The sequence below is a fragment of the Solanum lycopersicum genome, chromosome 6 (genome assembly GCF_036512215.1).
Source record: "Solanum lycopersicum chromosome 6, SLM_r2.1".
Taxonomy (NCBI): domain Eukaryota; kingdom Viridiplantae; phylum Streptophyta; class Magnoliopsida; order Solanales; family Solanaceae; genus Solanum; species Solanum lycopersicum.
The window spans coordinates 27076815-27148903 of NC_090805.1; the positions used below are offsets into that span (position 1 = coordinate 27076815).

Below are 72089 nucleotides of genomic sequence, written 5' to 3' on the forward strand. Positions count from 1 at the left end.
CATAGAGAACCTCTATGAAATATTTTCTCCAACAAAATTCTTCATTACTGTCAAAAAAGGTTGCGGCTAGAACTACACCCTTTCAAGATGAACACTTCTTTCTAACCTGGTTCAATCATCGATTATCGAACCACTAAACCTGACTTCGTCATTGAATCTGGCTCTGATACCACTTGTTAGGACCGAAAATAAGCAAGTGTAATGCAGAAGCTAGCAAAGAGAATCTCGAAAGTTCACGAGTAAGAAGACAAACGAGTTACATCCACAAAAGAGATGAGCAATCCACTATAAATATGAGAGTACAAAATACAGAGAGATACAACCTCAACCAATTCACTCAGAATACATGGGAGGTTCACATAAGTGATAACGTATCAAGCTTGTGACCCATAAATTCTCCCCCTAAACAAAACTCTCAAAGTCATTAAGACTACATTGTGAATGTTAATTATGTTACAAGGAACATGTCTTTATTTATAGAGTCCTAAACATTTTCCTACTAGAAAAAGGATTAGTCAATCCAAAACCTTTTCCTAAAAGGAAAATCTATTTATGGTAAGAAATTTAGGGCAAATAAAATCCAACAAATCTCCCCCTTGGCCTAAATTTCTAACAAAATAAATTTGTCCACCTTCTTTACTTAATCTTCAACAACTTGCTTCTTCTCTCAGTAATCTCCTTTGCAAAATTTATGTCTCAACATAGAGAATCTCTCTAAAACAATTTCTCCAACAAAATCTTCATTACTATCAAAAAAGTTGCGGCTAGAACTACACCCGTCAAGATGAACACCTCTTTCTAACTATGGTTTAATCATTGATTATCGAATCACTGAACCTGACTCCGTCATTAAATTTGAATCTAATGCCAGTTGTTAGGACCAAAAATAAGCACGTGTAACACAGAAGCTAGCAATGCAAACCTCGAAAGACAACGAGTAAGAAGACAACGAGAAATATACCAAAAGACACAAAGATTTAACGTGGTTCACACAAGTGATAACGTATCAAGCTTGTGACCCACAATTTCTCCCCTTAACCAAAAACTCTCAAAGCCTTTAAGACTACATTGTGAATGTTGATTAAGTTAGACGAAACAGATCTCTATTTATAGAGTCTTAAACCTTTTCCTACTAGAAAAAAGATTAGTCAATCCAAAACCTTTTCCTAAATGGAAAATCTATTTATGGTAAGAAATCAGGGCAAATAAAATCCAACAAGTCAAACTAAATTGTGCAAACCATCTAGAAGCAAGTGGACCTCTAGGTTAACCAACAGGAAAAATATTCCTCGTGTCCCTTTGTGCTACTATTTGAGACCTGAGTACAGTAACTCACTCCCATGACCAAATCTAACATAATATATATATATAGAGATATTTATAAACTAGAAGAAATTTCAATAAATAATTAGTATCATTATTAGGTATACCTAAAATAGTGGTAGAAATTCGGCAATCTCATTCTGGGTACTTTGAGAGGCTTTACAAAGAAAGCGATATAAGTATGCTAAGGTTGCACTACCCCAACTTTAAGACCCTATTACAGTGATGTCATCGAGCATAGGAAAGTACATAAGCTTTAAAAGACCACCAGATGTGTGCCAATATTAAACAAGTAATCATCTAAAACATATAACATCTAGCCTTCTCATTGACCATATTTTGTGTTACCAAATCAGACAATTGTGGTTGAAATCGCAAGGTGTGCATTTAGTGCGGAGACCTTAAGACTACTATGTTTAAAGTCTTCAGTATGTAAAGTAAAACCTAATAGTCTTTGACAAATATTTTGTCAATCCTCTGTGGTTTTCTGTGGTTCAATTCCAAGTATTGAATTACCTTTCACGGGTAAGTCATACAATATATTCACGTCCTGTAAGGTGATTGTGGCCTCACTTGTATTAAAGTGGAAGGAATGTGTCTCAGGATACCATCTCTCAACTAGTGAAGTCATTAAACTACGATCTACAGCAGACCAATGAGATCTATAAACACCGTACAATTTGGATAATCTAATTACATCTAAGACTCGTGGATGGATGTGATGTTACTTGACGAGGTCCCAAAACTTTCCATCACACTTCCTTGTGTTCAAAATCATATTATCATTTCGTATCTATATATCTCGTGACTTATGAGTGAATTTTTTGGTTAATACAGATGGATAAAGAGTTGATGTTAAATTATCAACAGTTGCTTGGCACCCATGTAAGTTAGGTTTTCTTAACTGAGTAATTTGATCATTATTTATCCATGCAATGTCTAGTAGACAATTGAGAGATTTCATTCTTAGGACTTTAGACACGCTGTCTGGATGGATATATGTAGGGTGTCAAATGGACGGGTTTGGTTGAAATTGGAGATATTAAAATTTTTTGAAATAGATTTCGGATTAGTCTTGAATGTGTTGAGATTGAACACAATTCAAATTATCTTGAGTCCAACCTTTAAAATTCTGAGTGAATTGAACGGATTACCTATGTTTAGGTTCATTTTGACACCCTAGGTGTATGTATGGTTACATGTGGTTAGGCTGATGATGGATTATTTAGTATGGTTGACATTGTGATGGTTGTTTGCTGATATTCTCGGGGAGATACTTATGGTTAATCAACTTGTGACCATGGTACAATCGGGAGGTTCTCTTGGGTATGTGATCGTAGTTTTTTCTTATATGTAATATGTGCTAGTTTAACTTCATCATTAGCAATGTATGCATGGTATATGGATTATGAAAGTAAAAAAAGGCATAACGTGAAATATTGTTTGTGACCCTTTTTCAGATTTTTTTGGGATTCAAAACAAATCTATTTTTTACTATAATTTTTTTTATGAATTTTTAAAATATTTTTGAATTATTAATTATTGTGATTTATAATATTTTTTACGTAATTTATAAATATATAAATTTCATCTAAAAAAAGAAAATATTTTATGCATAAATTTTTTATCAAACTTAAACTGTTTAACTCTAAAAAATGAAAAGTGTCACATAAATTGAGACAGATGAAGTATAAGATGTTGTCAATCATATAAAATATATGTGTTACATGTAGGTATAAGTATAATAGAATTATTAATTATTTTATTTATATATATATATATATATATATATATATATATATAGAGAGAGAGAGAGAGAGAGAGAGATTAATAAAGAGTGCTAAAATATTTACTAACATTAGTTGAGTGCCATTAGAATTAATGTCGTTAAAAACGTTAGAAACATATACAAAGAGTGTTAATTGCCGCTAAAAATATATATTTAGCAGCAATTAAAAATTAATTATCGCTAATGATCATTTTTAGTGTTTTGATATTATTGCTATTATTATTATTGGATAAGCTGATGACACGTCATATATGTATAGTTGTGTATATTGGTCCCTGAAGGACCGAGTTGGTATGCTATAACACTAGAGTGTAAGGAAAGGAGTGGAAGAGTTAGTAGTCTGGTGTTCATAAAAATGTTATGTGATAAACGGATTAAGTTATGATCTAATGGGAGTGGAGTTGGCAGCGGAAGTGATAGGGCGTATCGAGTTTTGAGGCAGTACTAGTGGTTCATGTGTGAATTGTGTACTAATTTAATCTTTAAGTTGCATGTTTCGTTGATTTTCTAGCAAGATATTATATGGTAGGTTGGGTCAATTGATAATGCCTATCGGTATATGTTGTTTGTACTGATACTATTTTTGTTATGTCACTTTACATAGTATGACTGCAAAATCTAGTGATAAGGTTTCCATTTTGTTTGTATAAATAATGATTTTAATAATTGAGTTTATGCTTATTTAAAATTTTTTAAAGAATTCTCTTATATTTCATTAATATTTACATTGTCAGTCTTCAAAGTGAATGGTTAAAATTTTCGATCTAAAAACTAAAATAAATATTTACACGACTTGATGAATTGAATCATGACTCAAGCCATGACTCTTTTGTGGAGCTCTGAATGAAAAGTTTGGAGGTAATCCTTTTAATAATACACTACTAACTACTTTCTTGGCCTATCTAAAGTAAAAAATAGATAGGTATTGCATAATAGATAGATAGATATATATATAGAGAGAGAGAGAGAGAAATAAAAGAATTTTATAGATATCTATGAGTTATGATTGGTTATGCTTTTTCCAAGATTGCTAGTTACATATTCCTAGGATTCACTCATACCAGTGACGACTCTTAACCTTTCCAAGGCTATTTTAGGCGCACAAATATTTTTGCTTTGAAACAATTTAATTTGCCACCTCCATCTTCAATTTCATCATTAGTCTACGATCGATGTATGTACCTATCATTAGTCAAAACAATTCATCAAGTATCTTTTAATTAATTTTTTCTTTTTTTTAATGAAAATTATATTTGTATCATTTATATTTTCATTTATCTTTATAGAATTTTGATTGAAGAATTATTTTGTTTTCTCCATTACAATGACTATAATTATATTAAAAAAAATAGTAGAGGAAGAACATAAGCAATATTGTGTGATTGTCAAATTTGTATATAGTAGAATATTTATATATATACTTGTGTTATAATATTAACACAACTTGAAATAATGATTTGCGAATACAACTATATCTGGATACATAAGTAATCTATCCAATTTAAAAGTTTGATTAGGCAATACAGGTATTATTGGATACATTAATAATATATTATTATAAAAAAATACCTAAGTTAACATCAAGCTTCATTCATTACATGAAAAACTTACCAGAAAGGCAAATTCTTACCAAAAAGGCAAATTCTTACACATACTTACACATTCTTTTATTTTTCATTTTTCTTGTTTCTATGTCGTCCAATTTATCCATCTTTGGTTTAATAACAATGTATTGATATGTATACTATATTGTATTCATTTTATGAATAACAAAAATGTATTCATTTTTTAAATAGCTGTGTTCATATACTAATTGTCACATTTAACTTTGTTTGATATATTAATACATTAAGTTTTTATAAATACTTGTATCGTTGATATATATATATATATATATATATATATATATATATATATATTAATACTTTAAGTTTTATAAATATAGATACTAATTTGAATTCAAAATATTCATATTCTAACACTACACAATTAATACATTTTCCTTATTTAATTCATCATAATTAATATTATACTAATGTATAAATAAAAAAATAAAAATACATAAAGAAATATAGCTAAAAAAAATATAAATTATAGTAGTTATTTTTTATAAATAACATAAATTATATTTGTTGGAACTTTAATAACTATACAAATATAATCATTTTTATAAGTTGCTTTATTTTTAATTCATTGATATCAAACGATAATTACTACTTCATATTTAATAGAGCCGGTGTCATCCTTGTTAATCCGGAAAAGGGCCTAAAATACCCTTGAAATATTGAAAATGGTAGAAAATTACCCTTCATCCACCTATTGGCTCCAAAATGTCCTTTTCATCCACCAATTGGCTCCAAAATATCATTATCATCCACCTTTGAGTTCAAAATTGACCACTTCTTTAATTGTTTTAAAATTAAACTCTTTAAATATTTTTTAAAATATTTGGCGTTCAACTATTGGTTATAATTTAGTCTGTTAATAAAAATTTATAAACCAATCAACTATCCATTCATTACTAACTAAACCCCACCCAATTAATAATTCAATTATAATATCAAAATTGTCATAAACACTACTAAAACACGATGATATTATAAATTTCTGAAAATGACATCCAAATTATTTGAGTCCGAATTGAAGCCCCAATTAAATTTAGATTGAGCCGCTTATTTAGGAGGACACTTTCAATAGGATTCTCTTTTAAGATTGAATTAGAAATTTATGATTAAAGGTAAAGAAGTAATACATCACAAATTGATTCATGTACTTTTTTAAAATATAATTTTATAAATATTTATGATTTGTTTTAAAACCTTTAATATATTATTTTGAAAAGAAGTTACCTATGAAATAACATTACATAATTGAGACGTAAGAATACTTAATATGAACATAGTCAGACTTTTAAATTTATTGGTAATTTTTATTTAAACACTTGAATGTATGATAATTTACTTCTATTGATATTTTTCGCCTCAAATTTTTAAAAACACTCAATTGACAGTAACTTTTCTGTTGTTGCATTAATAATATAACGAGTTTATTAATTTGGAGGGGTTTAATTAGTAATGGATGTATAGTGAATTGATTTTTAAATTATATAAATAAGTTCAATTATAACAAATAGTTGAGTGTCACATATTTAAAATATACTGAGAAAAGACATCAAGTGACACCTAAAGTTGTCCCAAATTTTCAAAAAGACATCTTAACTATGCGGGCGTTCTGTTACCCCCCTAAACAATTCTGATAATATATTATTACATCATTTTTCGACCAATACTAGATTCTGAATAACAAGTGGTTATCACACACCAATCATTGGGTGACACGTGTTAATTAATTAGATATATATGTATTTTTTTAATTTTAAGTTTTATTTATTTCTCTCTTACTTTTTGACTTATTTTAATTTTATGGGATAATGCCCAAGTACCCTCTCAACCTATGCCCGAAATCTGATAGACACACTTATACTATACTAAGGTCCTATTACCCCCCTGAACTTATATTATTAATAATTTTTTACCCCTTTTTAGCTTACGTGGCACTATCTTGTGGGCCCAACGATGGTTGACTTTTTTTTTGAACTAGTGTCATGTAGGCTAAAAAGGGGTAGAAAATTACATATAAAATAAGTTAAGGGGGTAATAGCACCTTATTATAGTATAAGTGTGTCTCTGGGATTTCGGGCATAGGTTGAGGGGGTACTTGGGTATTTTCCCTAATTTTATTGCTTTAATTTTAATTTCACTTTAAATTCTTTATCTTTCACCCTACTTTCAAGTTACTCCTCCCTTCATTTTCTTTTTTTTTTCTTTCTTCTTCACCTCCCACCCTCACCTCACCCTACCCCTATGTCAAGTTGAGCTCCTCCATTTTTCTTCTTCTTAATTTTCGGTCAAATCCTTTCTTTCAAAATTATATTATTTTCTAGTATTTGTGACATTGATAACAAAACTAATTATTCTTTTAAGAAAACTAAAATTTTGAAGGTATCATCAATTAATTTATCTCATTTCATATAACTTCAAAACTAAAAATGATAATTTCGTAAGAATAAGAATTCTCCGAAAATTGAAAAAATTTAAGTGAAATTTGGATTTTAAAAAATAAATAATACCTTCTAATCATCTTGAAATCTAGTGGGTTATCAAATTGTTCGAAATGTAATAAAATATTTAGATATAATTTTAAAGTTGAAGAGAGTTAAACTAATAGTAGTAAAAAAGGTGGTGGAGTTGTGATAAAAGATGACACTGAAAGTGAAGTTACCATGAAAATAACAATGAATTTTTGAAGAAGAAGCAAGAAAGAAAAAATAAAATTAATAAAGAGAAAAAGTTAACATAATAAGAAAAACAAGAAAATATAATTTATAGCAAAATACTTGTAAAAATAAAATTATATTCATTTTTTAAATTTGTTCACGCTCTTTAATAGAGTGCATATACTCTCCATGCTAGATAAACAAAATATGATGTAATAATATCAATTTAGAATTGTTTAGGGGGTAATAGGATGTTTGCATAATTTAAGTGTCTTTTTAAAAATTCGAGACAACTTCAGGTTTCACTTTATATCTTTTTTCTAATATATTTAAATAATTTGAATATAAAACTGTTAAATAAGTGATCAATTTTGAATAAAAAATGACTACAAAATTTTTTTGGAGCAATAAATGAATAAAAATGATATGTTAGAATGAATAAGTAGATTTTTGTACCATTTTCAATAATGTGATCCCTTCTCCGTTGTTAATCTTAGTTTATAACCAAGAAAAAAGATTTGTGGAAGCTCAAATGCCGTATCCAAAACACCAACAGACTCCCTTCACCGAGAAATTGGATTTATCATCCAAAATTTAATGAAACTGTCAAGACCATTTTCGTCCACCTCCTTCCCTCTCCAAAAAGCAGCTCCATACTTGAACAGTTCAAACTCCATTGCGTCCGCCAAAGAGCTTCATGCTCATCTCATCAGAACTCAAAAATATTCCGACCCTTTTGCTATTTCACACGTTATTAGATTATACTCTCTTTTTCCGACGTCTCTACACAAAGCCCTTGTTGCTTTTAATCAAACTGAACGACCAACATTGCCAATTTGGAATTACATGATTCGTGGTTTGTCTAAGAGTGATCGACCCATTGAAGCACTCCACATGTATGTCAGAATGCGTCAACAAGGATTCCCTGGAAATAACCTCACTTTCATTTTCATCTTTAAGGCTTGTGTACAGCTTTCCGATATTGTACTTGGACAGGCAGTTCATGTTAATGTTCTGAAACTTGGGTATCAGTCCTACTTGTATGTGTGTAATGCTTTGATTTATACGTATGGTTCGTGTGGTGATCTAGTTGGTGCTGGAAAGGTGTTTGATCGAATGTCTGAGAGAGACTTAGTATCATGGAACTCATTGATTTGTGGGTATAGTCAATGTTATAAATATCATGAAGTATTGGGTCTTTTTGCTTCTATGCAGGCAGAAAATGTGAAGGCGGACGCAGTGACATTGGTGAAAGTAGTGCTAGCTTGTAGCTATTTAGGGGATTTTGACACGGCGGATTTTGTGGCGAAGTATATAAGGGATAGTTGTGTGAGAATTGATGTATACTTGGGGAATACATTGATTGATATGTATGGTAGGCGTGGATTAGTTATCTTAGCTGATGAAGTTTTTACTAAGATGAAGGAGAAAAATGTGGTTTCATGGAATGCCATGATAATGGGGTATGCTAAAGCAGGGGATTTAATGGCTGCACGGAAACTTTTTGATAAGATGCCCAACAGAGATGTCATTTCTTGGACTTCTATGATCACAGGATATTGCCAAGCTAATCGATTTTCAGATGCTATTGCACTTTTCCAAGAAATGATGGCAATTAAGGTTAAGCCTGATGAAGTCACAGTCGCTAGTGTGCTTTCTGCTTGTGCACATTTAGGTATATTTGATGTGGGTAAGGCAGTACATGAATATGTTCATCAGCATGACATTAAAATGGATATTTACGTGGGGAATGCACTGGTGGATATGTACTGCAAATGTGGATCCGTTAATACAGCCTTGGAAGTGTTTTTGAGCATGAGCAAAAAGGATACTGTTTCTTGGACTTCAATGATCTCTGGCCTTGCAGTGAATGGCTTTCATGATAATGCTATTCAGCTCTTCTCGCAGATGTTAGGAGAAGGTTGTAAGCCAACTCATGGTACTTTTGTTGGCGTACTACTTGCTTGTGCTCATGCAGGTTTGGTGGACAAAGGTTTGGAATACTTCGAGAGCATGAAAAAACGTCACGGATTGGTCCCAGAAATGAAGCATTATGGATGTGTTGTTGATTTGTTGTGCCGATCTGGTAATTTAAATAGAGCATTTGAGTTTCTAAATCTTATGCCTATGGTGGCAGATGTGGTTTTGTGGAGAATGTTGCTTAGTGCTTGTAAACTTCACGGTAATGTGGTTCTTGCTGAAATCGCTGCGAACAAACTTCTTCAATTAGATCCTGATAATGGTGGTAATTATGTTCTGTCATCAAGCACTTACGCCACTGCAGAGAGATGGGACGATGCAATGAAAATAAGACGATTGATGGATGAGGGCGCAGTACAGAGGCCACTAGGCTGGAGTTCAATTGAAGTAGATGCGTCTAGCATTCAATGAACCATGTCTTGAAAATGTAAAGTACCTGAAACAAAGGCTTCCTTCACATGGTACTATTTGCATAGATTATCACGATATCCAGCATACCAGTTACGTGAAACTGAAGTGAATATCATGTGCCCTTTTGTATAAAGAAAAGCTTAGTATGAGTTGCCAACTTACGCATGAGTTTGGTTGACTCTTCTTCAGCACTATAAAGATGAAGGTCCCAATAAGGATACAGGTTGCTGTTAGACACCTAAAGAACATATTAAATTTGATCGTGAAGTACAAAATTGTATTTATGATCTCTTCTTCCTTGGGGTATAGATGGTTGTTGTAACTAGTACGTGTTATATTTACCAGTCTTCTGCTCTTTGTATTTTTAAAACTCAAGTTACTATTGCCTCTGTGCTGCATCTAGCATTTTAAAATTGGAGTGATGATCGGAGGCTCAGAACATAGTGCTTAGAAGACTTCGAATGTAGCTTTAGCAGCAGAATTGCAAGGTATGAAGCTGCAAAGGTCTTGTTGATTCCTTCATTAGTTTTTCAATTATACTGTATATTTCTGCATCATGTTCTGTATGAATAGTCTATAACTTTGCATTATTGACGTGCATAATATCCCTTTCTGCGGCATTCAAGTGTTTTTTTTAGGGGGTGGATTATTCTATTCAGTTTTTTCTTGTACTAGGATTAAGCTTCCATCTGGATCCAAGAAGATTGTGCCCAGTGGATGTCGAGCCATGATTGGTCAGGTTGCCGGTGGAGGAAGAACTGAGAAACAATGCTTAAAGCTGGTAACGCATACCACAAATACCGTGTTAAGAGGAACAGTTGGCCTAAGGTTCGTGGTGTTGCTATGAATTCGGTGGAGCATCCTCATGGTGGTGGTAACCATCAACATATTGGTCATGCCAGTACTGCGTGTCGTGATGCACCACCTGCGCAAAAGGTTGGTCTTATTGCAGCAAGGAGGACTGGTCGTCTTCGTGGGCAAGCTGCTGCTACTGCTGCCAAAGCTGACAAGGCCTAAGATATTAGTTTGTGTTACTGTTTTCCTTGTTGTATTTGGATTTTGAGTATTCAGCTACTATCATCTTTATACTAAGTTAAGTTTAAGTTTTGTTGGGATATTATTTTAGAAGTTTTGTTAAGGACCCTTGCTTACACAACTTTGCCATTTATAAATGTGTTTAGCTTGGCTCATTCTGTTTTCCTTTTCTTCTATGTTTAAGTGAAACACAATGACTACTCAATCTCATTATGTATCCCTTCAATTTTAAGTCATAGTTTCTCTTATTATATACATACATAGACATCATAATTATGTATGTAGTATAATTTAGATATCTGTAATTATTCTATTATTTAAGTGTTAGTTATAGTATAGAGTTTATACACTGGTGCTGTCTTTTGTTGCAAAAAAGGTGAAACATACAACATTTGTTGTTCAACTCAACTTTTGCTCAATTTTATTAATAGTATAGCTGATATTGAAATATTAATGACAATTTACGAAAACTACTTTTAAAACCTCTAGAACGTTAACACGTATTAGCCTGATTAGTTTACCTAAAAACTAGGAACATAATAGCCTGATTAGTTGTCAAAATTGACACATATTAGTATCTGTTATAACAGTAAATATTTTATGTGTGACTGTTAGGAATTTTTGAGAACTTTATTGGTATATTTAGCTTGTCAAAATACAAAATAGGTAATTTGTTGTGATTTTTAATTAAATGATTAATTTATTCATCGACCACCTTAATTAATTTAGGTCATTTATTAAAAATTTAACTTAAAGAGAATACAAAATAAAGGTACAATGGTAAAACGTACATAGTTTCTTGACATAAAAATAAAAACAAAAAGAATAGAATATTTAGATAGATCTTATTGTTCTCATAACTTACATGAAATTATAAGATATAAGATAAAATAGAATTAGATAAGAAAGAAAAAATGAGAATAAAATATTAAAATCAATACAATAAAATTTAAATAACAATTAAAACATACATTATATTTAAACTAACAATACAATATAACTTCTAATAATCATCATTCAAACAAGGTGTTAATATTTCTATATATGTATATATGAAAAAAGAACAACCAAATTTACCTGTGTTCTCAAATAGATCTGTGATAGTGTTTCAGTATCTAAACTCCCTATATCCATAATGGCCTTACGAGCAGCGGCAGCAGTCAGGATTCCGGTAGCACCGAGAGGTCTCCGGGCAGTTTTCTATTCATTTTCTGCTAATGTACCTTTGTATCAACCGAGGACCGGATCGCCGCCTGAACCATCCACCAAACTTTATGTTTCCGGTCAATTTCTTCGGTTTTTTCCTTCGAGATCCATTATTTTAAATAAGAATTGCGTTAAATGTCCAATATGATCTCAGATAATTCCACTATAATACAGATCGATCTATGTTTAATATCATCAATTTGTCGTTTTGGTTTTCAAAAATATTTTAGTATTTATTAAGTAAGAGATTAACTAATATCACGTGTTTCAGTTTTGACCATATTTCATTGACGAAAAATGTAGTTTTGTTTTCAAGGTACCTGGAAATTGGAATTGTATTTGGCTATCAATATAAAATTTGGAGTTGTTTTTGGACTTTTTTTTCTTTATTTATTGGAACTCACACTTAACCTAGCTGGACCATATGGTTTCTGAAGTTGTACCCTCCATTCAGGTCTTAGCAAACATACTACCTCTGAATCTCTTCGAAATGCATTTTCTGAGTATGGTGAAGTGCTCGATGGTATGTTTTACTTGTACCTTTCGTATATATTTATATATACATCTCACTGGTGAAGAGATCATATATGTTATGGTTTTGCAGCAAAAGTGTTGACAGATGGTATAACTGGTTATTCAACGTGTTGTGGTTATGTTAGATATCAAACTATGGAAGAATCTGCAGCTGGTTTAGAGGCCATGGATGGCCAGGTGAGTTGTGATAACATTAGATTTTGAATAACGTTCTCCTAGTCCATGTTTATGCTCCTTGCATTTTTTCCATCTTCTCTTTTGTAGTTCCTTGATGGATTGGTTATAGTTGCTGAGTATGCTAAACCAAAGCCTCGGCATCCTGCCTTGGAGGATGGTCGATGTGGCTTTGCATCCGTATCAGACATGCTCATATGAACTTCTTCTATCAAGCTCGTTATAATTGGGATATCAACCATTTACTTTAAAGTAGAATTCTTTATACCAACGATGCTTACTTATTTAATTTGATTTTTTGCTACTTCACTCATCTGGTGTTTGGTGAATGAACCAGACACCAGATGTCTGGATAAGTTCCACTTCAATATATTCATAGATTGCTAAATTGTTTGTTTGTATTTGCATTAAAATGAAATGTACCTCAATGAATATAGAAAAGCTCTGCTCCGCTCCCAGTCTATCTTAATGTAAGCATTAGTAACTACTGTTCCAAGAGTAAGCGTTGGTAATGTTTTCATGGCTCGAATTTGTCATCTCAAAGCGTACCATATACACCTCTATTTTATTTAAACTAGAGAAACTGAACATGGTTTCTCCAAAGTTGCTCAACAAATCATCAAGGACGAGAACTAATTGTTTATACTTCTAACGAATAATATCAAGGATAACTTGAACAATAAACATAAAGCATTTTTATATACTAAAATTTCAGAAAATTGAAACTATATAACACGAGTATAATTACTTGATCAATCCTATTGTCTGGATAAGTAATAAAAAAGAAGGCTAACCATCTGTTTCCACATAATGAACTACAGCTTCGTTTCTGAAGTAATTCGTTAAAACCAAGCAGACGCAGAGACTAGATTCCGCTCCTTCCACCCCCACAGCATATCAGCATAGCTCCGTCTTGCTCCACCAGTGTATAATGATCCGAGTAACGCTTCATGAGGTCCTTAATCACTGAATTCACAAAAGAGCTCAAAGGATATTGCTGAAAACCTGCCATCTTGAACCTGGATTTCCACTTCCCCAATAGCTCGTGACGTTCTACTCTTTCCTTGCCCTCACATGCTATGACATTCACTATATCCCTAGCCAAACAGTGCTGCTCCACAGTGATCCGCTCCTTCATGTCCCTTAGTAGGGTCACATCTATGGACTCAAACATTGCATGGTAGTAATCTAGAGCTTCTACAAACCTAGTGAGAAATGGAGCTGTGTTCGTGTTTGATTCTTGCTCCACCAAAGTGACTATCTTGGGGCAAAGTGACTTTATCATCCTAATGAGACCATCTCTAGGGTTATTCGCGTCAACGCTCTCATCAGGGGTGTGGTGAAGTTGCAAAGGAAAGTTTACAGCCTGAGCCTCACCAGGCCTTACATCAAGCATATCCCAAGTGATTTCCAGAGCAAAAACTGGCACTGCATGAAACGCAACAGCAATGTTGAACTCCTCAGAAATTGCTGATAGCCGTCTGGCAACTGCAGCCAATCCATCTCCCCGAGCGTACTGTGAAACTAAATCATCAATTCCTGTAATACGTACGTAGAGGGCACCACCGGGTCGTGCTGCAAGAGCTTGTAAGAGAATCATCCATTGGGTCCCCTGTGCAATTTGGAAGTCTATAATGTGGATGCGATCTTCATTTCTGCATGCTTCTACTATGGCACCATTTGCAGCCATGTAGCCGAACTTTAGGTAAGGACATATTTCATAGAGGATATACATGTAGGAGAACAAGTCCTTACCAGCCGGCTCTTTACACTTCAAACTCCTGTATATGGTGGTTCCAGATAACTCCTTTCTTTCTACGAGGCCTTCTACAATGTAAGCACCAAGACGCTGGATGGGATCTCCAGTAACGGACACAACACTCCTCGCCTTAGCAACCAGTATTTCAAAATCATCTAGCTTGTTCTCAGCAAGAGCTCTGGCGCAAGCTATAAGCAGCTCTTCAGATTGCTAAACGGAACACCCTGCAAGGGCAAGTCCTCCATTACATTGTCTCGCTTATCACTTTGAATTCCATTAAGGATGGAAACTACTGATTGTTGATGATGCACAACTTGGGCTTCCTTGTTCCACGCTTTATACCTCTGACCTGATGTTTGTGCCCCATATTTTCACCAAGATAAGGGCTGGATTTCATTGCCTCTTCATCTGGCCCCATTAAAGCAGACTCCAACTGCAGCAGAGTATGTTTCATGTTACGGAACTGTAAGGAGCTTCTGGAAGATGATCTTCCGAGGAGCTTGGCCGATGGAAATATTGGTTACAATCCAGTGTGGAACCACTTGAAGAACTAGCACCTGAAAGATTCTCTATACAGCTGTGCTGCTCCTGGTAATCACTCGCTGTGTTGAAGGTCTCAGAGTAAAAATAGTTCACAAGTGGCGAATTTCCTGAATCAAATTTCGATGTACCAAATGGTCTATTCTCTAGAGGACTAACAGTAGGGTATGAAGAATACAACAAATCACTACCGGTCACACCATAAGCAACCAAATGGTGCGAGTCCATACTATACGGTTGTCATTAGCTGCTCTATGCACAAACTCTTTGTCACTAGCACTTAAAATCTGCTTCACCGAAATCCACCTGCGAAAAATACAGAGATCCAACTCACATCAATTACTTAACCCTCTATTATAAGACAATCAAGCTTTCTACTTTTGAGTTAATGGATATACAAAAACAAGGAACAGAACGAAGCTAATTAGTTCTAATCTTACTGCAAATAATTGCCAGATTAGAATCATTTTATGATTTTTAAAGGAAAACCCTGCACCACAGATAGGTAGTTAATTGCCTGTGAAAACATGATGACCATTTCCTCTAAAATCTTAATAGCTTAGTTAATTGATTAACTTAAATTTCACCTTGTCAGTGACTTTGACTCCCCTCCCATGGCCTCAATTTTCCTAAAAAATAGTACTAATACTAATGAAAAAGTGCCATTTCCTTTCGGTTTCTATTCTAAACAAGCTTTTCAAATAGAATCTCCTGAATATTCGTAACTCCATTCCCTTTTTCTTACAAAAATCCCTATTTTTTTTTACAATAGATTCACCTAATTAACTAAGCTAGTTCACAGATACAATACCAAAAATTGCTATATAAGTCTATTTAATTACAAAGGAAGACCAGAACGCCAAAAAAAAAAAATCTTTTTTTCCATTATAGAAGCAGATTTTTTTTTTTTAAAAAAAAAAAACCCAATTCGACTCCTTCACATATGAAAAATGAATCACAAAAACCAAAATAAACTTTCAATTTCTCGTTTCATCTACTGTTCGAAAACAAAGAAGATATAAAAATCTGAAAAAGAAAGAAAAAGTACCTGATATAATCTGCAGAAGGAAGAATCTAACTTGTAGATTGATAAATTTGGAGAAAAATGTAGCAGTGAAAGTAGAAATAAGAAATGGAGAAATATATATATATAGGGTATTAAAGTGAAGAGGAGGAGGATGAAGGGAAGGTGGTTATTGTTAGAACAGCAGTGACGACTGAGATTGAAAAGCTGACCAGCAATTTGGTCGAATATTCGGCCCTCCTTTCAACTTAGTTTGACGCTCGTGCCATATTTATTATACGCCTTCCCCGCTTCTCTCCACGTTATTTGTTTAAACATAATATTTATGTAAAATTTCATAGCTATCTTGATATACTCATTTTATTTTATTTTTATTTTGTTAAATTAGTGATTTGCTCAATTCCTATTAATAATGGTCTCACTACTATCAACTATCACAAATATTTACGTCAATCACCACACATTATTCAGTCACTCACATCAATCAATTTTAATTACTATAACACCATCATCATCACCACAACTACAAGTGATCTCCTCCCTCACTAGCAACCATCAATGTTAGATGTTTCTTTTTTTTTAAAAAAAAGATTCAAAAATATTTAATTTTATTAAATTTACATTTTTTTATATATTATTTTAGTTAAATTATTTATTAATTATTATATTATATATAAGAGTAGATAAACCATGTAAATTCAATATTGAAAAGCAAACAACCTTAATTATCCCGTGTTCAAATTTAGAAACAACATCTTAATTATTCAGATATGCGTTTAAATTCAGACATTTTGATTTTAATAGAAACAAACAAGGCTTACGCCTAACCTTAGGGGTAATATGTAACTCTTGTTGCCTAACCAGACGGATTTGAAATATCTGAAAAGAAACACATGGTATGCAAATTGAATAAGAGTCTTTATGGATTGAAACAGGCCCCAAGGCAATGGTACAAAAAGTTTGACTCTTTCTTGAAAAGTCAAACATACACAAAGACCTATTATGATCCATGTGTATACTTCAAAAGATTTTCTGACAACAATTTTATTATTTTGTTGTTATATGTGGATGACATGTTAATTGTAGGACAAGACAAAGAGCTGATTGCAAAGTTGAAGAAAGATTTGTCCAAGTCATTTGACATGAAAGACTTGGGCCCAGCACAACAAATTATAAGGATGAAGATTGTTCGAGAACGAACAAAAAGAAAGTTGGGGCTATCTCAAGAGAAGTACATTGAACGTGTACTAGAACGCTTCAACATGAAGAGTGCTAAACCTGTTAGCACGCCTCTTGCGAGTCATCTGAAGTTGAGCAAACAGATGTGTCCTACAACAAAAGAGGAGAAAGAGTGAATGGCTAAAGTTCCTTATTCTTCAGCAGTGGGGAGTTTGATGTATGCGATGGTGTGTACAAGACCTGATATTGCTCATGCAGTTGGTATTGTTAGCAGATTCTTTGAAAATCCTGAAAAAGAACACTGGGAGGCAGTTAAGTGGATACTCAGGTATCTAAGAGGTACCACAAGAGATTGCTTGTGTTTTAAAGGATCTGATCCTATCTTAAAGGGTTATACTGATGCTGATATGGCAGGTGACCTCGATAATAGAAAATTCAATACTGGATATTTGTTTACATTTTCAGGAGGAGCTATATCATGGCAGTCAAAGTTGCACAAGTGTGTCGCACTCTCTACAATTGAGGCAGAATATATTACAGCTACTGAAGCTGGCAAAAAGATGGTATGACTGAAACGATTTCTTCAAGAACTTGGATTGCATCAAAAGGAGTATGTTGTCTATTGTGACAGCCAGAGTGCAATAGACTTGAGCAATAACACCATGTATCATGCAAGGACAAAGCATATTCACGTGAGATATCACTGGATTCGTGAAAAGATAAAGGACGGATCTATGCAGGTCATGAAGATCCCTACTAGTGAAAACCCTTCAGATATGCTAACCAAAGTGGTATCAAAAGACAAGTTTGAGCTATGCAAAGAACATGTCCTTATACACTCAAGCTAGAAACCTAGAGCTACCTCCTTCAGGTGAATGGGTTTGGAGGGGGAGATTGTGGGGTCCATTCCCATGTACCAAACTTTGAATAACTTTGTGCCAATTTCAAAGTTTGGTAGAGTTGGTAAGCTATGAAGAAGAAAAAATTAGTTTCTGCCAATTTCAAAGTTTGGCAGAGTAGGTAAGTTATGAAGAAGAAAAAATTGTTTTTCTTCTGTAGCACATTTGGAGGGTAGTGTATTTGTTCTCTATAAAATGGAGGACAATTCTTCATTCTAAATGCACCAAAAAGAATTATAAAGGAGAGAAATAAGAGTGAGACATCACAGAGGAAAATAATCTGTGAGAAAAAATAAAGAGTGTGAGCGATATTGTAGTGAGGTGGAAAAATCAAAAGAGTGATATTTCTTTTGAATGTGTAGTGGTCTTTAGAGTTTTACTCAGACATGCAAGTGTAAAATACTTACTATAGTGATATTCGTTGCTCCTCTCGGGTCGTGGTTTCCCTTATTTAGGAGGGTTTCCACGTAAAATCTTGGTGTCATTATTTTTCTTTTATTCTCGTTGATTAACCGTATTATTGTGTTCCGCATTTATTGCCTTTATTACCGTAAATATTATTTTTGTTACGGATTTATTCCCAACACATGTGACATATACATTGTACACATATTTGGAATCTAGAGGTACATGTGACATATAAATTAGAGCAATTAGGAACATGTACTATGGAACCAAGAAAAAAGTTTGAACATTCAGAGGAGACTCGGAAGACATTCCAATTGAGATAGAGGTTACATCAGGGATCAACTTGTAGTTTATTTTTATTTATTTTGGTAATAGTTAGATTGACATGAGATATATAAGGAGAGTTATATATACTATTATATATGTTATTTGCAGATGATATAATATTGTTGGAATATACCTTAGAATCTAAAGGATTCAGATTGAATCGTACAAAAATAGAGTACACTGAATGAAGGTTCCATGATGGATTGTATGAGACGTGTGTAAATGAGGATTGATATACAATTCATCCCAATAAGAGGAATTTTCATGTATCTTAAGTCAATAATGCAAGAAATTGAGGAGCTTGATGATGATGATGTCACACATCTTATTGAAGTATAGTAGATAAAATGAAGACTTGCATCTAGTGTTTCATGTGATAAAATATGCCACTGAGACTTAAAAGATAAATCCTGTGGAATGATTGTTAGACCACATATATTATATGAGGCAGTGTGTTATCCAATAAAAAAATCACAAATTGATTAGAAGATCATGAAAATAATACAAATATGAATACTTAGAGACTTAGAGGATTGTGTAGTCATATCAGAAGATAAGAGATTTATATATATATATATATATATATATATATATATATATATATATATATATATATATGGAAAAAGGTGAAAGTAACTCAAATATGGACAAGCGAAGAACGAGATTGATATTGGTTCAGGCATCATGTGAAGAAGAGTAGTACATATGCTCCAGTATTGAGATGCAAGGGTTTGGAAATATTAAGTTTCACTAGAGGCATGAGGTAGAGCAAGAAAAAATTAGAGAGATGTGATTAGACAGAATACAGGAAACATCTCTAGCTCAACGAATACATGATCCTACTAAAGAAAGCATAATGGTAAGGATTAAGATAGAAGCAGTGGTAGAGACGAAATTCCTATCAAGAAGTGTCAAATATGAGGAATTAAATATACAAGAAAGCCAACAAGGGAAATATTAAAAAAGAAAAGAGAAATGGCTGCGCTTAAAAAAGAATTATTATATATGTTGCCAGGTGATGGTAGGACACTCAACTTCAAACAAATTTTACAATTCTTTAATAACTTCACTAAGCCTCACTTATGTCAAGAGAATGTCAATACTTGTACAGTATAAATTCTCCATAAAAGAATGTTGCTTGATACACCTTGAGCGTGCAAGAATAACTTCAATCCTGAATAAAAGGTTAGTAGATATACATAGTCGAATAATTTCCCTTCTTTGTGGGAAATCATGTTTCTAATTTTGTGGATCTTATTTGCTCCCTCTAATCCATAATATTAATCATTTCATTATTATCAATATATTCCATTAATTTCTACTATTGTTTCTTTTGCTTTTGTTATCTTTACTTTTTTTTTACTATTAATATTATTATTATTTTCTTACTATTTTCATGTTATTATTGAGAAAAATTTATCGTGAAAATTCTGGTCACTTATAAGCACACATCAAATCTAGTCTAAATTTGAATGAAATATGGGTGATAAATTTTTTATGTTTGTGTATCTATATAAATGATTATATAACATATTATCTCCATAGAAGTTAAATTTGAAAAAAGTGAATGAAGTTAAAAATAAAATAATATTGGCAAACAAAAGAGAGTTGCTTATGGTTGTGAGTTTGAGACCGAGGGAGAAAAATTAAACTAAAATAAAAAACAATGGGATGAAGTAATATAAAAAATAAGTTGAGTATTGTAATGGTAATTAAATAATTGAATAAAAAATAAAATGTCAAGCTAAAAGCACAAGTATAAAGACAAGAAGAAGACAAGAAGTATAAGATGAAGGAGAGAACTTTTCTTCTTATTCAAGTGTATCATACATTGAGAATGATATCTTTATTTACAAGTAGAGAAATCATCTCAAAATTCACTTTGATGAATATCAAATTAATAGATGCATCATTATCCCATAAAGGTTCATGTTACCTTGAAAATATACATATCCAAGATAAGGATAAATCTTGGGAATAAATATCCATCCTTGAAAAGGTTAAGTTCATGAATAAATGGATCATCCACTTAGTTCAGTGGATTTATAACACTCCCCCTTTTATGTTCATAGATTATGTGCCTCGTTAAAACATTACTATGAAAAACATGTGGGAAAAAATTCTAGTGAAGGAAAAAGAGTACACATATCTTTTGATACGGACTATTTGTTGCCTCATTAAAAACCTTGCCAGGAAAATTCAGTGGGAGAAACCTTGGTCAAGAAAAAAGAGTGCAACGCGTATCGTACTACTCCTCATCAACACATCACTTAATTTCTTATGATGATGTCATCCAATATCAACTTCTCAAATATTGGTAGTGTCTTTGTGATCAAATCACATTCTCAAAGATGTTGCATGGTTGAACCCATTCTGGTATATCATTATCTGATTTTATGGATATGACGAGGCTTTGACCTTAGCCGAATACATCTTGAATATCATTAGATTCTTCATGACCTCGTAATTGCAAGTAAATTCTTATTCAACTTGTTCACAACAACAATCATCTTGTGGACACATTCATTTGTAGTTGATTATCTTCGTACATTGTGATTGGTAATATTCTTTTTCAAAGAAAAACTACACATTTTTTGAATATGGTGTGTCATAGATCTCAACTAACATTTATTTCATTAATCGCCAAGATATTATTCTGCCTCCACATGCAAATAACTAACGTGTTTGAGACCGAGCTTTATATGGATCAGATAAGTATTCTGGACCTGCGTAACCAGTCATCTTTGACTTGAATTCCTCGGAATATAATAAACTCATGTATAGAGTTATCGAAGATATTCAAGTATGTGTTTAGAACCATTTCAATGTTCCTTTGTTGGGGAGGAATCGAATCTTGCCAGTAAATATACTGCAAAACACATATCTGGTCAACTATTGTTAGCAAGATGCATTAGTACCCTGATTGCGCTAAGATGGAGTTTCATCTCCAAGAAGCTCTTCATCATTATCTTGAGATCAAAATGAATCATCATTTATTTCAAGTGATCTCATAATCATTGGGGTACTCAATTAATGAGATTAATCCATTTAAAATTGCATCAACACTTTTTTATGTACGTGCATTGCTAGACAAATATTTCATTTATCAAATTATCAATATGTAGGTCAAGACAAAATTTTGTCTTACCAAGATCTTTTCATAAGAATACAAGGACAATTAGGGTCATTCTTTTTGTACCCTTTTCTTCCTTGATTATTTCAATCCATATAATTATTCTTGAAGCTTTATTGAAAAAGTTTCCTTCAAACTTTTATGTGCTTCAGACACCTCGATTGTTTCAAGGATTTTCATATAACCTTCATTGTCTAGCGAGACATTACAATTATTCATTATATGCATTCAAGTTTTTCATATGTTGTCAGATCAAACCAAACCTCATTGCATCCACCATAGGAGAAAACTTCTTCAATAATGTCAGAAATTTTGCAACAAACCTTTATGCCCCATGGCACAAGTTGTACTTGATACATTGCGATTATACCATCACATAATAATTTATCGTACCTCACTGACATATACCTTGATTTATGGACTATCAGTCCAAAACATCACTTTTCTAAGTGAAACAATATACTTTATTATGCATTTTACTTGGTCAACCATTTACTGTCCACACTATATGACATATTTGAATTCAAGATCCTCATCACTATTTATTTCATTGAGCGCTACCTCATATCAAAGATACCGTTGACGATTATTTGATATTGACTCTAACAAGACATAACTTATCGATATCTTTTCATTTTTCATCATTTTTCAGGTATCTGAACCTTTTTTAAAATTTTATGAAGTGTTATGTCGTGATGCTATCTTATAGCACTTGCCTTATTATTATGATCATATTGATCATTTGCTCCTCTCCTTCTTCAAGGAATTTTATAATTGGAATTGATTGTTCTATTGCGCTTCCGGCGTATCATAGACTATGTCCTTCAAGGACTTCACATTGGAGCATGTCACACTCGGATATTGAAATTCGAATGCAACCGGCGTCGTTAACCTCTCAGAGGTCGCAGAAAAGCCTCTTCTTAGCTTTCATAACATTCATATAGTTAAATTTGCGGAAAATTTAAAACATTTAAAGCATAATGAAGTATACATAGATTTCATATATTTTCTACATAGATTAATATTCTACTAAGCTTAGATAAAAAACAATCATCTACTATTGAAGAATCAATTCAAATCAAGAGATCAATATATAAAGTAATAGTTTGCCACGGCCTTAATGCAAAGATTTGAAACAAACATCTGAAAAGAAACGCTAAGGACAGTATCCACTAGCTATGTCTAAAGAACTAGGCTAGATAACTAAGTGTAGCATCCTCGAACATCAAGAGGACCTACCAAAATTTGGAGAACGATGATCCAAACAACTTAAACGAGTCTTGAACCTTCTCTCTGACCTGCACCTAAAAAGATAATAATAGTATAGGTTAGTAATTGTACTATGTATGGGTGTATGCACACATACACATAAGGACTATGCATGATCAAGGAAAGCTCTTCCTATAACAAAATGTCATTTTTGGAAAGTGACATCACTAGACTTTCCTAATTCGTTATTTATGAACTATGTATGAATATGACGTTTTATAATGCATTCAAAGCACACAACTCATTTTCTATATGAATACTTAGGCTGGCAAACGGACAGGATCGGGTCAACAGGATCGGTTTTACCGAAAACCAGACCGGTACCAAATTTTTCTTACCGGTACCGAATTTTACCGAACCAGATTTACTGGAAAAACCAACCTGTTTTGCACGGTCCATTAGTAACCGGTTTGGAACCGGGTCTTACCGGTTCATCTGGTGCCTTTTTTTTTTAATTTTAATTATTTTAATTATTATATAATATTATATATCTATATTAAAAACTTCAATTGAAAACTTTAAATTTTATATAAGTTTGAAATTGAATTTATACTTTAAAGTTTCAAATTGAATTTAAAGTTTTATATTGAACTTAAGTTTGAAAGTGAATTTAAAGTTTTTTAAACTTCATTTAAAGTTTTTAAATTTTATATTGAATTTAAAGTTTTTTAAACTTTATATTGAATTTAAAGTTTTATATTCATCTTCCTCATTTATTTCTACTTCTTCTAAATTCTTCCTCAAAATTAGTATAATGTTTATTTAAAGACTCATGATCTACTTCATTTTCAGAATTAAATTCAATAGGTCTTGGTGACGTAAAAAAAGTTTCATTAACACAAGTATTATCATTAGTATTAACTAAATATCTAGGTGACAAATTTTTAGAACAAGAACTACTTACTCCTCCCTTGTTATTTTTTAATTCCGACATTGATCTTTTACCACTATTGCTTTCCGAATTCAAGTTAAAATTTAAAATAATTAAATATTGTAAGAAAAACAAGCAAAATAATATAATAAAAGAGATAAAACAAATAACAAATAACAACTAAAGTTGATAGTTGGAACGAATGTACCAAACGTCTATGTAAAAGTAGACGTATAACCAAAGACGAATTTGATAAATGCCTATTGTAGCTTCCGAAATTCAAACTCCAACTCAATATCACAATATAATAATTAATAATTTATGAGAGATTTAAAATTGAGACTTTGAGAGATTGTATAAGTAGTGAATTTGTGATTTAAAATGGAAAAAAAGGTATATTTATAGTGTAAATTGGTTAGAAAGGGGTGGGGGTGATAGTTGACCGTTTTGGGCCCCAGCCCAACGGCTAGAAGGGACCAACGATCATAAAACGGCCACCTTAATTTAAAAAAAAATTAAAAAACCGACTAAACCGGTTCTTACCGGATCGGATCAGTCTGGAACCGGTTCTTACCGAACCAGTTCAACCGGATAAAAAATTGGGAACCGGTCCGGTATACTGAAAAATCGGTTCCTTACCGGTTCAATCGGTACCGGACGGACCGATACGGGAACCGTATCGGACCGGCCATAAACCTGTCCGTTTGCCACCCTTAATGAATACAAGACCTTAGAATCATCAACATAATTTTAGAATAACTCGAGCAAAAATTTTGAATTTTGATGCCCCTAAACGCGAGAGCCTTTTCCCCATACTTAGTTTATTTTTCAGTCTTTTTCTTCTTATTGTTTTCTAGTTCAAAAATCTCCTTTGATCCTACATTTTACTTACAAGTGCAATGATTCATTATAGTCCCATACCTATAATGAATTAAGTAAGTAATTCAAGAGATTAAGAAAATGATTTAACTATAATTTGGGGCATGGAATCTTCATAAACCGATCTTCAGTGACTATTCCTATTATTGTATTATTGGCCTAATATAAGAAGTCATTATAAGTCAACCTTATTTGACTATGATATTTTGCCAATTATGTAAAGTCATTATAAGTCAATCTCATTTGGCTTGATTATTTTCATCACATGAGGATTCATTATTGACTATACCCTTTACTTATTGGAAACTTCATTCTTATCAACATTGACATTTATAACTCTTAATTTCTTAGTTCGCCTTGAACTTACATCTCTTCTTTCTTGTTATTTCCTTAGAGAAGTATGTAGCATTAACATCATGTGAAGTTACATGAAATTCAGTTTCTTTACCACACCGAAAAGAGGAGATTCACTGATCAAAGTGAATTCTAGATCATGCGAGTTAACATGAAATCCAGTGTCTGACCCAGACCGAAAAGAGGTGATTCACCGGCTAAAGTGAATCCATGTCAAGTGTTTAACCCACACCGAAAAGGGGTGGCTCACTGCTAAAGTGAAAAAAGAACATTATTTTGATCTTTAACCGACATAGATCATGTGAGCTAAACTTGAAATTTGTTGTCTTTCCCACACTAAAAAGAGGTGATCTCACTGACCAAGGTGAGACCGAAACATATCTAGCTCTCTTAGGTGGAATCCATAGGCTAGTTCCCAAATTGGCTAGACATAGTTTGAAGACTAGGAGATATTCAGAGACTCTTATTCACCGTGGTGGAGCCTCATCTCATGAGACTTACATGTACAAGCACAATCTCATAGCTAGTCTATCGGTGCTTTGCTCACTTTCTTTTATGTTCTTATCTTTTAGAGTTGACTCAAACATTATAGAAGATTGCTTCTAGATTGAGGTTTACTTACTCTATTGATGACTTGTCATCCCTTTATTTACATTGATGAAATGTGAATTTATTCTTACATAACATCTTTGGTGTTAATGAGACTTGTCTCACACATTCTAACACCCTTCTTCATGAGTATCTAAACATAGTATCTTAGGTGTAAGTGAAACTTGTCTCACTTCCTTTAACACCTCATTCTGGTCACTTTCTTAACTTAGATACTTTTTAATTATGTTAATACTCACTTTACTTGCTTACGTTCATTTGGTAGCTTTATATCATCATTTATGGACGTTGAGAACTTCATTCAATGAAATACTTATGTTCATAGTTCATTTGGTTAGGGAATGTTGGGACTTATCCCAATGATTGGCATACCTTGGATATTAATTCATTGAATTATCTTAGATGTGCTTAAGTTGTTATTTCAATACTTTGGCTATATGTGATTGACATAAAATTAGTATTGGCTTAGAAAATTTGAAAATGACTTCATAACCAATTTATTGGCACAAGCCAAACATTCATTCAAATATAATTTCATGAAATCATTATTAACCAATCTTATATCATAACTTAGGCACAACATTATTAGCCATTTCGAATAGCCTCATATGAATACTTTAATGAACATATCATCTCCAACAATTTACATTCAATAGTAAATATACACCATGACCGTAACACATCAAGCGTAGAACTTTCGGACACAAGTTAACGTTTAGCACCATTCTTTATTTCACGTAAGCAATACTTAAAATCATACGAGTATAATTTATAGGCTCATTCAACATTTACAAATTAAGAAACCGAGACATTAAGATCATCTAACACCACATTACCAATGACATGACCGAGACTACATCTATATACTCATTGGATTCGGAAACAAGGATACTAGGAAAAAGGGCGTTCAACAACAACATTGGGAAACAACCCTAGTTTTGAGATATCATAGATTCCAGACGATGAAAAATACTCTCGGAGAAAGAATTCCAGGAGAAAAACCCATACCTTATGCATAATTAAATCTACGAAAATCACCTTGCACGAAACCTTGAAGAAAACCTTGAAATCGTCTAAGAGAAATCGAGAGAAACTTTTCTTCTTTTCTTTTGTTCGTTTACTATTTTGCTTCGTGAGTTTCTTAGTGTTTGCACGTGAGTCTAAGTCTTAGGAACTGATATTGACTCATTCAACTTAAGCTAGTTAAGTAAATTAAATAAATTAATTAACTAATTACTAAAAAGCCTCTCCTAGATTGACTAAAATAGGAAAACATAACACTTAGTCAAATCTGAAATTTTTCTTAAGAATTTCGGCCTTGCTTTTGAATTTTTTCTTAATTAATTAATTCCTTAATTTAATTAATTAAGGGACATAGGGTAATTACCAAAGTACCCCTAAGTCATTGGAACCATAACTAACCCTTTTGGACCATCCTAGGTTAAGTTCTAGGATGTTTCTTGAGTTAGACTAGGTTAGTGTAATGATTTCAGTTTGACCATTTAATTTAATTAATTAAAATTGCTAATTTAATCAATTAGGTGACTTAGGGTAATTACTAAAGTACCCTTAAGTCGTTAGGACCATAACTAACCCTTTGGACCATCCTAGGTTAAGTATTAGGTTGTCTCTTTAACTAGTTACTAGGTTAGTGTCACCCAATTAAGTCTTAGGTTATCGGGTGTACTAGATAATTTATTTTTGTTTGTCCTAGGTTAGTTATCTAGTTAGGTCAGTCAGTTAGAATCTAGAGTTAGTTAGAGAGCTAGGCCCCACATGGTGGAACCCTTGTGCACGCCTTCCCCCTAACTACCCTAACTGAATTCGGTTAGGGTGGTCCCCTCCTTAGTCGTTTCTCCCCATGTGATTGCACATGTGTTGCTTGTACTTTCCAAACTAACTATTCTTGATGGTTCATTTGGATTGTTTACTTATTGTCCTAAGAATCCTCACTATGTCCTTGGGCGCTGCTTAATCTACATGATTATTTTAAGTGGTCATGTGCTATGATACCTAGGCTTGAAACTTGGATGTTTCGTATCTAATGTGTTGAATTATGAATAAAGGTTGTTAGCTTAGGGTCTTCATTGCAGGTACATTTCTTAAACAAGCTCATTAATACTTAGAAAAATTGTCTAACATCCTTTAAGCCAATATTTTCTTATATGCGCAATATTTTGCTTATTTTTGGGTATTATATAGAAATTGGCTAGTACCCCTTAGCCAATTTTCTATACTATGCCCAATATTTCTCAATATTGGACATTGAAATGCCTATGTATCCCCAATACACATTCTTAAAGACCTATTGGACTCTTCACTAGACATGTAATTTTTTGGAATGTTGCAGAGCATTTGCAGCTGAATTATATCATAGGGTCAGTAAATTCATCTGGCAATTGATTTGCAATATTATGCAAATGAATTATCACTTGAGCTTTAAGTTCACATATTCATTTAATGAGGATCTAGATAATTCATTATTAAACCTCACACATAATTTTCAGTTGTCAATCATCTCTCTCCCTAATGTTAGAAAATCTAACATTCATCCCAACCTTATTTGGAAATTCATCTTTGTGCGTGATGGAATAATCATGACCGTACATTCAATATTTTAGATGAAAATTATTTAGTTTCTGACCCTGAACCAATTTTAATGGGGAAACCTTGTTGGCTTGATGCATATATGTGTTGATACATGTTAAATAAAATTATCTCATACCAAATCTTATTTGAAATTTTTTTTTCTCATAACCACGATTTAGCTATAATTGGAGGCATACAATTTCTGCTAAATCAATCAGCATTATCAATATAATTTTATAGTTTGGAACTGTACTCTTAATTTTAATAATTCGAGCAAACAACCTTACAAAATCCAATTTGTAAGTTGAACAAAAGTACATATGACCATCTCATACATGCATCTATCATATAGTTACAAACGATCCACATGACGGGTGAATGCGCCCATATTGATCTTTTTATATGTTTCAAAAATTTCAGGGGATTAATCCCAACCTTAGCTGGTACAATGATCATTTTATCAAAGATCAAGAGAATAAGCAACACAAAGAATCCTTAAAGAATCATTTATTTCTTCATCATATAAGTCACCTGAATTCTCAATTACATTTGCATCACATTTAATCGAAAAACCCCGAAGCTCCAAGTCCCCGGGTCGAATGAGTAAACCACAACCAAGAGTGACAAAAATGTACCTGAGAATGCATTTTAGACAATGGTAATCATGTTCACTTGGTTGATGCATGCGCTGAGCAACTCGGTTAACAGCAAACTGGATGTCAGTACGGGTAATGGCCAAATACTGTAGAGCCCTAATGAGGCTGCAGAAGTGGGTGATATCGGCAAACGAGGTGTTGGCTCCATTCGTAGACGAAGAGACTGCCATTGGTGTTGGTTGAATGGTGCATTTTTTCAGTCCAGCTTTCTGCAACAGATCTCGAGCATATTTTGACTGATTAAGAAACAAGCCGCTGCCTGTCCGAGAAACCTCCATTCCCATAAAATAATGTAGTGGGCCAAGGTCCTTCATTTTGAAGGTAGTATGCATAGCTCGACTGACATCCTAAATGAGAGCTGCAGTAGAGCCTGTAATAATGATATCATCTATATAGACAAGAAGAATGACTGTACCGTGTGTGAATGTCGAGTAAACAAACTCATGTCGTGTACACAACACGTCCTGGAGGAACGTTTTTAGACGTGTGTACCAAGCACGGGGGGTTTGCTTGAGCCCATACAGAGACTTCTGGAGTTTGAAAACATGTTGAGGGAAGCAGGGATCAACATAGCCCGGGGGTTGCGTCATGTAGATAGTTTCATCAAGCATGCCATGAAGAAAAGCATTGGAAACATCCAACTGATTGATGAGCCAATTGTTGCGCACGGCGAGTGACAGTACCAGGCGAATGGTTTCCTGCCAAATAACAGGACTGAATGTCTCGGAGTAATCAAACTCATACTCCTGATTTTAGCCTTTAGCAACCAAACAAGCCTTGTACCTAGAAATACTACCATCTGCATTGTGTTTAATTTTGTACACCCATTTACAGCCCACTGGGTGCCGCCCATGGGGCTTAGGTACAAGAACCCAAGTTTTCTGATCAGTCAAAGCCTTAAACTCGTCATCCATAACATGACGCCAATAAGCATTTTTTGAGGCAACAGAGTAGGTTGTTGGTTCACTATCGGGAAGGGGCGTATTTGGTAGTATGGTAGCCTGAAAGGTTTTGGGTTTAAAGATACCGACTTTGCCACGGGTTAACATGGGATGAGTATTGGGGGGTGGCACGGGCGGTGGTGATTCGGGGGTGGCTGGGAAGGACCCAAAACGGATCGGGCTGGAGATGTTGTGGGTATGGGGTGGTTCGGGTTGGTTGTGAGTGTGGGTGACGGTTGCGGGTGTATTGTGGGTGACGGTCGAAGGGGTGATGAGGGGTGGTTGGGTAGTGGGTGGAGATATGGGGGAAGTTGGTGAGGGACCCTGTGAGTATGTTGGAAAAAGGGGAAGGACGCCAATGAATGATGTATTTGTGGAGGAGGAAATAGACTCGTAGGGAAACTCATTTTCGACAAATTTGACATGTCGAGATATGTAGACTTTATGAGTTTGTGGGTCAAGACAGTGATAACCCTTGGAGGTAGGATGATAGCCCAAAAAAATACAAGGACGGGATCGAGGTTGTAATTTGTGAGTAATATGAGGGCGTAGCCAAGGGTAGGCAAGACACCCAAAGACGCGGAGGTTGGTATAATTGGGAAGTTCTTGGTAAAGGAGTTGATAGGGTGATTTTTTGGAGAGGGTGTGACTGGGCATTCTGTTAATGAGGTAGTTTGCGGTGGCTAGAGGTTCTACCCAAAAGGAGACAGGGAGATGAGATTGATGTAGAAGAGTAACCACCGTTTCAATGAGATGACGATGCTTACGCTCAGCCACCCCATTCCGTTCGGGAGTGTACGGACAGGAGGTTTAATGTATAATTCCCAGGGATTGCAGAAACTGGCCAAAGATGTTATTTACATATTCCTTTTCATTGTCACTTTGAAAAAGTTTAACATGAGAATTGAATTGTGTTTTGACCATTTTTTCAAAAGTGACTAAGGTGGTGTATGCCTGTGATTTGTGTTTTAGTGGGTACAACCAAGTGTATTTTGTAAAATCATCCACAAAACAAATATAATAGCGAAAACCAACAAATGAAGGAACAGCAATAGGACCCCATAGGTCAGAATGAATAAGTTGAAAAGGTGCAGTTGTACGCTTCTCAGATAAAGTAAAAGGTAATTTATGAGATTTAGCAATTGAACAGGAGTCACAATTGTTTACATGAATGGAAGAAAAACCTAATTGAGACATTAAAGAATTTATTATTTGAGTAGACGAGTGACCCAGACGACTGTGCCACAACAGACTATGGCCATCAGCCGAAAGAGCCACCGGAGCCACAGGAACGCTTTTTAAAACTGGGTGGGCAGAAGAACTTATGCCAGGAAGAACGTACAGACCATGCTCACAGGGGCCATGAAAAATCACCCTCTTGGTAGTATTGTCTAGGATCTGAAAATCATTAGAGGTGAACAAGAGTGAGCAATTATTGTCTTTTGTGAATTGGTGAACTGAAAGGAGATTGGTTTTAATAGAAGGGACGTGGGTAAGGTTACCTAGGTGAAAGATAGCGGTGGGGGGTTTTAATGGTACCCGTGCCAGTGTGAGAAATATTAAGTGACTCACCGTTGCCAACAGTAATACCATTGGATCCATGATATGGATTTGGAGCGTTAAGCTTGGATAGATCAGAAGTAACGTGCATGTTGGCCCCAGTATCCAACAGCCATTCAGAGGAAGGGCCGGATTGAGATGCATAATTGGCACGGTTATCACTATTTCGGCTCTCCTCATACCGAAACCAGCAACGAACAGCGGTGTGTCCTATTTTCTGACAGATTTTACAAGTTGGACGATCCCGCTCGTAAGTGCCCTACCCGCCGCTGGAAGATGACTGTCCGCCGCTGCCGAAGGAGTGCAGGTTGTTGTTGCTGCCGTGCTGCTGACCGTCGTACGGCGGATGACTGCCCTGCCAACCGCCACGCCCGCGGCCTTCGCTGTTTCTGCCGTAGCCGCCGCGGCTCCCCTGCCGGCCGCCACCACGCCCCCCGTGATAGTTCTGGCTTGCGGTGAGGGCGGTGGCCGGCTCCATAACAGCGGCTTCTCGGAGAAGAAGTTTGCTCTCCAGATCCACGTTGATTTCTTCACTTTTTAGCCACGAGGAGAGAGTAGCCAGGTCAACGGGCGTTGGACTGATGCGAACCGCCTGTTTAATGAAGGAGTAAGCTGATGGGAGCCCCCGAATGATGCACATGACGAGATATTTTTCGAGAATGATTTCGTTCACGGTGTCGAGGGCTGTGATGATGGTCGAGACCTCGTCTAAATACTCCGCCATAGTTTTCGTGCCTTTGGTAATTGTGTGGAGACGATCACGCAATTGAAAAATATGAGAGTGGGAAATTGATGCATAGCGTGTTGCGAGGGCTGTCCATAGGGCTGAAGCAGTTGTGTAGGATCGGACGTGTTTCTGAACCGTAGGAGAGATGACCGCAATCAAACATGATCGGATCTGGCCATCCACGACTTTCTAGGCGGCATGGGCCGAATTGGTTTTCTCTGATTTGTCCATGGCGGTGATGACTGCCGGCGGCGGTTCCGTGCTTCCATCGACGTATTTGAGAAGGTAATTGGCCTCAAGGACTATAAGAACGGTGATTTTTCATGTAGGGTAATTTATGTCTGATAATTTTTTGGGAATCAGGGCATGAAGATGCCTGAGAAGGAGTTTAACGCCAGAAGGAAGTGAATCGAGAGGATCCACCTCAGTTATCATGGCTGCCGCCGCCCAAGAGAAGAGAGGGAACGATCGGTGCCCTAAAGAGAGAAAAAAAAACCTAGAGAAAAGAAGATCTAGGTTTTGTGGCTCTTGATACCATGAAGGAATATTGATTGTATTGAAGTATTAAGGAAATACATGGGAGATATATATAGGAGATATAGGAAGAAGTACTAATCCTAATAGGACTAGGATTAGTACACAGTAAATACTAATATTATTTTATACTATTTATTTAATACTATCTGTTATTATTCTCATAACGAGATCAACCAAAACATGAGCTAAAGAAAAACTAAACTCGCTCTCAATTGGTTAGAGTCTCATGCTGATAACGTGTTATAAACTCAAGCGCAAAGCAATATAAGTATAAAGAGAAGAAGAAGACAAGAAGTATAAGATGAAGGAGAGAACTTTTCTTCTTATTCAAGTGTATCATACATTGAGAATGATATCTTTATTTATAAGTAGAGAAATCATCTCAAAAGCCACTTTGATGAATGTCAAATTAATAGATACATCATTTTCCCATAAATGTTCACGTTACCTTGGAAACATACATATCCAAAATAAGGATAAATCTTGGGAATACATATCCATCCTTGAAAAGGATAAGTTCACGAATATCATCGACTTAGTTCAATTGGTTTATAACACAAAATAATTATTCACATTTTTGCAATATTTTACGTTTTTGTTAGGTGATTTTCGTGGCACTTCAATACATTTCTGTGGCGGCATTACTACTACAAAAAATAAACCTTTGGTCGCGACTTGTGTGATTGCCATAGAAAAAGTATCAATTATTTAGTATAGACAACGATCCATGAATCCCCATAAAATGTTATTCGTAGCAATATTTTGACTCTCTGTGGTGGTTTGTATCGCCATAACAAATTTTCTTTTTAGTGTCAACTGAAAATTGTAAAAGATTAAAAATCTAAAATATTTCAACAACTAAAATATTCTTAAAAAATTTAAAATTCAAATCATTATTAACCTACACCTTGTTTTACTAAAATGAAAATTACTCAAATAACTGAGAATAATTTTCAACCATAACAAACAAAAATCAGATAACACAATTTCAGGAGGGGAATCAAGTTCATGTAAAGATATAACCTTATATATAGTTGCAATTTATGGAGTTGAAATTAAAGATGAAGTTATGTTGGTTATATATTTTGTAATGAATATTTAAAATGATGCTCCTTTTTTAATGTACTTAGATACAATTTTAAAAGTGAATTTTTCATTTCAAAATAGATTATCAGATGTTCAAGTTTTTTAATATAACTTCAAAGATAATAAAAAATTATATTTCAAATTTTAATGGCCAAACATTGATTTAAAAATAAATTAAAATATTATAACGAAAAAGTGAATATTTTTTTATGTTGGAATGAATCCTAAAATTAGAAATTGAAAATAGACGAGACATGAAGTGTTTTATTTTAAAGTACGATAAAAAAATAAAAAAAAGGATTTTCATAGAAAATTTTCAAAATAATAATAATAATAATAATAATAATAGTAATAATAATCGTAACAATCATATTTTCTATGCCAATAATATATAAATTTACTTGCATTCTATTAGAGGTTTATTTTATTAAATTAGTCTTATTAGTTAGGTTTAAAATATTAAGTTTGAATATTAATATCTTATGAATTTATTTAGTAATAAATAATATTAAAAATAATATATATATATATATTGTTTATTGAAAAAATATATCAGAGAAAAGAGTTTTTTTTATGGTAAGCAAAAATAAAAATGAGGTAGTAATAAAATTTGTTTCAAAATAGATAGTAGTAAGAAGATAGAAAATGAAACAAAACATGAAAGAGATGTAGCGTTGATTCCAACTGCACATTTATTTAAATTTATTAATATATTTAATGGAATGTAGCGTGAACTTCGTATTTTCTTTTTTAACTTTTCAATCAAAATTTGTATTCTCTCTCCTTTGATTTCTTTAGACCCACAATTCCATGTGTTAAAATGTGAGTGGATCTTCATACAACTATTGGTGATTGTACCTCGCTCAAAATAAAAAATTTCAATTTTCAAAGGTGCATTTTGTACAAAAGAAAAAGTTTTCTAAAAAATATTTTATTAAAAGTAAGTGGATATCTAACTTATTTTTTCATTTGGACTGGTGATTAAATATTTTTAAATATTTGATTGGTGAATGAAAAATATTACCAAAAAATAGTTTTTATTTTTGGCTTGGCTTGCAACTAGAAAATATTCTTTATGATATAATTTCTGACTGGAAAATCAACCTTGATAATCAATTTAGGATTCAATCTTGACTTCCGAAGTAGCACACGACCTCAACGACTGTTTCAAAATTTGACCCTGAGATTTGACCCAAACTTCCAACCCTAGAATATTTTTTTTACAAATAAAATGACGAAGTGACTAAAAAAATGAAATTTTAAAAAATTAAAATATTTTTTCAAAACAATTATTTTGTAGGGGTAGAAGGTAGGTGTTGGGTGAGATATAAAAAACTTGAAATTTGAAATATTTTTCAAATAAGTTTTGAATTTTTTTGTGGTGGGGGAGGGTGGTGGCTGGGGGTAGGGATAAAAAATTATTTGAATTTAAAAAAAAATTGGATGGGGAGGATCGGGTATAGGATACGAAGTACTGTAAGAAAAAAATATTATAATTTAGTGATGAAGTAGATATTTGAAAAATGTTAATTTTTTTAAAGAAAATTTCTTAAATTTGAGGAATATAAATTGATTTGAAAATTTTAAAAAAAATTAAGCGAGCAAACATAAGAAAATTGAAAGTCTCAAAGTTACTAGATGTCAATTTCACTACTTGTTCCTTTAACCAAAAAAAAAAGAAGAAGAGAGAGAGACAAGTCATGACCTTCTAATCTCACTTGGAAGATATCTATTGTTCTTGTTGTGTCATTTTACTTTAAGGTAAATTGAAAAGTTTTAAAATTAATAATGGTAAATAAAATAGTATTTTTGAAATACATCATATCTTACTCTAAAATAAGATAGAGAATCGGTGTTTGTGAGATTGTGGTAGTGGGTAAGAATGGCGACGAAGACACATCTATCAGATGATCAATACACTGTAACAGAAGAAGAAAACTTGGCAGTTTGACTTCTTGCTATCAAAACACTTCGGATTCAGCCTTTTAATCTCCCATCTCTTGGTTCATAATTTTTGTTTTTGCTTTTACATCTGTCATCTGTCTCCCTTCCTTTCTTCTTCTCTCAACTACAAAAAATCACACTATTAATGGAAGTATGATGATCTCCTTCATGAGTCCTTGCGCATCAATTTATTTGTTTTGTCATGTTAATTAGGTCTTTATGATGTCGAGATTTGAATTAAAGTTGTTGGTATATATGGAAGTGATATCCATCACTTTAAGGTAAGTTAGGATTTTAAAAAAAAGTGACATTAAGGTTTCAAAATAAATGGGTGGTGACATAAGTCTTAAGTATTGGGTGTAGGTGACAATTATGTGACTAATGATTAAGGATTATGGAGTTGCCCTCAAGTTTATAAGTTGACAGTTTGGTCCACTAAATTAAATGAAGGGTAAAAGGGTAATTTCACAATACCTAATTTAACCAACTTTTGGTGAAAATTAAATGAGGGTTAAAATGGTAAATTGACTATACCAAACCTAATTTAACCAATTTTGGTGGAAAAATATCGAGCCAAAAGAGAAAATAAAAGTTTTTCCCCCGCCTCCAACCGTCGTATTCGTCCTCCTCCTCTTCTTCTGCTCTCGTCTTTGCTTGCTTGCTTTCCTTTCTTCCTACTCTCTTCTTCTTCTTGTACATTGCGGGTCTGGCTGGTAGTGCTTGTGCTTTATTCTTCTTGAATCAGTTTTTTACCTAATCTGTAACTGGTGGACCAAATTTCATTTTGTTCAATTGAAATTACTGCATAAGTGTTATACACCATTGTTTCTGTTAAGTACAATTAATAGTTATTTAAAATCAATTCATTATCATCTGATCTGGGTACCTGTAATTTTTTCAATAATTTGCATTCATGTTTCCAACATATTGTTATATATGTTCAAAAGTTGACTATTATAACATATTATAGTCATATGTAGCAACATGTGATTTATTTTCACAACAGAACAGTCATATGTAGCAACATATGACTTACATCTCGCAACAATAGTCATATGTAGCAACATGTGATTTATTTTCACAACAGAACAGTTATATGTAGCAACATATGACTTAATCTCGCAATAGAATAGGCATATGTTGCTACGTATTATATAACTAAAAAATATATCAACGTGTTGATTTATTTATCACAACAGAACAGTCATATGTAGCAACATATGATTTACATCTCACAACAGAATAGTCATATGTTGCTACATATGATATAACTAAAAAACTTTCACAACAGAACAGTCATATATAGCAACATATGACTTACATGTCGCAACAGAATAGGCATATGTTGCTACATATGATATAACTAAAAAATGTATCAACATGTTGATTTATTTTTCACAACAGAACAATCATATGTAGCAACATATGACTTACATCTCGCAACAAAATAGTCATATGTTGCTACATATGATATAACTAAAAAATATAGAAACATGTGATTTATTTTTCACAACAGAACAGTCGTATGTAGCAACATATAACTCAAATTCGCCACAGAATAGTCATATGTTGCTACATATGCTTATTCTTCATAATTAGTAATTATTTTTTTTGATTATTTTCTTCAGGTACAATGTCATTATTTGTAGGGATTGATTGTCGTGGTGAATGGGTCTAGAAGAAAAATTGATTTATATGTTTGGGAGGATAGTAAAAAATGAGGAGCCGGTTCAGTAGGGATGTATGTCAAAAGAAACATTTTATATGATGAGTTCTTCAATTTAGTCGTGCAAAAGTTTGAAACAATTGTAAACCGCAAGATCTTGTCATGAGTTACATTCTCCATTTTTTTCATAATGGGAAGGTTTTACCTTTTAGAATAACTAATCAATATAGCTTGAGTGGTTATTTGGGAGGAACAGAGAAACCGCCAATATTAAGAGTCTATGTGAAATAAACTCCTATCGAGGAGGATCATAATGTAGACCATGGCCAACAAGATATGTTTAATGATGAATTTCATCTTGCGGACATGAATAATCCTGATGATGGAATTGGAATAGGTGAAGATGAAGCTCAAGCTGAAGGGTCGGACCTTGAGACCAAGTTTCCTACCACACCTATAGTTGGCAGCAACAATCCATGTGCTTCTCAAACTTCACGTGTGAATAATGTTAGAGATGATGAAACAGGATTTTATAAGGGAATGAAATTCAAGAACAAGCAAAAACTGGCAAATTCATTGAAAATTGCTTGCTTGAAAAAAGATTTTAGACTGAAAAAGGTGATCAATTCTCGTTATGTGTTTTCCTTTAAATGTTCATATCCTGATTGAAATTGGTGTCTGAGGGCTGTGAATTTACAAGTAGTGACAGGTTTGCCATTAGAATCTATAAAAAGTACCATACGTGTGGTTCAGAGCATCTTACAAGCCATAATCTCCATGCCACGACAAAAGTCATAGGTAAGTACTTAGAAAATAGGTTTCACAATGGTAAAAACCCATCCACAAGAGACATGTCAAATCAACTCCGCACAGAATTGGGTTGTAAGGTAAGCTATTGGAAGATTTATAAGGGCATGGAGAATGCCAAGTCTAATGTTAGGGGAACACATGAGCACGGGTACGCAGTGCTTAATGCATACCGGTATATGTTGAAGTTGCGAATCCAGAAAGTAAGACGACATTGCCGCTCAATGAAAATGGGAGGTTCCAGTACTTCTTTGTATCATATGCTGCTTGGATAATTGATTCTCAAGAAATGAGAAAATTAATAACTGTTGATGGCACATTTCTAAGGAGCAAGTATGGAAGAGTTCTGCTATCGGTGGTGGCACAAGATGCCGAGAATCATATATTTCCAGTGGCTTTCTGTGTCATGGATATGGAATGTGATGCCTCATATAATTTCAAAATATGAGAAGCTTTGTAGATGATACTGATGAGTTGTGCATTATCTTTGATAGTCATTCAAGTATTCGAAAGATGGTTTCGAGAATCTACCCTGCATCTCATTATGGTTGTTGCATAAGACACCTTGGGAAAAATATTCAAAATAACTTTCACAATTCAAAGGTAGTGTCCCATTTTTATAAAGCAGCAAAGGCGTACGATATATGTGAGTTCAATGACCATTTCAATCAAATAAGAAATTTGGTACCAAAGGCTGCTGAAGCTCTTGAACGTATTGGATTTCACACATGGAGTAGGCATTTTACCCGGGAAATAAGTATCATCTCAATTGAGTTTATTTTTACTTTATGTATTTTGTTTGATTTTTATATGTTGTTGTATAGATATAACATTATGAGACGTCAAACATCGCTGAATCGGTGAATGCTATGTTTGATGTTGAAAGAGAATTTTCCATTGTCGCTCTATTTGATGAAATAAACAGGACATTTGCATTGTTATTTCACCAGAGGTGTATGAAACTGGTGCACTCCACAAATAGATATGTTCCTTTAATTGAAAAAGACATATCAGAGTATTTCAACGCAGGCTACAAGTTGTTGGTCCATCAAATCGATAACTGCAAGTTCTGTTGCTACTGTGGATCTACAAAGAACTTGTACTTGTAGAATTTTTGATTTGGACAAAATACCTTGTCCACATGCCATGGCAGCCATTCGATCCCAACATGGTGATGATTTTGGAAATCAGATTTACCTGTACTCCTCTCCATATTATTTAATGAAAAAATACATAATGGAATATTGTGAGGAAATTCACCCGGTGTCAACTAAAGATACCTGGATTGTCCCTTTGGATACCATACAGAGAGAAATACCTCCTCCATATGTTGATCCAAGTAAACCCGGAAGAAGGACATATAAGAGACGGCGTGGAGTTGGTGAATCATTTCCAACAAGAAAAAATAAGTTTTCAGTATGTAGGGACTTTGGCCACAAAAAAATTACATGCCCAAATTGCAATGCCCGATAAGAAGTGTTAAGCGTTGTGTTGTTGAATTTTAAAGACTGTTCTTTCTTATTTGAGGATGATCTCTATTATATAATCTTATTTAGAAATGCCCCATTGCGTGTTTTGTTGCTCTTCTTTGTTTCTGAGTCAACACATGTCAAATGTTGCTACAGGATATACTAGATGTGGCAACATACGAAACAAATGTTGCTACAGGTGAATCATCTGTAGCAATATATGCCACATGTTGTGATTCGCATGTAGGAACATTTGTTGCATATGTTGCCACATATAATATATCTAAAAGCACACTCAAACGTAATCATCATTTAAAAGTATATGTTGCCACAGATGATTATATGTAGCAACATATGACTCAAATGTTGCTACATATAATTATTTATAGTAATATATGGCTAAAATATTGTGACGGACGAATGTTGTGATATACGCATCAGCTTTAGCAACATTTGACTCAAATATTGCTACATATAATCATCTGTAGCAACATATACTTTTAAATAATGATTACGTGAGACTGTGCTGTTAGAAATATTAGATGTGGCAACATATGCAATAAATATTGCTACAAACAAATCAGCTGTAGAAACATATGCCACATATTTTGACGGACGAATATTGTTATATATTATAATCTGTAGACACATATGACTCAAATGTTATGACGGACGAATGTTGCGATATACACATCATCTATAGCAACATATGTCATATGTTGTGACGGATAAATGTTGCTACACTATAATTATCTGTATCAATATATGACTCAAATGTTGCTACATATCATTATTGATTATTTGGTCGTACACAACACTCTCATTTTTATACCTTATTATTATTGATTATTTATGTTCTAAATCACTAAAATTTGGTTCAAATTTTAATTTTTTTCTAAATCGATCGAATCGTCTATTAGTGTCTCCTTAATTTTTCATTTGTAGCAACAGATGCAGTTTCTGTTCTTAAATTCACAACATATAACGAAATTGTTGCAACATATAATTATAACAAATGACTCTTTTGGGGCTTAATCAATTTAAATTGTTACGTAATTCCATATGTAACACCAATATATAGTCCTACAACATGTATAAGTAACAAATTATGGTCATAAACAACACTCTCCATTGGATTATATCAATTATATTTTTAATGACAATCATCTCACTAGTTCAGCATACATTGTCCTAGTAAATCCATATGATAGTTATATAAAACCCTTCTAAATCGTTGTTCCAAATGTTGTACCTTATTATTATTGATTATTTATGTTTTAAATCACTAAAATTTGGTTCAAATTTCCATTTTACTTTCCTAAATCGATCAAATCGTCTATTAGTGTCTCCTTGATTTTTCATTTGTAGCAACATACGCAGTTTCTGTTCTTAAATTCACAATATATAACGTAATTGTTGCAATATTTAATTATAAGAAATGACTCTTTTGGGGCTTAATTCAATTAAATTGTCATGTAACTCGATACGTAACACTATTATATAGTCCTACAACATGTCTAAGTAACAAATTATGGTCGTTAACAACACTCTCCATTGGATTATAGAATTATATTTATAAAGACAATCATCTCACTACTTCATCATACATTGTCCTAGTAAATCCGTATGATAGTTATACAACACCCTTATAAATCGTTGTTCCAAATATTATACCTTATTATTATTGATTATTTATGTTCTAAATCACTAAAATTTGGTTCAAATTTCCATTTTTCCGTTCCTAAATCGATCGAATCGTCTATTAGTGTCTCCTTGATTTTTCATCTGTAGCAACATATGCAGTTTGTTTTGTTAAATTTGCAACATATAATGAAATTGTTGGAACATATAATTACAACAAATGACTCTTGTGGGGCTTAATTTAATTAAATCGTCACGTAATTCGATATGTAACTCCAATATATAGTCCTACAACATGTATAAGTAACAAATTATTGTCGTTAACAACACTTTCCATTGGATTATAACAATTATATTTATAATGACAATCATCTCACTAGTTCAGGATACATTGTCCTAGCAAATCCATATGATAGTTATATAACACCATTCTAAATCGTTGTTTCAAATGTTATACCTTATTATTATTGATTATTTATGTTCTAAATCACTAAAATTTGGTTCAAATTTCCATTTTTACTTTCTTAAATTGATCGAATCGTCTATTAGTGTCTCCTTGATTTTTCATCTGTAGCAACATATGCAGTGTATGTTGTTAAATTCGCAACATATAACGAAACTGTTGCAACATATAACTATAACAAATGACTTTTTTGAGGCTTAATTCAATTAAATTGTCACATAATTCGATATGTAACACCAATATATAGTCCTACAACATGTATAACTAACAAATTATGATCGTTAACAACACTCTCCATTGGATTATAACATTATATTTATAAAGACAATCATCTCACTAGTTCATAATATATTGTCCTAGTAAATCCATATGATATTTATATAACACCCTTCTAAATCTTTGTTCCAAATGTTATACCTTATTAATGTTGATTATTTATGTTTTAAATCACTAAAATTTGATTCAATTTTCCATTTTTCCTTTCCTAAATCGACCGAATCGTTTATTATTGTCTCCTTGATTTTTCATCTGTGGCAACATATGCAGTTTCTGTCGTTAAATTCGCAATATATAACGAAATTGTTGCAACGTATAATTAGAACAAATGACTCTTTTGGGGCTTAATTAAATTAAAGTGTCACGTAATTTGATATGTAACACCAATATATAGTCCTACAACATGTCTAAGTAACAAATTATGGTCATTAACAACGCTCTCCATTGAATTCGTGGACAAGATCAAAATATGCGACCTGGATTATTTTTTGACCATGAAGTTTGCATTGAAAGTAGATCTCCTTGTTTGCAATACATTTTAACGTTCAACATAGTATCATGTTCATCATCACAAATTCGACTTAGTATTGCATTTGTCATCATACCATTGGACTATCAAAATTTGGTTTAACCAAAGGAGGATCAAATATAGAACAGTGTGACTGACAGAAAATTAAATTATATTTGAAAAAGCCAAAACTGAAGTGGCAAAGATGAAAAATTTGAAAACCCTATTGTTGAAATGAAAATGAAAACGTATTCTAGAATGGGTTGGGCCTATTTTACTTTTTGTTAAACAAAATGGGCTTTGCCTATCTTTGAGCCACTTTTTAAAAAATGACATTTGTTATGATTATTTGTTGAAAAATTTTCGTTATATGTTGCGAATTTAACAACAGAAACTGCATATGTTGCTACAGATGAAAAATCAAGGAGACACTAATAGACAATTCGATCGATTTAGGAAAGGACAAATGGAAATTTGAACAATATTTAGTTATTTGGAACATAAATAATCAATAATAATAAAGTATAACATTTGGAACAACGATTTAGAAGGGTGTTATATAACTATCATATGAATTTACTAGGACAATGTATGATGAACTAGTGAGATGATTGACTGTATAAATATAATTGCTATAATCCAATGGAGAGTGTTCTAAATGACCATAACTTGTTGATTAGACATGTTGTAGGACTATATATTGGCGTTACATATTGAATTACATGACAATTTAATTGAACTAAGCCTCAAAAGAGTCATTTGTTATAATTATATGTTGCAACAGTTTCGTTATATGTTGCGAATTTAACAACAGATTCTGCATATGTTGCTATAGATGAAAAATCAAGGAGACACTAAAAGACGATTCGATCGATTTAGGAAAGGAAAAATGAAAATTTGAACAAAATTTTAGTGATTTGGAACATAAATAATCAATAATAATAAGGTATAACCTTTGGAACAACGATTTAGAAGGGTGTTATATAAATATCATATAGATTTACTAGGACAATGTATGATGAACTAGTGAGATGATTTTCTTCGTCTATGTATGTTTATTTCTAAAATATTTGGAGATTTCAGATCTCTTTATTTTTTTTAATTAAATTTTATTACTGTGTGGTATTTTAGGAGAATTCATGCAACTTCTTTAGATGGAGGGATTGTGAAGATATTGATATACGATCCAAGTTCGTTATTCTCTGATTGGCGAACAAAATGAAGGAGTTGGACACTTTTGATGAAAGTCATATCAAAAGAAGTACTGAATGGGGGATGAAGGAGAAGAAAAAGACCAAATGTTGTAGCATCTGAAAGCTAATGTTGATGTTCTTTAATTTTTTCTCGTATTTTTAAGCATTACCAAGAAGAATTTTGTCGAGGATACAAAATTATTATGTAGTTGTGTACAACCAATACAATTATCATAGTTGTGGAATTAAATAGACGTAATTTTGCACTCCTGATCAAACAACAAATTATTATGTAGTTGTGACACACGAATGTTGCGATATACGCTTCAGCTGTAGCAACATATGACTCAAATATTGCTACATTTAATCATTCATAGCAACATATCATTCACATGTTGCTACATATAATCATCAGTGGCAACATATGCAACAAATGTTGCTAGAGGCAAATCATCTATAGCAACATATGCCACATGTCGTGATGGACGAATGTTGCGATATACGCATTAGCTGTAGAACCATGTGACTCAAATGTTGCTGCATCAAATCATTTGTAGAAATATATGAGTCAAATGTTGCTACATATAATCAGTTGTAGCAATATATGACTCAAATGTTGCTACATAAAATCATCTATAGCAACATATGACTCAAATGTTGCTACATAAAATCATCTGTAACAACATCTGACTCAAATATTACTACATATAGTCACCTATACCAACATATGACTCAAACGTTGCTACATATAATCATTTGTAGCAACATATGACTCAAATGTCGCTACATGTAATCACCTATACCAACATATGACTCAAATGTTGCTACAGATAATCATATTTAGCAACATATGCCACATGTTGTGACAGACGAATGTTGTGATATACACATCAATTGTAGAAACATCTGACTCAAATGTTGCTACATATAATCATCTGTAGAAACATATGACTCAAATGTTGCTACATATAATCATCTATAGCAACATATGCAACAAATGTTGCTACATATAATCATCTGTAACAACATCTGACTCAAATGTTGCTACAGGCGAATCATCTGTAGCGACATACGTCAAATGTTGTGATAGACAAATGGATAAAATAAATATTGTCTTTAATTACATTGTCTTTAAGATAAAATAAAACAACATATTTGATAAACTAAACATTGTCCTTAATTACAAGCATAATGTCAAGGCTTTAAGTACTGAGATATTATCCCATTAACCCAAATATATTGCATCGGTTCAATTGTATTGTCACATTACAGTGAACTGGATGGATGCAATTCTGCCTGACTAATCAAGAGCTCAATGAATGAAATGGAATATGACCCGCACGCCGATCCACTTGCATTTTGTACCATAGGTTCTATTTTAGTGTTAAATTCCCATGATTGAGTGAGCAACTTCTCTGGAAAATGATTCATTATTCCACTCTGTTTCAGCAATTTAGGCAGCAACTCGAAGACAGGTTGTATGAGTGTGAAAAACTTGTCATGTTCCGTAACCACCAGGTTGCAGTCATAAACATTGATCAATCCCTCGTGCAAGAGAATCTCGACAGTCACAAAATGGTTACCCGAAGTGTTCATGACTGTCAATATCCTTTTCGCATCAATCCAATCCATGCCTCCAGGAGTTGGCCTAATACCTCTGACATAGTCAATCATATCATCATCCCATACAAAGTAATCTAGTAACTGACTCATGATTTTACCACTTGCCATTGTTGCCTCATCGCTCATTTATTTATATCTATGAAGGAAGTTCATACAGAAGTTGAGATCCAAGTTTCTATCTCTGGGATTATAGTAGTCCGGGTATTTCTAATACCTCTGACGCATGAGGTTAAGGATTTCGTCAATATACTGAAATGAAAAATAATATTAAATAGTTAGGAAGAGTAATCACTGAAAAGACATAAGAAATAGTTAATAATATAAAAAGTAAGATTATCCAGTCTTCCCACCAAACTGTTAGGCTTGTCATGTTCCTGAAATCTTGATTGGTAAAAATATGCATGTCGTATTCCATTCGAATATCCTTTGCACCAATCACCTTAATCACTGCTTCTTTTTCAGCTATAGAGGGACGCCTATAAATATCAATTTTTATACTCTATCACCTCTTTCTCCATTACGACCCTTGGAATTTCTCCAAATATCTTCCTCTTCAAATTTTGCATTGCCTTGGCAAATTATTCATTTTTCCGCTTGGCCTTTGGAGTATATGCATGCTACACATTCTTTGATACAATGCCCTTCACACCCCCTCTTGTTTTTTAATTCATTGACAACTTCACTCAAATTTTGTAGATACATGATAAAATCTTCATCATGTTTCTTACACTTCTCACAAAGAAAGCCAGAACATTGTCTACAAAAGGTAGCCTCTTCATGTTGTCCTGCACCAGAACCAGCAGCAACATCAACACAAGCAACAGCACCATCATTAACATCAACACCATCATCAGCATAAAAAAAACTAATTTATTACTTACTTCATTAGGAACTCTCTCTCTTTTGATGGTTGTTGCTCCATCCAACAACAATTTAACTCTATCCACAATTGGATAAAAAATGATTTCAACCAACCCTAGAGTTATTAGATATGACATTTGCAATTCCTATTCTGTTGGGGTAATCCATGGATGGACAACCTAAAATAGTAAAAATGAGTCATCAGTAAGAATTTTCTGTTGCTATAGATGAATTGTCTATCGCAACATGTTTCACAAATATTGCTACAGATAAATCATTTATAGCAATATGTGTCACAAATATTGCTATAGATGAATTATCTATAGCAACATGTGTCACATGTTGCAACACACGACTCGTCTGTAGCAACATGTAACACAATTGTTGCTACACACGAATCATGTGTTGCGACATGTGCCACAAATATTGCTACAGATGAATTATCTGTTGCCACATGTGTCACAAATATTGCTATAGATGAATCATCTGTAGCAACATGTATCACATGTCGCAACACACGACTCTTTTATCGCAACATGTGACACAAATGTTGCTACAGATAAGCACATGCATTTCAAACCCTAATTAAATGTTACCTTACATGAGAAGATATATATCAACGATAAAGTAGAAATTATGAGGACAACACCGCCTTGCTGTAGAAGATGATCTGTGAAAGGAAGGACTAAGAAAACAAGAGAAGAAGGAGAAGTAGTTGGCAGTAGAGAAGAAATAAATAAATTTTGTGAAATACGAAATGACATTTATAGAAGAGAGAGGAGAGAGGAGAGAGGGAAATTGAAAATTAAAGCCGTTTAATTTTGACAATTCAAACCGTGACATATGTAATATCTGTTGCTACATATATAATATTTGTTGCTACATATATACGAACTGTTGCAACATATAATTTTTTCGTGTTTATTACTATAGAAATTACATATATAGAAGAGAAATTAGTATAAATAAATAAATCTTGTGGAATACGAAACGACATTTATAGAAGAGAGGAGAGAGGAGAGAGGGAAAATTAAAATAAAGCCGTTTAATTTGTTTTTTTAATTTTGACATTTTAAATTGTGGACATATGTTGCTACATATATATTATCTGTTGCTACATATATACGAACTGTTGCAACATATAATTTTGTTGTGTTTATCACTACAGAAATTACATATATAGAAGATAAATTAGTATAAATAAATAAATGTTCTGGAATACGAACGACATTTATAGAAGAGAGGAGAGAGGAGAAAGGGAAAATGAAAATAAAATCGTTTAATTTTTTCTTAATTTTGACAATTCAAACTGTGACATATATATACTATCTGTTGCTACATTTATACGAACTGTAATGACATATAATTTTGTCATGTTTATATACTACAGAAATTAAATTATAATTAACACTTCACCAATTGTTTTATACATCTTATCAACAAAAAGGTAATTCACAATGATATGATACACACAACAACCTATCTAATCAATGATTGTAAACTCTACATATTCATCGATCTTAGATTTTTTTTCAGTTCTACGCATCTCTGGGTCTTCATTATTACTAACGTAACCGTTTCGAGCCTTTACAATCCCATAATTCCATAGGAGTGAATCATATCTCAAGCGAATGGTGTCAGCATTAATTTCACATGATGGTACTTGTAATCTATCACTCAAATACTCAACGTATGCAACAACAAAAATTCCACAATCTCTGCATGGTATATCATCAATCAAAAAATATAATAACATCACATTTCGATAGTCGTAAGACAAAATAATATAGTGATACTTACAGACTACTGCTTTCTTGTTGGGCAATACAGTAACATGAATGACTTCAAATGGGTGAGATTTGTTCTTTCCATGGTAACATTTAAGAACTGACCAGTTGGTTCGCTCATTTTGCTCAAAAATTTCACTCAACTCAAGGTACTTTGGCAACATTGTAGCCATCTTTTGAATCTCGGGTGATAGATTTACCTATTTGAGGGCATGGAATCATACACTTTTATGCACCATTCCTTCAATGCAACGACTACCAAGACCCAATCCCCATTACTATTTACAGGGACATAAACATCATCCGTCAAGTGCCAAGGCATTTCAGAAGGTATAGCATACCCTTTCATCATGTCAATGATTTTATCCTCATATTCACTAGAATTGTCAATGTGTGTTGAAAAAACAACTAGTGGTGGTATATTGATATTCAGACTGAATATTTTGCTTCGACTTCTTACGCAAATAGTAAAATATGACATCTACATAATGCACATACATCAAACAAGTGTATCAATTTAATTGTATATATTCATGTACCAAACAGTACATATGAAAGTGAGCATGAATTTACCTCATCATTCCAGCACCTATTGGATTGAGACATTACGTAGAACCAGTCCTTATTCATTAGAAATGCAACTACTAAATCAAGTTCGTCAAATTCAAGTTTTGAGCAATTGGCTAAGTAGTGATCCTCCTTGTTTCCTCTACAATTGTGTAATCATTATATATTGGACAACAAGAAGAAATTCTAATAATAGTTGAATGACTTTTCTTGATTTACTTTACTTACTTTTTTGCATGATCCTTGTAAAGACCCTCTTTTATCCATTGCGAGAAGGATGACATTATTTCAGTTGGACCCTCGTCGTCAATGTTAAAACCTTCAAATGGATATTGTCGCTTCACATCACAACTCACAACTTCGAATTTCTTTCCTTTATTTTTTTATTTTGCTTTTTCTTTTTGCTTCTCCTTCTATTTATCCTTCTCCTTCTCCTCCTGCTTCTCCATCTCCATCTCCTTTGCCTTCATATTCTTCGCCTTTTCCTTTTCCTGTTTTGTCTTCTTCTCTTTCTCCTGTTTTGCATTCTTCTCTTTCTCCTTCTCTTCATTTGACTTATTCTCCCCCTCCTTCTCCTCCTTTGCCTTCTTATCCTTCTCTTCTTTTGCATTCTTCTCCTTTTCCTACTCCTCCTTGTCCTCCATTGCCTTCTTCTCCTTTTCTTTCTTCTCAATAATCATAGAAAGTATTTGAGAAATTGATTTTTTCAACCTCCTACATTTCAAAGGCTGTGAAGTCTTCTTGGATCTTTGCACATCAATATTATGAGACATTTTCTTAAAAGTATCAGTGAGTTTTTAACACGACTAATAAAATAATCATGTTGCTGTTCACATTCTTCGCATAGACAAAAAGAGCATTTCATGTTGGAAGATTGAGTTGTTGTCATGGATGAAGCTTCTTGTATCATTTCATCTACGGTAAATAAAAACATATTGATATTTTACTATTCATTATAAAATAATTATAGCAGTATGTTGCAACCGATGGATAGCTTGTTGCGATAAATTTAACATTATGTTAACATATATGTACCTGCTGTTGGGCAACATATTCATCTTATGTAGCAACAGATGCATCATACGTTGATACATCTATACAGATTATTGCAACATTTGAATCTTATGTGGCAACAGATGACCAATATATCAATTTTATAATTCATTTTAAAATAATATTAGCAATAAGTTGCAACCGATGGATAGTCTGTTGCGATAAACTAACATTATGTTGCCACATATGTACCTACTGTTGCACAACATATACATCTAATGTAGCGACAAATGCATCATATCTTGACACATCTGTATAGATTATTTCAATATTTGAATCATATGTGGCAACAGATGACCAACATACCACTAAAATGTGACAACATACGCTAAAATCATATCAACAAAATGGCCAAAAAAAGAACAACAACAGCAACAAAAAATGACTTTTTCACTGAATGATAAGATTACAGATACATTTCCTCAAAATAAGGATTTTTTTGAGTTGGCTAATTTTCTTTCAAAAATGATAAATAATACACACCATTAAGTCGATTATTCAGTTTTTACACCTATAGAACATTTTATTGTTCATTAATCCAAGAAAAAAACTTTGAAAATTGTAAAGTATTTCAAAAAATAACTTACTCATTTCTAGTCGAACACGATTACAGATCAGAAAGATGAGAGAGTAATGGAGGACTGGAGAGGAAGAGTAACGACTGCAAAGGAAGAGTAACGACGGATTTCCGAATTTCTAAGAAAGAAGATGAAGAAAAGATGAAAGAGAAGAGAGGAGGGAAGATGAAAAGTTTTTTCTTTTTAAATGATTTTTTTGAATTATAAAAGTGTATTTTTTGTATTTTATAAAAGATTAGAAAGTTTTGAAAATATTAATCTGGTCCCATGATTAGTTAATTACGTTTTAAAGAAGATTTGACCGGCTCTTGGTCAATCTGTCACCAAAAATAAAAACGAGACTTATTTTGACACCTTTCGCTTAATTTTCTTATGTAAGTTTCCACTGAATAATAGTACTCAAAACAAAAATTCTAACGGCACCTAGCCGCTTGAACCTAGTCTAGTCTCCATTGATTACTAGGCCACACACACCCTGTAGAATAATAATAATATCAATTGTTGAGGTACTTGTTTTAGATTACTGCATTGTAACGTTCGTTTCAACATGGCTATCCAGAATATGAGAGTAGCAAATTTTGTGGTTAAAAAGCCAATGGTACTTGGCCATGAGTGTGCTGGAATTGTAGAACAAGTTGGAAGCCAAGTGAAGTTTCTGATGATCGGTGATCGTGTAGCTTTGGAACCTGGTATTAGTTGCAGGTAGTGTCAACTATGCAAAGACGGCCACTACAATCTCTGTCGTAAAATGAAGTTTATGGCTCTCCTTCAACTAATGGTTCTTTAGCCAACCAGGTAATATCTCTGCTCAGAGCAATCTGGGTGCATAGAGCAAAGACAGATTCAACATTTTAAATAACAAGTGTGGCATTGAATTTATCTATGCATCAGGTGGTGCATCCTGCACATCTATGTTTTAAGTTACCTGATAATGTAAGCTTGGAGGAAGGTGCAATGTGTGAAGCCTTTGAGTGTTGGTGTCCATGCTTGCCATCGTGCCAATGTAGGTCCTGACACCAAACTAATCATCATAGGTGCAGTACCTATTGGCCTACTCACTATACTGGCAGCTCATGCTTTTGGATCACCCCAGATAGTCATCATTGATGTGGATGATTGTTGCTTATCTTTCGCGAAAGAGATGGGTGCTGATGAGATCATTAAAGTTTCTTCCATTGTGCAGGTTCTCCCTTCCTTTTTCCTCTTCATCAGCAGTTATTCGTATCATACCCTGGTAATCTATTTTCTTTTGATGGACAAATATGATATATATCTCAAGCAATATTCATGTTGTAGGATGTGGAGGAGGAAGTGGTGCGAATACGTAATGCAATGGGTGGTCCTGTGGATTTGAGCTTTGATTGTGTTGGTTTTAACAAGACTATGACACGACTCTTAAAGCCACCCATGTTGGTGGTAATGTATGCCTTGTTGGATTAGGCCAGAGTAAGATGACTCTCCCTCTCACTTCAGCTGCAGCAAGGTACTTGGTCATGGAGCATCTCAAGTGATAACCACTTCATCACATCTCTTCATGTTCATTAATTTGAGTACAATCTCATAGTGTAACGTATTGTCTATGAGGCATAAATTAATCTTTGTAAAGCTTTTAAGCCATATTTTCGATAAACTTGGTGAATTAGTGTAACTTATTGTCAATGAGGTGTGAGTTATTTTTTAAAGCTCTTGAGCTAAGTTTTGCAATTAAGGCAAGAGGTATAGTGTACCTCATAAGTTAAGACCAAATGAAATAGTGTAAATTGTTGGTCACGAGGCATACACTATTTTTGAAGCTCCTAGACTACGTTTAGCTTATAACACAAGAGTTATAAACTATTCCATAAGTTAAGTTCAGTGAAATAGTGTAAATTATCTCTTCTTCCAAATCTCCGTGAAGAAATGCAGTTTTCACGTTCAATTGCTCCACTTCAAGATCAAGACTAGCTGTTATGCTCAAAACAGTTCGAATGGAAGTCATTTTGATAACAGGTGAAAAAATTTCATCAAAATCAATGCCTTTCTTTTGTTCGAAGCCTTTTACAACCAATCGAGCTTTGTACCTCACCAACTTGCCATTTCCATCTTTCTTGAGTTTAAAGACCCACTTGCACTTAAGTGGTCTTTTTCCTTTTGCAAGTTCAACTAGCTGGTATGTGCCATTTTTCTGTAGAGATTCCATCTCTTCATGCATGGCTTTCATCCATTGGCTCTTTTCTGTATGAGACAACACATCCTTAAGACTTTCTGGCTCAACTTCATCATTGATAAGGACATACTTTGAGGAAGGGTATTTGGTTGATTCCACCCTTTGTCTTTCTGATCTCCTCAGAGGTTGAGATTGTTCTTCTTCTTCTGGGTACACCATTTGCTCGGTATTATCACCAAGTTGCTCCCCCTGCTCAACAATCTCATCAGGTTGCTCTTCATGCTCAGCAACTTCATCAATCGTACTTTCTGCACTTATGGGATGGTTAGAAGAAGAAGGAATGGTAACAAGATTAGGGACTATACCATTTTTTTTATTGTCCTTCTCGGATAGATCATCAGTAGTTCGAACTTCAGTTTCTCAAAAGATTACATCTCTACTTCTAATGACCTTCTTCTTTACAAGATCCCATAGTTTGTACCTGAATTCTTCATCTCCATATCCGATGAATATGCAGGAAATTGATTTATCATCTAGCTTGGTTTTTTGCTTCTTCGGTACATGTGCAAAAGCTTTACAATCGAACACCTTTAGATGCGAGTAAGACATCTCTTTGTTTGTCCAAAACTCTCTCCGGAATGTCAAACTCTAACGGAACTGATGGACTACGATTGATAAGATAACATGTTGTCCGAACTGCTTTACCCCAAAATGTCTTGGGTAATTTATCCATTCTGAGCATGCTTCTCACCTTCTCAACAATGGTGTCATTCATTCTCTCAGCTACACCATTGTGTTGTGGGATTCCAGGAACTGTATTTTCATGTCTGATTCCATGGTTTGAATAATACTCTTCAAATTCTCTTGAAGTGTACTCACCTCCATTGTCGGTTTGGAGACGTTTTAGCTTTCGACCTGTCTCTTTTTTCATAAGAGCATGAAACTTTGGAAATACTTGAAACACCTGATCTTTGGTTCTCAAGATATAAACCCACAATTTCCGAGAAGCGTCATCAATAAAGGTAACAAAGTATTTATTACCTCCTATCGATTCTATCTCCATTGGACCACAAACATCAGAATATACCAAATCAAGTATATTCGACTTTCTTTCAGATGATGTCTTAAATGAGACTCTATGTTGTTTACCAAAGAAGCAGTAGTTACACGATTTTATCGTTGTACCTTTGGCAAAAGAGATGAGTGAATTCTTAGAAAGAATTTTCAATCCTTTCTCGCTCATATGACCCATTCTTTTATGCCATAAATCTGCAGAATTTTATTCGTGAACCGCATTTAATTCACCTTGGCATATTTCTGCATTTGTCCTGTATAACGTGCCATGAGCAACTCCTTTTTCAATCACCAATGCTCCTTTGGTGAGTCTCTATTTTTTATTTGCAAAGTAGATCTCATATCCATCTTGGTCCAAATCAATTCCCGAGATCAAGTTCATCCGCAAATCAGGTACGTGGCGCACATCTTTCAACACTAATATGCATCCAACATTTGTTTTTAAGCAAATGTCTCCGTTCCCCGCGATCTTTGAGTAACTTGTGTTACCCATTTTCATATTGCCATAATCACCGGCTACACATCTGCAAAAAAAAATCTCTTACCGGTATGGCAAGATAAGATGTTGCTGTGTCGACCACCCATTCCGACTCTATACCTGCCAAGTGCATGTATTCTTCTTCCTCATTTATAAGGAGAACAACATCGTCATTATTTTGCACCATGGCAGTTGTGTTGTCATCATTCTTCTGGCCGCTGCTTTCTCATTTGCCCCTTTTTAGATTTGGACAATCTCTTTTGAAGTGTCCTGGTTGATCGCAATTGTAGCAATTTCTGGCCTTCGATTTTGATCGGACCTTGGACTTTCCACGAGCTCCGCATCTACCATAGTTACTTGAGCTCCTTTGGTAACTTCTGCCTCTACTTTCCGTGATGAGAGCCTGTCCGTGATTTTCAGGTCTTTTTCTCATCTTCTCATTAAGCAAAAGGGCTGATGTGACATCCTTCAACTCAATAGAGTCCTTACCATGTAAAATGGTTGTTGCTAAAGTATCGTAGGAAGATGGCAACGAGTTTAGGAGCACTATGGCTTTATCTTCATCCTCGGTCTTTCTCCGAGGTTTGCTAGCTGCGTGATTAGTCCATTAAGTACATTTAAATGAGACAAAAAATTTGTACCTTACCCATATGTAGCGCATATAACTGCTTCTTTAGGAACGATTTATTTGTCAGCGTTTTGGACATGTATAGATTTTCTAACTTTGTCCAAATGCCACATGCACTCTCTTCATCGATGATGTTATTAACTACATCATCTGTTAAGTGCAATTTGGTTGCACTAGCAGCCTTTTCATCCATTTCTTCCCAATGGATTTGGGCTTTTTGGATTTGCCGCCTAGTGCCTTATGCAAACCTATTGGATGAGCAAGTCTTTCATCCTTCTCTGCCACGTTGAGAAACTGCTATCACCGTTGAATTTTGCTGCCTCATATTTTACTCCAGACATTTTTTTATTGAGTATAGTACAATAAGCTGCAAAAAATATTTCTGTAAATGAGCAGAACCTGTGCTCTGATACCAATTGTTGGGAATAAATCCGTAACAGAAATAATATTTGTGGTAATAAAGGTAATAAATGTGAAACACAACAATACAGTTAATCAATGAGAATAAAAGAGAAATAATGACACCAAGATTTTACGTGAAAACCCTCCTAAATAAGGGAAAACCACAACCCGAGAGGAGCAACGAATATCACTATAGTAAGGATTTTACACTTGTATGTTTGAGTAAAACTCTAAAGACCACTACACATTCAAAAGAAATAACACTCTTTTGATTTTTACACCTCACTACAATATCGCTCACATTCTCTATTTATCCTCACGGATTATTTTCCTCTGTGATGCCTCACTCTTCTTTCTCTCCTTTGTACTTTTTGGTGCACTTAGAATGAAGAATTGTCCTCCCTTTTATAGAGAGCAAATACACTACCCTCCAAACTTTGAAATTGACAGAAAACAATTTTTAATTCTTCATAGCTTACTAACTCTACCAAACTTTGAAATTGGCGCAAAGTTATTCAAAGTTTGGTACATGGGAATGGACCCCACAACATGTACCTCTCTATATATATGTTAATAGTGATAAATAAAAATAAAAATTTATTTTTAAAATAGTAGATAAATAAAAATGAACAAAGGAAATATAATAGTATCTAGTGTAAGAGTACAAGTCTGTTTTGGATAGAATTGATAATATTACAACCTAATGCTTAAAATTTGTTTCGAAATTTACTCCTCTCAGCCATCACAGCAGACAACCCCAAAAGCCAAAATGTACGTTATACTATGTTAAAATTTCAACTTGTTAATGTTATTTTTGACCCTACCATGTATTCTTTTTAAAATGATACTGAAAATTTTAGGTTGAGTGGTCCACACAATTAAATTAGAATATCAAGTTGCATTACACAACACCTTCATTAAATGCTTTACATCATATATGTATTCAAAACACTTGTTTTGTCTTTGTCAACGATTATGAGACTAACAATAATGGGTCATTTCAACGATAAATTGAGCTACAAAATGAATGAGTAAATCATTTCTCGCATCCAAGATTAAATTCATGGTCAATTGGATTTAATTAATTCCAGATAAGTTTTGATTATTCTAGTGTTGTGTAAAAGTTAAAGAATGAAAAAAGTTCATATTGGTGGTTAATGAGATGTGGACTCCTTATAAAGATTAGATAATCTTCCTCCCTTTGAGCTAGCTTTTGGGTGTGAGTTAGACCTAATACTTAATTTCACAAAAACTTAAATTTATTTAAATAAGCAAAATATTAAAAATTTCCTCTTTTGTATAATTTTGGTTCTTAACCCTACTTTTACGGGGAAATTTTTTTCAAATGCTTAAAAAAATGATTAAAGAAATGTCCTCCTCTCATTTATCGGATCATTGTTTCCATGGGTCAAAAATGTTGTATCCCAACAGAAATTGTTCAAAAAATTCCCCTTGTACCTATTACATCAAAAATATTCTTTAACCTATTAGGAATCAAGTGAAAATCTTCACCCCAACTTTTGCTTTAAAAAACAGACTTTTCCCTTAACTTAGAACAATAATAAGTTCTCTCCTTTATTTTATACGTTGTCCATTTACCCTTGTTACGTGACATATATGTAATAATCTCTTTAAATTATATATAATTTATTTAAGCTAAGTATTTATAAATTTTTCTAATAAATTCATTAATTATAAGCAAAATAATATTTTTATGAATTTATTTTAATTTAATGATTGTTATTCCAACATAATATGCATTAAGTCTATGTATATGTACGTATACGTATACTTTTGTTTTTATCTACTTTGTTACTCCACGCTTTTTATATTTAATTACTTGATCCTTCTTGATATGACACTCCTTAAAAAAATTAAGTAGAGGTGCATTTTACTATACTAATAATATTAATAATGCTTTAAAACTTAAAATTTGACTATTACTACGCTATACCGTTATTCAATATTTAAAATGTATTCATTGACATTGATGAAATATTACATAAATTATAATTTAAACTAACGCTCCTATATCGAAATATATTTGTAGAAGTATTATTCCAAAAAAAAAGTATATTTGTATTTTTCCCAAAAAAGTGTTGGTTAAATTTAGGAAGAAAAGCCGCGTAAGGGAATCCACGTGGCTTGTGGTGAAACGGTAGAGGGAGTGGTAATCACGAGATTCTGATCTCCTCTCAACTCAACTTTACCTGTCACAAATCTCCTCTCTCTCTCTTGGTTGTGTTCACGTCGTTCATCCATTTCTACTCATCATCTTCTCTCTTCTTAAAATTGCTATAAATTCTACTCACTATGCGACCTGTTGCTTTCATCCTTTGATTCCTTTACCAACTCTTCCTTTTTACTTTTTTCCACTTGCTGATTTCCATGGAAATATGTCGTCTGCTTCTCTTTTTTGCTGCGATTTCTTTCATTTTCCGGCTTATCCATGCTAACTCCGGCGAAGATGATCCCATTTATCAGTAAGTTCACCTTCAATTCTATGCTACTTTCACTTGTTCTACTATTCTAGCTAGTTTATTGTTGTTTCGAATTACTAGTGATTAGACTCCAAAATACTACTATTATGTTTGATTTTTCTAATAACTTGAGGGATTTAGCAATTTGCACTGCCTGATTATTTATAGCATGAATTTACTAAACAATTAAATTGGAAGGAGAGTGCTCGATGCGTGGAGGAAACTTTTTTACCTAGGAAAATCGTTTTTCGGAGTAACGTGGGGTATAAAGTAGGTGACTTATGGTAGATTTTTTAGGCGGAGGAGAGTAGGAAGTTTGTGTTTTCCGGTTAATTTTTTGGATATTGAATAATAGTGTTATAGTTTAAGTTGAAATAAGTGATATAGAGTATGTTTTGGGAAAATTATGAAGAAAAATAACCTTTACTCATCAGTGACAGATAGGTATTTACTCTCTCTTGGTAGAAAATATTTTTGGTTGTACCAAACACTGTTGAAGACCTTTTCTAGCTATTAAAGCTTTTTTTTTTTGTTATTCTTGACATATATTGATACTTTACTTTCTAAAATTGATAGCTGAGTCATTTGAAATTAGAAGTGAGAGTGTTGTTTCACTTGATTAGTGTGTGCCTGCTCATACATTTGGGAGATGGAGAGTTATTTTTTGTTTCTCTATTGTTGAAATCTACATTTCAAGGGATTTCAATAGTCAATGAGCGTTTATCTTGTGGTAAAAATCTGTGTTTCTTGTGTTGTTGAATTTTTGTACTTGCTTATCCAAAGAAATGGAATTGGATTTCTAGAGTAATGTGGAATCAGTTGATCTTTTCTTGTAGAAAATTAAAACCTGTATATGCCTATATGGTGCGTTACACTCCTTTGGATCATTAGTGATTTACTCATGGACTAAAATGCTCTGTGGTCAAGGAACTTGTTACTGTGGGGAACTTTTTCTTTCTGAATAAGTATCATTTAGACATGACTTCAACCACATAGATATTGACGTTAGTCTTTAGGAGCTGCTTTCTCTTAGCACTTGCATTTTAACTTCTTAAAATTACAAGTCATACAACTAAGTGATGTCGAATGCTGGTGGCATTTTAAATAAAAAAGGTTTAAATTTGGTTTGGCTTGTTTTATTTTTATGTTTCTACAAAATATTTGGTCTTTATTCGTTTTGAGGTTTTCGGAGTATGAAAGAGCATTTTCGAAAAAACAAAAGCAATGAAAACAGTTGTTTATAGGCCTTAGAGTTCAAACTAATGTAGGATTTAGAATGTGTATATATTAGACATGTTTTAATCACGTTCTTCTTAATATGTATTAGATTATTGATACCTCAATATTTTATCTCTTGAGTTAATTGGTACTAGTGAACTACTTATTTACATCATAAGATTATTAATTAGGAGAGGCACCGCATGTCCTCAAAAACTGTGGTTAGTTGCAGAACATTACTCGTAATATTTTTCTTTAGTGCTAAGATCCAAATTTACATAGATTTCTCTTTTTTAGCTTGAGGGCATTAGTCAAAAGCCTAAGTGGTTATAGCTCCCACCTGCGGATGATTGAACTGCCTTTCCTTTCAAACTGAGCTACCATGATTCTTGCTAACTGCATCGAATTCTTTGGATTAAAGAAGACTGTTTTTTAGAGTGGATTCCTTCCCTTAAGCCAGTATCATTTGGCTTTTGAGCTGGGAACTCCTGTTTACCTTATGACAGGTATTCTTTCTTATAGATATCATCAAAAAATTTCCAAAATGTCAGTGATCCTCAATGCAAATCTCTGATCTGATTTTTTAGTTTAGCTTTGATCAAGTTCATTGAATACAATTTAACATTTGACTGTTAGAAAACCCACATAACCTAAGCTAAATGAATGCAACTATCCTTAAAGCCCATATAGCCAAGGCCTCTATGACTTCAGCTATTAAGACACACGTTCCAAAACACAGCTGAAGCATGAATAGCCTCAGAATCTGCAAATATCAAGAACGATCCCAAGAACTAGTGATAACTGAGACTCCACGTATGTTTGACCAGACAATTGCTGATGGATACGTGTGGAAGATGGAAACATAACTTTCTTTACATGTTCTTGTATCTTCTTGACAAAATCCTGAAATGCAATTAGCAGTATATGCATATAAAACCATACATTCTGAAAAATTCTTAATCTTGTAGCCACCCTCTGGACTATAGTATACTTAAGGTTATTGCAGTCAGCTATTGGTTCTCTCTGTACTCCTGCATTCTTGAATAGAGGCTTGACTTCATTCATGGTGATAGTTTTATGGGCTGGATACCGATTAAATTTCATGTATCTGCTTGTTTTCTGCCGCAGTTTTAAAGTTATCTGTTTCATGACATCTGATCACTAAATTTGTTGGTTTCACAGAGCATGTGTTGGTCACTGCAAGGAGACTGGATGTGTGGGGGGAAAATGCTTTCAACATTGTAATTTTTCTTCTGGGGAAAATCCAATTGATGGTCCATGGTACCTGCAGGAGCCACTTTATCAAAGATGGAAACAATGGGACTGCCTTAGTGATTGTCGATACCACTGTATGATTGCCAGAGAGGAAGAAAGGCAGAAACTTGGTCTTCAACCTATCAAATATCATAGGAAATGGCCATTTCAACGTGTTTATGGAATTCAGGTTCTTCATTAAATTAGATTAATCTTTTACTTACATCTAGCATATGATATAATTCATTCATCTTAAGATAGTCCTATCCTAAATCAGGAACCTGTTTCTGTGGCATTCTCTGTCCTGAACCTTGCTATACAATTCCATGGATGGGTATCATTTTTTATTCTAGTGAACTACAATCTACCTTATAGCCCGAAGAAGAAGCCATATTATGAATACACTGGCTTGTGGCATATCTACGCTATTTTGTCAATGAACTCCTGGATATGGAGTGCTGTTTCCCATAGTAGGTGAGTTTCCATTCTTTTTGTTTCTCTCTTATTATAAATTTCTATACTGTAAACTGCATAAGTGTAGTTTTATCTGTAATAGTGTAGACTGTTTGGTGCATGTAAATCTTGAGCTTTAGGAAAGACTTTTTCTTAATTGCAGGAACCTCATTTAGCTTACACAGGGAGAGAGAGAGAGAGGGGGGGAGAGGGACACTTTTATTTGATTAAGTTACTCCCGGTTCAGACTTATATAGTACTATTTCCTTATTACGCCATTCGAAAAATAATGACAACTTCCTAAGTTTGATGACAAGCTTTTACAACCACAAAAATGTAATGGAATATTTAAGATTACAAGTTCAAAACTCTTATAGCCTCACAATTGTCATGGCATATTTAGGACCACAAGTTTCAAAATCTTTTATTGCTTAAACTTCGTGCTCCGTCAAACCATGACTTAAACACTTCTCAACATGTCCTTGCAAGTGCTTTCCTGATTCTTATCTTTGTTGAAGCATGTGGTAGTACCTTTTATTAACAGGTTGTGATAAAAATTGAACCTGGGATCTTTTCTGCTTTGCTACCATGTGAATTATATGATACTTCTTCTGGGCTTAAGTTATTATAGAGAGGACACTTTTGAGTTAAGGTCTTAACACTTCTTAATTATAATTGTTGTTTAAGACTGCCTACATTTGTTACTTTTCAGAAAAGTTCCATGTTGGGTAACTGACACTGTTTCTCTAATGTAACGATGCTGTTTTTTTTAATTTACAGTTTCTCTGTTTGGATTTTCCTTGTTTAATGTTCTTGATTGATTGCAGAGATGTGGAATTGACTGAGAAGCTGGACTATTCATCCGTGGTTGCATTTATTGGGTATTCTCTTCTTGTTGCTATATTGCGAGCCTTTAATGTGAGAGATGAGGCATCAAGGGTAATGATTGCTGCTCCCATTGTTGCGTTTGTGACAACCCATATCTTGTATCTGAACTTTTATCAACTCGACTATGGTATGTCCCCTTCCAGCATAACTTTCTTCCTGTTGAACAGTGCATGATTTTCATCAAGCATACGTTATTTCCTCCTAGGCCTAGAAACAATACATCAACTCCTTAGATGATTGTAGCACCATTAGCCCAATTTGCTCTAGGATCCTTTTATTTTTCAGCTTCTGCAGTATATGTTAATGCAAAAACTTGGTTAAGTAACTTCCTATAGTTTCTCTATAAAGACATATTCAAGTGGATCGATCATTATTAGGGAGGAGGCCGTAGATGTGGGTAGATGATTAAATTTACTTTCAAGTTATTATGCATGTCCGTTGGATGGGAGTAAAGATGTAGATTGAAATGAATGGATCTTATGAAAGGTAAAATGTTGCTTGTTATTTTGAATCCAGTCTGCCTTAATGAGGTTGAGCGCCTTTTCCCAATGGCGTTTTTTAAGATATCAAATAGGTGATTTGTGGGGTGTCAACCACTATGAAGGTGAAACAAAGCTAACAAAAAACTCTCTAAAAATCTGTTAGAACTGATCATATTAGGCTATCTACTTCACCTACCTCCTTTGATCTTAGTTCAATTTGTGATTCCTGAAGATTTGGTCCTAAGGAGTGGAAAATGGGCTGTTTGAGCTGAAATTGGGAGGGACAAAATGGATTGTACCGATAATTGGGTCCCTACTCAACCCTGCCTAAGAGTTTCTATAAGATTCGATGGGGGAAGATGGATTGGATAATGGGTCATAATCCAACCTACCCATCTCTTACCAAGTTTTAATTTTCTTTATTTATTTTTTATAATTAATTTAACTATCAAAATGAAGGAAAACTTCTTTATTACAACTATGTATAACATATCTAACAATTTTATTTTCATTTATTTAAATATTTTAACAAGATTTATCATGGGTCAATTTGGGCTAATGCGTATCCCAAATTAAGCCAACTTTCAGATGGGCTGAATTTTGTGCGGTCAAGGTGGGCTGAGTTAATAAATGGGTCAATTTAAATATTTTGTTTCGTGGAGTTTACTTGAGGTTATTTTGTGTTTCCTTTGGGAAATTAAGTAAAGAGTGACACAAAAATGACAAAGAATGGATATAGAAGAACAAAATGCATCTTAGAGAATCCAGTTTGACTTGATGAGGATGGTGTCACATGATAATCTTGCCACAGGACCAAAGATTTGTGCAAATAGTATTTATCATATATATTCAGTCACTAATGAAACAAAATAGAAATAACTCTAAACAAGAAAAAAGTAGACCTAATTCAATTTGTTCTTTAGTCATTTAACAGTTATTGAATATATGAGTCGAATGTTCAATTACTATGTTGTTCGACCATAGAAATTACTGATTGTGTTTAAGTGGTAGCTCTATACGTCATGAACTTTTTACATGATACGAGGTGTGGAAGTTGAAATTTCTAGATTATCTTGCAGGATTAAACATCAAAGTCTGTGTTGGTATGACCATGCTGCAGTTCATTTTATGGGTTGTCTGGGCAGGATTTACTCGTCATCCATCACGCTGGAAGTTGTGGGTTGTGGTGGCTGGCGGAGTCCTTTCCACACTTATTAAGATATATGACTTTCCCCCATATCTGGGATATGTAGATGCCGATGCTTTATGGCACGCTATGTCCATTCCTCTCACCTACTTGTGGTGGAGTTTCGTAAGGGATGACAGTGAATTTGGAACAACAACTCTCATCAAGAAAGCAAAGTAGAATCAGAAGCAGGTTGTATTCAAGTCTTACGTAGTTTTTGGTTGGTTGTTGTTTTTTTCTTGCATGTACGTGTTTCATGGAAATGCTTAGCGGCCATGCGAGTTTCTGTTTTTCCAACTTCAATAGGTCTAGTCCAAACGCATATTGTTTTATTTCCACACTTTTTTTCCCTATGGTCTTGTAAAACACAGCTGAAAGTTATAATGTACTTATGTGGTTTGTAGTTTGTATTCTGCACATTTATTCAGGGAGGAGTTCTTACTGTACCTTCGCACAACAAAGTCATTTTAAGCTCCTTGGAGTGTTAATAGTGCTGGGGTTTGTGTCAATTTCTAAGTTCCAATAGTGCTTGTTGGTGTATATGCATTTTATTATTAAAATAAAATATTAATCGCATATCTTAGTGGGTATAAATTTTGATAAAATATGATTATTAGTTCTACTTATATGACCGTTAGTTCTTGCAACTCTTACTGTCATTAGTTAGTTTCTTGGAACTCATGACCATTAGTTTGTTATAACTTATATAACATTTATCACATTTATCTACCCACATTCTACCTATTGATTATATAGAAGACTTTTCAGCTATAAGTAGTGGTGTTTCTTCTTTTTGAAGTATCTCGAGAAAGATGAGAAGTTTAATATTATATTCTCTCCGTCCATTTTTAGTTGTCATGGTTTCTATTTTTAGAGTCAAATTATAAAAATTTTGACTAACATTTTAAGATGTATTATTTCATCATGTTGATATGCAAAAAATTACAATTTATAGTATTTTTCATATTGTTTTTTAATATCTAATTTTTTTATTTACAATATCGAATTAATCTAATCTAAATTAACATTAAAAATTAGTTTAATTAACTTTCGAAAAGTTAAACAAAAGTGAACAGAGGGTGTATAGTAGTGAAAGAGAGAATTGAGACAGAAAATATTTTAAGTCTTCAACTATATTCACTACACAAAAGAGAGTAATTAAATGTTGAAGGGAGGTGTTCTTTTGTGGAGTTGTGGACTCTTCAACTAATCCAGAGTTGTTTGAGTTGTATGACGTTCTTGAATTGTTGTATCTTAGAGGAGACAAGTCAACAAAAATATACTTATGGATCAGTGTAGATTATACTGTAGTTGGTTCAAATTTCCTATAAAAAGAGCTAGGAATTTGCGTCTCAATCTAAAGATTTATTTATTCAACTTTGTTCATTTTATTTTCAACTGTAATTTATTGTATTTGTGGTATATTACATCAACCGCGCTTATAGCATATATATTTAATTGGGCGTGCTGCTTATGGGATTGAATATAATATCTAACTTGACATAGAATTTTTTTAAAAAAAATTAACACTTGTGATTTAAATAAATTATAAATATTTTTGTGATTATAAAATTTTTCAATTTTTTCTTGATTAATAAGTGTTAACTATCTCTTCAAAATGACATTATCTAACATGTAGTTTAGGAAGAAGGCAAGGTACAATGGAGAAGGTTGACCTATAAACGCGTGGACATGGAGGCTAATATTGATTAATCGGCAACATCTTTTTTGGGTCCCCAGACTCCCCTCTTCTCCTCCTACATTTTGTTTTTGTTAGTATAATTATGCCCACTTATTGGACACTACTAGAAAGTAGAAATTCATATGGGTAATTTATCTGTCATAATTTATATAATTTATTTTTTTGTCAGTTTTTAAAAAAATAATATATTTTTAAATTAAGTAACAATTTCACTATAAAATGATTTACAGTCACACAAATTTTTATCATTTATTTTAAATCACAAATTTTAAAAGTCTTTTCTTTTGTAAGCTCTGTGTAGAGTCAAACTATTACACATAAAATAGAACGGACGGAATACTACTTTTATGTTCTCCGTAAAATTAGATATTTTATATATTGATTGATTTTTAAAAATTAATATAATAATATGTTAGGGTATATACTATTAACCATGCATTTAGATGCAGTACATTATAACAATTGTAATGGTTAAAAGTCTAAGTGGGAGATTGTTGGGATATATACTATTAATCATGTGTTAAAAAATAATATTTATTAGAGAATAAATATTTGCTCAATTTCAATAGATCATATATTCATTTATGGTGTCTATTTACTTATATAGTAGATGATTTAGTGTGTAGAGTTTTAGCTTATACACAGAGGATTAAATAATTGGTTCTTATAAGTATAAAGTCTTTTGTTCACAATCTAGAATGGAAATTGGACATGTCATCGAGTACGATTGTAGCACAAGATTATATGTAATTTATCCTGATAATTGGAACGGTATAGTTCCAGCTTCTTGTGTTAGTACATTTTGTATGTATTGAATGGGACCGAGTAGAGATAGTTATTTTAGACTGACTGAAAAAAAACATATTCTCTAAACTATTTAATGTACTTATATTCTTAATGTTGATTCTGAGTTCTAATAATAATGGGCACTATAGGAATAATTACAGAGGCTTCCTATTATGCCTGGTAAGATGGTTGATAATAATTTCAAATCCACTTCTCAGAAAGGCATATCAATCAATCTCTATCACGAGACATGGATTTCATCAACTAACTTGTTATTTCACCAATATATATTATTATCAACCATCTTACCAGGCATATTGACTCATCTCAAAATCTCACCTTTTAATAAATTAAAACGATAATTAATACATACAGATCATAATTGTTGTATCAAGATTAAGAATATAAGTACATTTAATAGTTTAGAGAATATATATTTTTTTCCAGTCAGTCTAAAACAATCATCTTCACTCGGTCCCGTTCAATACATACAAAATGTACTAGCACAAGAAGTTGGAACTATACCGTTTTCATAATCAGGATGAATTACATGTAATCTTGTGCTATAATCGTACCCGATGACATTTCCAATTTCCATCCTAGATTGTGAACAAAAGACTTTATACTTATAAGAACCGATGATACAATCCTCTGTGTATAAGCTAAAATTTTAATTTTACACACTAAATCATCTATCATATAAGTAAATAGACACCATAAACGAATATATGATCTATTGAAATTGAATCTCTAATAAATATTATTTCTTAACACATGATTAATAGTATATATCCCAACACAATATCTATTGACATCTATTATATAAGAAGGTTAAATGATGCACTTAATATAATGATAGAATTATTTGCTCTAAAGGGTTTAGGAGTCAATTATTACTTAGAACATCGAATCCAAAACAATTTTGGACTCATTTTGCCATGACGATAAAAAATTTCTTATGTTAAAGGAATTAAAAAATTATATATATAAGAATAGTTATTATTATTTTTTCCTTATTTGTGCAGTATGGTCTCCCACCAAAGATCCCTTCCTTGGTTGTGGCTCCATTGGAGATGCCCAAGGGATGAGCAGAGCTATTTAGTACAATTGTTGAATGTTGATGGCAAATGAAGACAAACAAGCAAAAAGTAAAAGGTCCCCATGAACTTAAATGTTATTTGTAAAATTTAAAATGTATTTTTATTATGATCTAAAAATGAGTACGATAACAATTTGTTTATTCTCATCAAGACAAGTCAGTCTCAATTTAACTAAATGAAAGAAATTTATAATTATAAAGAAAGAACAAGATAAAGCGGAACACTTAATTATTTTTTTTCTGTTATAATTCCCAAAATATGATTGTCACGTATACAAGCCATTAAATATAAAAGTGCGGAATTGAAATAATTATACGTCTCAGTCTGTGTTTTTCAAATAGAACAAAACATAAACGAAAAAGGAAAAAGATGGCCCACCAAGATGACAAGCAACTACCTCTTCTCAGAAAGTGAGAATAAAAGAAATCATGCTAAACCAGGCTCGAAATCTACACAAGTGTAGAAGCAAGAGTGAGTACAAACAAAATGGTACCCAACAAACAACCTAACAAATCAAGAAAATAGCTAGAAATTGAATATCCCTTTCATCCCAACCGAACCTCCTCAAACTACAATCAGCACATATATCAGTCCAGTCTAATAGTTCTACAGTACACAACTCACAAGGCTCAATAATCACATTTCAATAGTCACAAATGGGTCAAGTAAGTTAATCTCAATTTCAAGTAGATCAATCACATATAACAAGTACATTAATCCCAATTAACAAGTAAATCATACACAAGCATCAAAATGCAACAAATCATAAGAATCAATCTCTCGCTGAAACCATTTCTCATCAGCATAGTATTACTAGCCAGAATCATTTCTCATTGACTTTATATGAATCACTAGCCGGAAACATTTTTCATCGATTTATATCAATAACTAGCCGAAATAATTTTTCATCAGTTTTATATAAAATCGCTACCCAAAAATGACATCGACATTATAACCCTCACATGTCTCATCATGGAGTTTCACAATCAATGCATACAAATAATATTGCACCACATGAAAGAAACACCAATTCATACAAGTAAAGTCCACTTTCATGCATTCAAGCAATTCATCATCAATTAAATAGAGGTTGATCACATTGCAATTGACAAAAATTATGATCAACACATAATCTTTCCTTTACCTATTTTTATTCATTAAACTTAATAAATATTGCCAATCTGTGTTATGAAAAATCAGAAATTACTGGTTGTAATAAATAAGTCAGAAACACGAAGTAACTAAGATTTTTAGAACCAGTAAATAAGATGAACAGAAATTTATTTATAAAAAATAATTGAATCTGTAAAACTTACCAGAATCTGGAATACTCTTTTTGATTATTTAGGAAGAAAATCAAGTCCACTGAATTCACAGTGTCCCCTTAAGGAAATTATTCCCCTCTAGTATCCGAGTTTTGATTTAGAATATAACCTCCCAGGGTAAAATGATCTTAATCAGTAGAGTATAGATACCAAAAACTCTACTGTCAGCGAATAAATTCACTGCTGGAAAGTACACGAAGAAATATGTGTTTTAAAGAAGAAGGAAGATAAGAAAATTCGTTCGTAAATAATCTGAAGACTGAATGGTATTTATAGGCAAGAAGAATATATTCTGAAAGGTTGCAAACTTAATCAAAGGTTGCAAACTTTCAAATGGTATTGACTGTTCCTGAAAGTTGCAACCTTTCAGAACAGTTATGGCGGGAATTTTTAAATATAACGGAATTTAAAACGGGTCACGCGCGTGGATCCGAGTGGGGTCGGATTAACTAAAAAATTGAAAATATTTTGGTTAACTTCTGTCCAAAAAATTATCTCTCGATTGATCATTTGCCAAAGCCAAAGCCATAGCGAGCGACGACAACGACGACGCGAGGGGGATCCCTCTTTCCAACCCTTTTAACAATTAATAGGAGTGTTTATTTATTTAAACTCTCCTATTTTCATTTCCATTACCGATGAGGGACTATTGCCTTTTTCATTAAAGCATTAGAGGACTTTTCAAGTTTCCAACCTTTCAAGTTCTAAACTTTTCAAATTCCTCTCCTTCCCTCTATTTCCCATCAATTCTTGCTACATACCCAACAATCCCCCACATTGATGGGGAATAGTTACAACATAGGAATGCACGGACAATTGTGTACTTTACAAGTAAGGATTAATTGCATCTGGATAAGTAGGTTTTTCCCATTGGACTTTCCGTAGTAAACATATGTCGAATATACTCGGTCAATCGTAGATGTGATATCTTTGAACCGTCGAACTTTGGTGTATACCTAGACAACCATATGTCACACAATTAATCCTTTATTGTTTATGATTCTTACGGTTGTGTTCTTTTCACCATGAACACCTCTTGGTTTCATGAGTGTATAGAGAATAGGCTTTTGACATAAAATCCTCTTTGAAGCGGCTTCCACTTCACACTCACATAGGTAATTTCTAACCGTGTCATCTCGTAGATACACTATTTGGTCAAATCTACCAAACTTAGCAAATCATTAAAAACTTTAAGCATTATTACCTCATTAACAAGCCTTAGAGTCTTAACCTTTTCCTGAACATTGTCTTCATCATGAGAATGGGTTGAGTTAATTGACAATGTCGAACCGTCATCCACAACTTTATTTTTCTCCTTGAATCTAGCTCTTGGGATCTCCAGTCTGCTAGATAGAGTTACCGTCATGCTGACTTGTCCTAAGCCGTAAACCCATTCCCTTAGATGATGTTTCAACTGCCTCTCTCACTAGGCCTTTCGTTAGTGGATCTGGCACATTATCGCTTGACTTTACATAGTCAATTGTGATAATTCCACTAGAGAGCAGTTGTCTTACGGTGTTATGTCTACGTCGTATATGACGAGACTTCCCGTTGTACATAACGCTCCCTGCCCTACCTATTGCTGCTTGACTATCGCAATGTATGGAAATTGGTCCAACAGGTTTGGGACAGAATGGAATATCCTCTAGGAAATTGCGGAGTCATTTCGCTTCTTCACCAGCCTTATCCAAAGTAATGAATTCAGATTCCATTGTGGAGCGAGCAATACATGTCTGTTTGGAAGATTTCCAAGAGACAGCTCCCCCACCAAGTATGAATACATAACCACTCGTGGATTTTACATCATTTGACCCGGTTATCAAATTTGCATCACTATATCCTTCAATCAAAGCAAGATATTTATTATAATGCAAAGCATAATGTTATGTCCATTTTAGATAACCCAACACACGTTTCATAGCCATCCAGTGAGTTTGATTCGGATTACTAGTGTACCAACTCAGTTTACTAATAGCACATGCTATATCTGGTCGCGTGCATTTCATAATATACATCAAACTTCCCAACACTCTGGCATAATCCAATTGAGAGTCAATTTGACCTTCATTCTTTTTAAATGTACAACTTAAATCAATTGGAGTTTTGACTACATTGAAATTCAAGTAATTGAACTTATCCAATACTTTTTCAATATAATGAGATTGAGATAATGCTAGTCCCTGGGGAGTTTTGATAATCTTGACCCCTAAGATCAAATCAGCAACTCCTAAGTCTTTCATATTGAACTTGCGGACAACATACGCTTAGTAGCATTTATATCGTCAATTTCTTTACTCATTATTAACATGTCATCAACATACAAACAAACAATGACTTCATGATTCATAACGTTTTTAATGTAAACACATTTATCACATTCGTTAATCTTGAATCTATTTGTCAACATTATTTGATCAAATTTAGCATGCCATTGTTTGGGTGCTTGCTTGAGTCCATAAAGTGACTTCACAAGTCTGCACACTTTCTTTTCTTTACCAGGAACTATAAACCCTTCAGGTTGTTCCATCTAAATTTCTTCCTCTAACTCTCCATTTAAGAAGGCTATCTTTACATCCATTTGGTGGATTTTAATATCATGCACTGCTGCTAGTGCTATTAACATCCTAATTGATGTTATCCTTGTTACTAGAGAGTATGTGTCAAAGTAGTCCAGACCTTCCTTTTGTCTGTACCCTTTGACTACCAGTCTAGCCTTAGGTTCCATTTTCCTTTTAAAGATCCACTTTGATCCTAAAAGTTTATTTCCTGGAGGAAGATCAGTCAATTCCAAAGTGTGATTGCTTAAAATTGATTCAATCTCACGATTGACTGCTTCTTTCCAATAAGTTGACTCTGACGAAGACATAGCTGCTTTAAATGTTTGAGGCTCATTTTCAAGCAATAGTGCTACAAAATCTGGTCCGAAAGAAACAAATTTTCGTTGTCGAGTACTTCGCCTAGGTTCCTCACTAGTTAGAATATTTTCCTTCTATTCTTCTCGTGGTCGTTTAGGTCTTTCACTTGTTGACTCACTTTCAGTTTTATACGGATAAATATTTTCAAAAAGCTCTGCATTATCTGATTCAATTATCGTATTAACATGAATCTGAGGATTATCAGATTTGTGAACCAAAAATTGACAGGATTTACTATTCACAACATACCCAATAAAGACACAATCTATTGTTTTGAGTCCAATTTTAACCCTCTTAGGTAAAGGAACCTCTACCTTGGCTAAACACCCGCACACTTTGAAATATTTCAAGTTGGGTTTTCTTCCTTTCCACAACTCATATGGAATTGATTGTGTTTTTCGATGGGGTACTCTATTGAGTATTTTATTAGCTGTAAGGATGGCTTCCCCCCAAAGATTTCGCGGTGAACCAGAATTGATCATTAAGACATTCATCATTTCCTTTAATGTTCTGTTCTTCCGTTCTACCAAACCATTTGACTGTGGTGTATAAGGTGCAATAGTTTGATGAATAATACCATATTCCAAACATATCTCTGCAAAAGGAGATTCATATTCTCCACCCCTATCACTCCGAATCATTTTTATCTTTAAATTCAATTGGTTTTCCACTTCACTTTTGTATTGCTTAAATGGATCAATTGTTTCATCCTTACTATTAAGCAAATATACATAACAAAATCGAGTGCAGTCATCAATAAAAGTTATAAAATACTTTTTTCCACCACGAGATGGTGTTGACTTTATGTCGCATATATCTGTGTGAATTAAGTCTAAAGTTTTAGAATTTCTTTCAACAGACTTGTAAGGATGTTTAACAAACTTACTTTCTACACAAATTTCACATTTCGATTTATCGCATTTAAAATCAGGCAATACTTCTAGATTAACCAATTTTCGCAAGGCTTTGTAATTTACATGTCCCAAACGGGCATGCCATAAATCACTTAACTCCAATAAGTAAACAGAAGCAGAATTTTTATTAATACTGTCAACAACCAT

At 33.4% G+C, this 72089-nt stretch overlaps 4 protein-coding genes and 3 pseudogenes across 5 annotated transcripts; 5 read left to right on the forward strand and 2 right to left on the reverse strand.

Moving 5' to 3' along the window:
- Positions 1 to 7849: 7849 nt before the first annotated feature.
- Positions 7850 to 10969, forward strand: LOC101267812 (pentatricopeptide repeat-containing protein At2g22410, mitochondrial-like). Its single transcript, XM_004240748.5, has 2 exons — positions 7850 to 10267; positions 10455 to 10969. The coding sequence occupies exon 1, from the start codon at positions 7986 to 7988 to the stop codon at positions 9777 to 9779; it is 1794 nt and encodes a 597-aa protein (XP_004240796.1). The 5' UTR covers positions 7850 to 7985; the 3' UTR covers positions 9780 to 10267; positions 10455 to 10969.
- LOC101267529 (large ribosomal subunit protein uL2-like) lies at positions 10360 to 10969 on the forward strand (annotated as a pseudogene).
- An 842-nt stretch (positions 10970 to 11811) lies between these two features.
- On the forward strand, positions 11812 to 13631 carry LOC101243715 (organelle RRM domain-containing protein 2, mitochondrial). Of its 2 annotated transcripts, none has more exons than XM_010323695.4 (4): positions 11812 to 11998; positions 12475 to 12543; positions 12625 to 12731; positions 12819 to 13631. In XM_010323695.4, exons 1-4 carry the CDS (start codon positions 11950 to 11952, stop codon positions 12927 to 12929), a joined length of 336 nt encoding a protein of 111 aa, XP_010321997.1. In that variant the 5' UTR covers positions 11812 to 11949; the 3' UTR covers positions 12930 to 13631. The 2 variants fall into 2 exon arrangements, with proteins under 2 accessions (XP_010321997.1, XP_004240744.1); XM_004240696.5 differs by having other exon boundaries at positions 11818 to 12097.
- On the reverse strand, positions 13353 to 16214 carry LOC101268689 (scarecrow-like protein 21; annotated as a pseudogene).
- A 12814-nt stretch (positions 16215 to 29028) lies between these two features.
- LOC138349308 (uncharacterized mitochondrial protein AtMg00810-like) lies at positions 29029 to 29502 on the reverse strand. Its single transcript, XM_069299629.1, has one exon. The coding sequence runs from the start codon at positions 29500 to 29502 to the stop codon at positions 29029 to 29031; it is 474 nt and encodes a 157-aa protein (XP_069155730.1).
- Positions 29503 to 51058: 21556 nt separating this feature from the next.
- LOC101266945 (L-idonate 5-dehydrogenase-like) lies at positions 51059 to 52022 on the forward strand (annotated as a pseudogene).
- Positions 52023 to 57271: 5249 nt separating this feature from the next.
- On the forward strand, positions 57272 to 63606 carry LOC101268400 (uncharacterized). Its single transcript, XM_004240695.4, has 5 exons — positions 57272 to 57722; positions 60120 to 60381; positions 60469 to 60665; positions 61472 to 61659; positions 63094 to 63606. Exons 1-5 carry the CDS (start codon positions 57628 to 57630, stop codon positions 63378 to 63380), a joined length of 1029 nt encoding a protein of 342 aa, XP_004240743.1. The 5' UTR covers positions 57272 to 57627; the 3' UTR covers positions 63381 to 63606.
- Positions 63607 to 72089: the final 8483 nt, after the last annotated feature.

Excerpts from the sequence above, each read along its gene's own strand:
- LOC101267812 (XM_004240748.5), top strand. The coding sequence starts at position 7,986 with ATGAAACTGTCAAGACCATTTTCGTCCACCTCCTTCCCTCTCCAAAAA.
- LOC101243715 (XM_004240696.5), top strand. The coding sequence starts at position 11,950 with ATGGCCTTACGAGCAGCGGCAGCAGTCAGGATTCCGGTAGCACCGAGA. Across the intron at positions 12,098-12,474 it reads CACCAAACTTTATGTTTCCG|GTCTTAGCAAACATACTACC; the intron begins GTCAATTTCTTC and ends CCCTCCATTCAG. Across the intron at positions 12,544-12,624 it reads GTATGGTGAAGTGCTCGATG|CAAAAGTGTTGACAGATGGT; the intron begins GTATGTTTTACT and ends ATGGTTTTGCAG.
- LOC138349308 (XM_069299629.1), bottom strand. The coding sequence starts at position 29,502 with ATGGAGGTTTCTCGGACAGGCAGCGGCTTGTTTCTTAATCAGTCAAAA.
- LOC101268400 (XM_004240695.4), top strand. The coding sequence starts at position 57,628 with ATGGAAATATGTCGTCTGCTTCTCTTTTTTGCTGCGATTTCTTTCATT. Across the intron at positions 57,723-60,119 it reads GAAGATGATCCCATTTATCA|AGCATGTGTTGGTCACTGCA; the intron begins GTAAGTTCACCT and ends TTGGTTTCACAG. Across the intron at positions 61,660-63,093 it reads CTTTTATCAACTCGACTATG|GATTAAACATCAAAGTCTGT; the intron begins GTATGTCCCCTT and ends ATTATCTTGCAG.